Here is a 66,679-nt window from a genome sequence, read left to right on the forward strand (position 1 = left end):
GAGCCTTTGCTCTTGGGACTGCTGTCCACCTGGCATGGTGCTGGTGGTGCTGATTAAAGCCTTTAGGGACAACAACAGGTGCTCTGCTTGCAACCGTATCATCCTATTTCCTTGCAAGAAATACGCTTTCCCCCATTGGGTTCTGCAACAAATGTAGGGCAATCAACACACACACAAACAAACACACACAAAGCCAGAGGGCATGCTTAAAGTTGTGGCAGGGAAGAGGGGACATGGCAGAGGTGTGCAGGATTATGCAAGCTGTGGAGGGACTAGAAATCAGGGTCATCCAGCAAAGCAGAATGTTGGACGATTCAAGATAGATACAGGGACAGCATATAGTTAAACTCTGAATCCACACACCCACGAGAGGCTGTGATGGCCACCAACTTGGATGGCTTCAGAATAGGGCGAAGGGGGCATTGGCGCCAGCCCTGAGCCAGCTCCCACCTGCCTGCCTTCTTTCTTGCAAGCTGTCCAAGGGGTGGCCCTGGCTGACACCTTCCTCAGGCTCAGTGTTGTAGAACTCAGCAGGGCAGAGGGTGGAGACCAAACAAGAATTAGCCTCACGGGGTTGTTGTGAGGATAAAATGGAGAGAGGGAGAAGTGTGTATGCCACCTTGGAATAAAAAATGGGATGCATATGGTATAATAATAAACATACACATTGATGCAAGCTATTGTAAATGTTCTCCTGGATCTAGGAATACTTGGCATTGCTAAATGCTGATATCTCATACCAACCACTCTTCCAGCGCCCCGATTTCTACGGCAGTTCTGCCCTCCTTCTCTGCCGCTGCTACTTCACAGCCTTCTGCTCTCCAAACTGTTCTCTTAATCTCCGCATTAGAGATGTTATGGCACATTTGTACAATTACTCTCTAACGTGCTCTGGCAATCAAGCTAGGCTCTGTTCTGACTAATCAGAGCTGCTATCTGCTCCCTTACGGGAAATGCCGCCAGGGGCATAACTCATTAAGAGTGCCAGCAGAGGCTGGACACTTCGCTTGGAGGGAGGAAAAAGGGGGGTCGGGAGACAGATGGGGTGGGTGGGTGGGGGGAATTGCACCAAGAGAAAGGGATTCCTCAGAGTCCAACCAGTTTTTCAACGCACCTTAAAGAATATGCAATTGATCTCTGTGTTGTTATCACATACAAATGGAGTTTGGTGATCGTTGTACACAACCTGGCACTCCAGGAACCACTATGTGCGACGTTCTCACACACCTTACCCTGCCCTATTCCAACCACGCCAGCAACCACTGCGGAGAACCCCATCGGAGGAGCACCCCATCTTGGAAAACCGCTGCTGCTGCCAGAAACACACAACTAGAGGCTGCAATAGGTACATCACAACTGGACCAGGCCATTGGCCCCATATAAGGGGAGATTAGCTCTGCCCTTTCCCCCCCTTTCTCAATATTCATTCATTAGACTTTGACTACGAACCTTTCCTGGACAGGACTTGCATGCTTTGTTCTACACTGCTTCGCTGCCTGCACCTTGGGCTTGTAAGCAATCATTTATAGCAATAGTGGGGGAGCTTTTTCAGCTCTAGGACCATGTTCCCTTGTGGGCAACCTTCCAAGAGCCACGTGGCCCTAGATGCTCAGGTCCAGAGGCAAAAGTTGGCGGAGTAACGTATGTGAATTTTACTTTGGTATGGTAGGCTGGTTCCTGCGCACACTCTCACAACCCTCTCTCTGTCCTTCTTCCAGGCAAGCAAGAGACATGATCAGAGTTCAAGGACACATTCCAGCCAGGCAAAAACATGCGAGGAGGATGTGGAGGAGGGTTAGTTGTCTGGGGACAGTCACAAGGCCTAAGGTTTCCCACCCTTGCCTTACTGCTAAGATACGTTTTGTTCTGTTTTTCCAAAGTGACCGCACCAGATAAAACTTTGCAATCAGGAGCAAAGTGCTTAATGCTGAAATGTACTTTGGTGAAAAAAGTCCAGAAGGGAAATAATTACAAATTGGAAGGAAAGGATCTATTTTTGCTCTCTTTCTCATTCCCCTGCAGCTGTAGCTATTTTCTTGCTCAATTCTTTGAAATGTATGGGTATTTTTTTTGTTTTTTTTTTGTTTTGTTTTTAAAAACCCTCTTTGTCCTAAAAAGAGCCCAGCGAGAGTGCTTCCACTCACTTATTTCCATGTCGCCAGAAGGTCGTGGGGGGGGGCATACTTTATGAAGCAAATAATGCAATCCTGGAGACGTCTGCTCAGATGTTAACTCCCATTGAGTCCAGTGGAGCTTACTTCCAGGTAAACACGCTGAGGATTGCAGCTTAACATCACAATCCAAAACACAGCTCATATTTGAAGGGTTGGGGAATGATTTTTGAACACAGTATAGCATAAAATCATTGAACTGTAGAGCTAGAAGGGACCCCGAGAGTCATCTAGTCCAACCCCCTGCGATGCAGGAATCTCAACTAGCATCCATGAGAGATGGCCATCCAACCTCTGCTTAAAATCCTTCAAGGAAAGAGAGTCCACTGCCCCTCGTAGGAGTCTGTCCCACTGTCCTGAGTCTTATTCCTCCTGCCCAATTTACATTTGTAAGCTCCTTGGGAGCAGAGAACTGTTGCAGTCCTTTCACCTCCACCACTCTTTGTTAAAACAAAAACCAAACACCCCTGGCCTCTGCCTTATTATTCATATAAATGCTTTTACAAACAACTCAGAGAGAGAGAATGGAAAGCAGGGGAGACATTTTTGAATGAACAAAATGGGCTTTTCTTTCTCGTCATTGTGACCACACAAAATAGCCATAGAAGTTGCCTTGTAGCCAGGGGGCCTCTGGGACGCAGCAGCAGGTGCTGTTGAGAAGGAAGATCCCTCCAGAAATAGGGCTCCCTCCACCTTTACTTCCATAAAAGGTTGCCAAGAGGCTCATCCCCCTGGGTCCTGAGTGCTGAGCACTTTTTCTCTAGCTGTAAAAGGGAGTGACTTCATGCCCTGTCCTCGTGCTCAATTCCTCCACCGGCAAACTCATCTTCTCAAAGCAGTTCGAAAACACCAAGAAAATGGTGAGTCTCCTTTTACCTTGAATTGCTGCAACTTTGAATTAACTTGAATTACGCTTTCAGAACTGGGGAGCGTTTGTGGCTCAGTGGTTAGAGCACCTGCTCTGCATGCTGGTTCAATTCCCAGCCTCTTCAGATAGGGCTGGGAATGTCCTCTGACTAACAACCTGGAGAGATGCTGCCAGTCAGTGCGGACAGTACAGAGTTAGATGGACCAATGGTCTGATTCAGCTTAAGGCAGCTTCCTATGTGGGTAGAGCATCAGTGGTAGAGCATCTGCATGGCATGCAAAAGGTCTCAGGTTCAACCCCTGGTGTCTCCAGGTAGAACTGGGAGAGACTCCCTGCCTGAAATCCTGAAGAGCTGCTGCTTGCCAGGGTAGGCAATACTGAGCTAAATGGATAGAATGTTCTGACAGTATAAGGTAGCTTCTGTTCTTAACTGGAGGTTTCCTGTTGCACTGAACAAGTGAAATGGGGATAGAGGGACATTTTCCCTCTGCCTTTCCCACAACTTGGGTTCATCCAAAGTAGTGGACTTTGCATTACGTTTAGGAAGGTTAGCAAAAGATCTTTAGAGGGTTGAACAGGACCCCTTCCTTTAATGCCTTTAGATAGAACAAGTGTTAACCAAGTTCACGGAAAAGATTTCTCAATCTCTATTTGATGGCCTCTGCTAAATGGAACCTCTGTGGTAGACCTCTAGATACCATCACCAGAAAACCTGAGCTTCTCAGAGGAGGTTATCTAGCTTTTGATTATTTGCTTTTATAGGCAAATCTCCCAAATGTAGGACTAAATAGGTTTTTAAAAATCTGATGCAGCAAAGAAACAAACAAAACAACCACAAAAAGGCCCACCCTCATTTAAACTCCTTATTTTTGCCAGCAGTGCTTTCAAAGCATTGGGTGACCACAGTTAGTGGGGAAAGTCCAATCAAAGTTCAGAACTTCTAAGTCCCCTTGATATCAATGAAAGAGCATGTCTATTATTACTAATATCTGCCTGGATTTCTTTTTAATAAACCTAGTGCTTTCTCAAGCAGGGATCTGATATCCCAAGCACCTTTCTCTAAAGAACAATCAATCATATTTATTATAATTGTTGCAAACCACACAGATAATGTGTTACTGTAGCAACAATTACCTTCAGCGTTTCCCCTTCCCAAACAGTTTCTGTTTTCTCAGTCTTCAATGAAATAAAAAAAAACTCATTCATGGGATGCCAGGGGTTCACAGTCTCCTTCCACCTGGGAGCTGAAATCAGCAGGAGCAGCGATACCCTGATATATATTTTTTTCTACAGGGAAGTGGGGAGAGGAGTGTTAAAGGACACAATCCTGACCCTAGTTTTAAAAAGTGGGTTGTAGTGGGTTGTAGGCATCATTAGTCCTACTCAGAATAGACCTGCTGAAATTAATGGACCTTAATTAGTCCTGCCCATTAATTGCAATAAGTCTAATCTGGGTCAGAATCACCACTCTTTGCAGTTAATGACTAACCCACCACTGACCCCCATTCCTCTTGCTCTTCCTTGCCCCCACCTCTCTTACAAACATATATTTATTTCACCGGCACACTCTCCCCACTTGTTCACCACAGCATCTGGTATATGGAGGCATCCTGCCTCCGACAGCAGAGGCAGAACACAGCCTGTATATTCACTATAACTTTAAAGCACATTCGAAACACATTCTGTCCTCCAAAGAATTCTGGGCATTGTAAGTTCAGCCCTCTGAGAGTCGCAATTTCCCAGCAACCCCCTTAACAAACTACAGTGCCCAGAATTCTTTGAGGGAAAGAATGATGCCCTTGGATTCTAGATCAGTTGGTTAGAGCATGGTGCTGCTAACACCAAGGTCGCAGGTTCCATCCCCGTAAGGGACAACGGCATATTCCTGCATTGCAGGGGGGGGGGTTGGACTTGATGATCCTCTGGGTCCCTTCCAACTCTATGATTCTATGAAAGCACGTGCTCTGAATGTGCTTTAAAGGCTTAGTATGTACACAGCCCATGTGGCTAGCAGCCACCGTTAGCCTAACCCTCTTCCGAAGCCATTCAAATTGGTGACTGTCATGGCCTCTTGGGGGAGCGAATTTCCTAGTTTACCTATGTGTGCAGGGTGAAGAAATCAGTTTCCTTGGCCTGCACTTGAATCTTCCAAAATACTGCTTTACTGGACGGCTCTCAGTTCTAGTGTTAGGAGTGAGGGAGAAAAACTTCAGAGACTCTCCTCCAGGTGATGCAAGACCAGAGAGAAAAAGATGGCAGAGTGTTTGTGGAATTTCCTTCCCCAAGAGGCCCACCTGGCATCAACCTGATTCTTCTTCCACCCCTAGGCAGACATGTTTATTCTCCCATAAATGCCCCCATGCCCTTTAAAAACATTTTCTTTTAATTTTTTTGTTATATTTCATTTCTGCCTCTATTTTTGTAAAATGCCCTAGACGTTGTGCTGAAGGGGATGGTAAACAAACCTTGATCATATATATTGCAGAGGGTTGGACTAGAGGACCCTTGGGATCCCCTTCCAACTCTAGAATTCTATTATTTTATCTCCCACACCCCTGGCAACAACTATGGCCAAAAGTAAGACGTATTCCAGCAAAGGTCAAATTAAATTGGTACAAGGCTTTCATTAGACTAGATAAGTAAATAAATTTGCAGTTATAAATTGGAAATGCCTCCAACCACCCCTTGCTCGAAAATGCTTTGCTGGTAATAAAATCATTCTTGGGTGGATTGAATAGCGCTCAGGATCCTGAGCTACACAACACTGCCCTCTGGTGCTTGCTCCTAGTTTGAGCTCAAAATTACTCTGAAAACAGGCGGCAAGCTTTCTCCTCTCTTCTTCCTCCCAGAAGCAATGGTGTGTTTTCCTCTTTACAACAACCCAGTGAGGTTGGCTAAACTGAGATGCTAACATCTGTTGAATTTCATGGCTGGGTGAACAGCTGTGCCCAGGTCTTAAAAACAAAATAGTCTTGTGGCAAATTAAGAAAAGACTGGCGAGTTCAATTTTGGCACAAACCACTGAGGAATATGGCCACTTCCTCAGATCACACATGGTGGAGGGCTACTGATGGTTTGTCCATGGTGAGAACAAAGGGAAATGGAGTTGTTATTATTATTATTACTTCTGCTACTATTTATTAAACTTGTTAGTTGGTTTAATTTGCTCAGGGCCACCCAAAGCCAACTAATATACAAAAACAAAAACAAAAAACAACCACCTAAAAACCCCCACATACATTAGAACGGAGGAGAAAATGTATATATATTAAAAACATCCCACCCACTTCTAAAAAGTCACAGATAGCTAAAGGCCAGAGGCCAGGTTATAGAGGAAAGTTTTTGCCTGATTTTATAATATGATGATAATGATGGTGTCATGCGGGCGTCCCTGGGGAGAGCATTCCACAAACGGGGAGCCACCACAGAAAAGGCCCATTCCTGTGTTACAGAAAGTACAGTGATATTTATTTGCATAGGGAAGAAGTGAGGAAATATTTTCAGTCTCAGGCAACCTTTTCTTTTTTTGGGGGGGGGAGCAAATGCCACAGTCTTGCTGTGTGTGTGTGTGTGTGTGTGTGTGTGTGTGTCAAGGTTTGCAAAAGTACAAAAGGGGACAACCCTATGGGGGCAACTCTCCTGAAACAGGCAAACAAGACATGAACATGCTCTGTGGGCATGGAATCCTGGCTGGCTGGCAGGGATAGGGCAGCACAGATCCCTGGACGGAATGGAACAGAGTACCATGGGAAAGGAGGTTGGCAGGGGGGCCCTGAACAGGAACACTACCCATGGCATCGTTTTGTCACCCGGGCACCAGTCTCTTAATGCCTCTCTTCACCTGCAGTCGACCACCCTGACACCGGAGCAGATCACCGAGTACAAGGGCATCTTTGAGATGTTTGACGAAGAGGGGAACGGCTTGGTGAAAACGGATGAGCTGGAGAGGCTCATGAGCCTGATTGGCATCAACCCCACCAAGAGAGAGCTGGTAACGATGGCAAAGGATGTGGACAAAGACAGTAAGGATTCTCCATCTGGCCTGGCTTTTCAGAAAGAATTCTGGCCCCCAAACCTAATAGTGCTGCAATTAAAGGAAGGGCTGTGGGATGAGAGAGAGTTTGTGTTTATCAATCTATCTGGGAAGGGCGACAGCTCAGGGGTAGAGCATCTGCTCTGCATGCCAAAGGGCCCCCAAGTCCAATTCCTGGTGTCTCCCGCGGTAGGGCAGGGAGAGACAACCCTGCCGTGCTGCCAGTCAGCATCAACAATGGTGAGCTTAATGAACCAATGGCCTGACTCAGCATAAGGGAGCTCTGTTATATCTTGCGATACACGCTCCGCAGTCTGCATAGCTGCTGATAGGCAACGACTCCAACTGCAGCATGAGGAACGGCAGGCTGGCCCAGCCAAGTCGTTTAACAGAGGGGGAGAGCCACTCTGAAACACCCCCCACTTCTGGTAAACATGCTTGTGGTGAGGTTTAACGGAAGTGGGAAAGGTGCTTCACACAGCGGCTTAGCAGGCCACTCTGTGAAGCACCTCCTCCTTTAAAAGGGGGAGGAGCTTGGTGCCAGTTATGGGGGGGGGAATAGGTGAGGGTATGGTGCAAAGTGGGGTTGGGGGTTGGTCAGGTGTGTGGGAAAGGCAAAGAGCTTGGCGAGTGGAGCAAACAGGGGCAGTAGCATCTCTCTCTCTCTCTCTCTCTCTCTCTCTCTCTCTCTCTCTCTCTCTCGTGTGTGTGTTACACATACATTCTATTTTTCTCTTCCCCTGCCCACACACATTAGTTTGCAATTCCCAACCCTTCATCCCAGTAAAAGGAGCCTATTTATAGTGGTACCCTCAAGGCAGGACTGTGTGGCAGACCAGGCAGAGGGAGGAGGCAGCCGGGTACACTTGCCCCGGACCTTGGAGGGCTAAGCTGGCAAGGGCCCCCCACTAGGGGCTTGCCAGTCTTACACTCTCATGCCAAGATCAAGACTCCTGCCCCAGGCCTCAGACAAGCTCTGCACAGGCCTGGTACAAATGCCTGTGGCTCTACGTGAAAAGGATGAGCAGAAAGCATCCCAAAGTGCAGCAAAATCTAAAATGTCCAGAGCCTAAAATCACAAGTGAGAGTTACTTTTGCATAAGCACAGCAAAAGTAAAATCTGCAGCTACTGTTTTGCATCCATTGCCCCTGGTCCTGACCACAACTGACATGTGTCCCTCAGACAGCTGTCCAGAAGGGAATGTTTTCGACCCTTGGGTTGAAAAAGAACCGGCTTATAGGAATGCATTAATGGATTCCAGAAGTCCTTCCTTCCTTTTCTTCCCCTAGACAAAGGCACCTTCAACTGTGATGGGTTCCTGGTTTTGATGGGGATTTACCACGAAAAGTCAAAAAACCAGGATGAAGAGCTAAGAGCAGCTTTCAAGGTCTTTGATAAGGAGCACAAAGGCTACATTGACTGGAACACCTTGAAGTAAGTGAGCCGAAGACAGGGCAAAGGAGGCCGGGCATTGCCAAGTCTCCCACCCAAGTTTGCTACTCACATACATACCATTTAAAGCACATGGCTTTGGCCCAGAGAATCCTGGGGATGGTAGTTTAAGGGTGCTGGGAGTTGTAGCTCTGTGAAGGGTAAACTACAGTTCCCACGTGGTTGTGGTTGTTTTGGTGGGGAAGCTGTGCGCTTTAAACGTAGGGTATGTATGTGAGCCCAGCCTCCATTCTGTACATACCAGGAAAATGCATAAGAACATGAGATGAGTTTGTTGGATCAGTCCAGCAGCCCATCTAGTCCTGAGCAGGACCTGAGCACAATGGCATTCTGTGCACCTGCCATTTCCAGGAATTGGAGGAAGAACATAGCCATTGTTCTGGTTTTGATGGGCATTTACCTTGAAGAAACCAGGATGAAGAGTTAAGAGCGGAATTCCCAGATTCGTAGGAATTGTAGAAATGCCCCACAGCATTCTCTTCCATGAATTTGTCCAGTCCTCTTTTCAAGCCACCCAGCAGCAATCCAGTTCCGCTCATCCAAGATGACATCTGTGATGGTTGTCATGTTGGTGGCTATCACTGCCTCTTGTGGGAGTGAGTTCCATGGATTAAATTTGCGCTGTATGAATCGAACGGATCTATAGCTCTTTGTGAGTGAAGGTAAAGCAGAACCAGATAGTGAATGTAAAGTGAAGGTAAAGCATACCAGATAGTGCACAACCACGCCTTACCGTGGCCTCTGCCCTTTAGGTACGTGCTGATGAACGCCGGGGAGCCACTGAGCGAACAGGAAGCAGAATTCATGATGAAAGAAGCTGACAAAGACGGGGATGGGACCATTGACTACGAAGGTATCAGAAATGCACGGGGAGTTTGAAGGGAGGAACATCTCATAGGTACAGTCAGCCATATAGAATCATTCATAGAATCATAGAACTGTAGAGTTGGAAGGGACCCTGAGGATCATCTAGGCCTGCATTGCAGGGGGGTTGGGCTAGATCAGGCACCCCCAAACTTGGCCCTCCAGATGTTTTGGGACTACAATTCCCATCATCCCTGACCACTGGTCCTGTTAGCTAGGGATGATGGGAGTTGTAGTCCCAAAACATCTGGAGGGCCAAGTTTGGGGGTGCCTGATCTAGCCCAACCCCCCTGCAACGCAAGAATCTGCAGCTGTCGCACATGGGGATCAAACCTGCAACCTTCACGTTATCAGCACCATGCTCTAACCAACTGAGCCACATCAGCACCCATATCTCTTTGTTCAAAATACTGCATTAATGAAATAAGTACACGCAATCTAATGACTGGCAAGACTTCCACAGTTCTGCCTCCTCCTCCTTCTAAATCTCTTATATCACCAATGCAACATGGTCTTACTTGACCTGGGCTTTGTGGATTGCATTTTTATTTTTCTCTTTAAGAATTTTGGAGTTTTAATGAACATCCCATAGCCCCTCCATAGCTGAGTCAATAGTTCAAGACTGCTCAACCTTAATTCAGCAAACCCACAGTTCTTATACATTTTGTGTGCACACACTGTGCAATACTGTACATGCGTACTCAGAAGTAATGCCCATTGAGTTCAATGGGACATAAAGCAACAGCAAAAACCGCCGCCGCCGCCCCCACTGCACACCTTGGTCTGTAGAGTTCACAGAGTACAACAGGTATTTGGCTACACCCTCTGAGATACCACCATGTGACTCTACCGTCCCCGCCATTATTTTGCACACATCCTGAACTCAATTTCCTAACCAATTTCCTAGCAGGATGTTTGACTTCAAACACAGATAAACCTAGGAAGCACCATCGCAGTTCTGCAGACCTTCCAGCAGATGGCAGTATAGTGCACCATTCTGACATTAGTCTATATCCATATTTGATAAATAGCAGCGTGTGCCGCTTTTCCCTCTCTTACAGCAACTGTCCCTTAATTTGCTTTCACAAAATACGTGGCAAGGATCTAAAGACCATTCTTGCATTGCAGGAGGGTGTGCGGTGGTTGCTGCCCAATCGTTTGATCCCACAGGTTGTGGTATAGCGGTTAAAGCGTTGGAATAGGACCTGGGGGAGACCGGGGTTCAAACCCCCATTTGGGTGACCTTGGGGCCAGTCACTGCCTCTCAGCCTAACCTGCCTCACAGGGTTGTTGTGAGGATTAAATGAGGGGTGGGGGTGGGAAACCATGTATACAACCTTGAGCTCCTTGGAAGGAAATGTAGGATATAAATGCAATAAATAAATTGAAAACAATGCTTGGATTAATACAGAAACGTGGTTGTGGTTTTTGGTGGTGCAGACAGTGGCGTAGAGATGGTATTATCTAGCAGGAGGTTCCTTAGACAGTTTCCCCCAAAGACCAACTGAGCATGTTGCCCACCCCCAAGATCATGTATGGACAAGAATGTCTGGCTCAGATGCACTCTCCAACCAAGGATGTCCCTGTACATGTTTGCTTCAGAGCAGCAAACGCAGGGGTGCTCTTTCTGCCTCTGCAAGACCCATCCAGGTGAAGGATACAGCTTGCCTGCACCCTGAACACACGGAAAGTCTCACTAATATGACCAAAATCTCCCTGGCTGTAACCCCAGAGACTTGGGGTTCTCGGGGCCCATCCTTAGGGTCTGACACCCTTAAATCTCTGGGCCATTCATTCAGGACTGGCCGTGTCAAACATGCAGCCCCCTACAAGGTTGCTTGGAAGGTCATGTGTCCCCTCCCCCCGGCTGAAAAAATGTTCCCCACTCCAGGCGTAGTGTGAGGCAGCCACTATTTCCACATTGCCAAAGGAGAAGGAATACAATAACTCCCAAAGAGGAAGAGGACATATATTTGAATAAGATACACATCTGTAGAGATGCAAACTTTGCAATAACTACTATGCACAATGCATCTCACCGTAGCAGGGAAGATTGTGACTGGGTCCCCCATGTGTCCTCTTTGGTATGCTGTCCAGGTGCTCACTGTTGGTGGATGACCTCTATTTGGGTGATGTGTCAGTGGCTGCACCTGGCTCCATTCAGCCACACCTGGCTGCCATTTCCGGATTTCTATGCTCTAGAGAAAAAAGCAAACTATTGTCACAGACTGATTGGAAACAGAGGAATGGGGGGAGGAACCAGCTGAGGAGCACCCCCCCCCATCCCACAAGGGAAGAAGGCTGAGAGCCTGGGGAGTGGTGGTTGGACAATGATGAGAGGTCAGAGGGAAAAGGGGAATAAGACCAAGAAGAGGAGGTATCGGGAGCTGAAGAGGTAACAGAGCTTAGTGAGCAGGGAGAGTCTATAGCAGAGAGAAGTCCAGAATCAGAGGCAGAAGCTGAATCAGGAAAGTGGTGGGGGGGGGGGCAAGAGGCAGAAATGAGTCAGGCTGGTGCAGTCACGGTGTCTCCCCCTCCTGCTGCGACAAACTCCCCTCCCCTAGAAGAGGTATGAAAAGGGCAGAGGAATGGTTGGTTACACCCAGGCACAATCTCTGATTTCTTGGGAAAAGCCCTGGAGAGGAGGGGACTTAGACGGCTGCAAGAAGGCGGGGACGTTCACACTTATCAACTGGTTTTCATGGAGTAAGACCGCCGGGAATGAGCTACTCTGCTCATTAAGTCTAGCACAAAACCAAGTCTGCAGAGATGGTGTTTTTGCTAATAAATAGTCAAATCCGACTTTAAACTGTGTGATTTACTTACCGGCATGCTCCTGTGACAACTATTGATTGGCAATTCAGGCAGGGTCCTTGAAGGTAGGTTGCAGTCTGAGCGCCTGGAGCTTAGGAGGCAGAAGGAAGGGCTCACTAACAAGGCAGAGGGAAGTCAGGAGGTCTGCAAGTCTTACATCTCTCTTAGGGTGCTGACTGGCCCCTGCAGTGTCACCTGATTTCCCAGGCCATATGGACCATGCACTGTTGGAGAAAACTTGCAGCAGGCCCCCTTCACACCATACATTCAAAGCACTGTAAGTAGCCATTGCTTCTCCCAAAGAAATCTGGGAGGGTGCCAAGAGCCATTCAAACACCCCTCTTCCCCTCACAGAGTCAAGTGCTTTAGCAATCAATCCCTCTTTCCAGGGAATTCTGGGAATTGTAACTCTCTGAGGGGGATAGAGCTTGTCTCCTAACAATTTTCAGCACGCTTAACAAATGACAGCTCCCAAAAAATTTTTTTGGGGGAAGCCATGGCTGTTTAAAGTGAACATGGCCAAACTCTGGGAGCTAAGCTTAAGGGCCTGACCGGCAGGACTCTACACAGCACCCAGGCCTACCTCAAACAGGGCAGAACAATGGCTGGCTGGTGCTGATGGTCATGCCTACCAGCCCAGTCCTCCACGCGAAAAGAATGGATGGTACCTATCGAGTGCAATCCTAAACATGCTTGCTAATAAGTGGCTTGGACTCAGGTTACCAGAAAGATCGTATCTCCCTTTATGAACTGCTAAGATTCTCAGGCAAACAACCTGTCTTGGTCCCATTAACATCAGAGGCACAGTTGGTGGTGACATGATAGAGTGAGCCTTTTCTGTGGCTGCTCCCAGATTGTGGGATTATCTCCTCCCAGCTACCTGTCCACCAGCAGGCTGAAGACCTTTTCAGGCAAGCCTTTGAAAAGGTGCAGATGATGTTGACCAATGGACCAACCATTGGGACTACATTTATATACCAACTTTTATCTCCCAAGGAGCTCAAGGTTCTCCTCCTCCCCTTTTCATTCTCACCACAACCCTGTGAGGTAGGTTGAGATTTACCCAAGGTCACCCAGTGAGTTTCATGGCTGAGTGGGGATTTGAAACCTGGTATCCTACAGCTCACAGCTTGGGTGAAGTGTGCTATAAATACATTGCATGAAATAAATAAACAAGCCCCACAGAGCTCAGCAGGGCTTACTTCTCTTGTATGTGTTTGAAAATACAGTACACCAGAAAGTTAAGAAATGGGCAAGGGGAGGGAGGAAGAAAAACGATCAATTCTACCTTCTTCCTAATATCTGTTTGTTTTCCCCTTCTAGAGTTTGTGGCGATGATGACCGGCGAATCATTTAAATTGACCCAATAAGGCCCACTGGAAGAAATTAATTCTTTATGTCAGAGTCCACCCCCCCCCCCACCAAGCGACTTTCCTGCTTGCAATGTAAATAGACAAAAGGGGCAAGCCTCACGATGTCTGTAGGTAAAATAAAAAATATTGGTGTACAGATCTCCACATCCCTACAGCAAGAAGATTGCAAGCAAAGAGGGGTGAGGGAATCCAGTCCCCACATGACAGAGTTAAAACAGGTGTAAAAGTGTGATTCAATCGTTCTGCAAAGAGCCAGGCTAAGCCACTTTACCAGAGGATTCTCCTTCAGCTACAATTCCCAGAATTCTTCAGAGAAGACCCCGGAACTCCAGCAGGCATCTACCCCATACAAACTTAGCATAGCTTTAAGGCTGTGTACTCACAATACTTTTAAAGCACATTATTTCCCCCAAGGAATCCTGAGAACTGTAGTTAACCGTGCTGGAACTTGTAGCTATGTGAGGAGTAAACTACAGTTCTCAGGAATCTTCATGGGAAATAATGTGCTTTCAATGTGCTAGAAATACATGGTGTGTGCCCAGCTCAAGTTAAATCGCCTTGGGCAATTGAGGGCTGGAAACTGGACAGATTGCCCTTGTTTAAGATTCATATTAATAAAATTTCAATGAAACCAGTTTCCATTTTCTTTACCCCCCCCCCCCAAGTGTGGCTTTTTGGGTAGAATCAGTGAAAGATATGCAGGCCTGTAAGAACAGATGCAGTTAAATGCTGGAAGATGCAGGACAGATTTTTAAAACAACTTCTTACGCAGCACATAGTTAAGCTATGGAACTTGCTCCCACAGTAGCCAACAACTTGGACGGCCTTAAGAGGATTGGACAAATTCTGAGGGGATATGGTTATTAACAGCTACCAGCTATGATGGCTATTGCTCTACCTCCACATTTGGAGGCAGAAATGCTTCTGAATATCAGTTGCTGGAAACCATACAGGAGGGGAGAATGCTCTAGTGCTGGAGCCTCGCTTGCAGGTTTTCCCAGAGGCATCTGGCTGACCACTGTGAGAACAGGATGCTGGACTAGATGGGCCATTGGGCCTGATCCAGCAGGCTCATCTTATGACCAACATCTTGAGTTCCCAAACCGGAATGCACATCTTCCTCACCGTGTTCCTGTAAAAGTCACATGGTGCGCACAAGATTGCAGCCCCCCTGCCCTGTTTTTTTTTGGGGGGGGGGTTTCTGGCAAGATCTCAGCACCCAAAATGGCCGCCGTGCCCTCACGTGAGGAAACGGGATGTCCCATCTTCCTGGGACAACTTGTGCAGTATGCAAGTAGAGAGATTGGCTATGAGGAAGAGACAAACTGAGGCCTGATTCCATCTATATCACTTAATGTTTAGAAATGCTAAATGTCTCCACCTATGTAGGTATCTTACACAGTCTTCCACCATTGTTGCTGGACTATAAGGTCTATCTGTACTGGAATTCCACCTGCTTTTGAAAGACAAGCCTCTCCTTGATCTCTTGGTCCTCTTGTTTTAATTCCTGAATTGTTTTATTGTAGATTTTAATTCCAGGCGTTTATATTTTATAGTCTGTGTACCCAGTGTTTCTTCTATGGAAACTGCTCAGAAGCCTATTTTAGCATTATGTTGGTATATAGATATTTATTATTCACAGTCATCTCTGACTACAGGTCAGGCTGACAGGACCTAGAGTCCAACACCATCTAGATAACGTAAGTTGATACATCCCTAGTTTACACTGACTGGTAACAGCAGCTCCCCACCAGTTAAAAACAAAACTGGAGATGGTGGGAATTGAAATCAGGACTCACTGTGCACACCAACTCCCTCCTCAACAGTCCTGCCCAAGGTATTAAAATTCCAAACTGAGCCACTTGTTCCATGATGGCCCCAACACAGATGCAACCATCTACTTGATCTTGTTATAAACCAGCTGCAAACAACCATCTGGCAACTCTAAATTTGCATCTGCTTTGCATACAGAAAGCCCCAGGTTCAATCCTGCGCATCTCCAGGTAGCATTGGGAAACACCCATCTCTGAAATCCTGGGGGTGGGGAGGTATTGCTTGTTTGGGGAACCTTTGGCCCTTCAGATACTGCTCAATTACAATTCCCATTACCCTCAGCGAGCATGGCCAATGGCCAGGGATGATGGGAATTGTAGTGAAGCAACATCAAGGCGGCCAAAGGTTCCCCTACACCAGGTATAGGCAATAGAGAGCTAGATGGACTGACTCTGTAATGGCAGCTTGTTACATTTCAGAGAGAAATAAAAATAGGAGGGATTAATAGCCAATTGGTAGAGCAACTGCATGCAACCCACAATCTCTAGTTAAAAGGAACATGTAGCAGATTATAGGAAAGATCTCTCTCAGCTTCAACCCCGCAGAACTGCTGCCAGTCAGAGTAAGCAATACTGGACTAGGAAACTGTCTACAAGACAGCTTAAGAAGTCTCCCAACCAACTTTTAGCTGGAGCTGGCAGCTGCTTCTGTGTAAAAACATGAGATGAAGAGAGATGCAATCATGGATCTCCTCTGCAGTTTGGACTTCAGGCTCTCCGAAATACCAGAAAGGAAGGGGAGCTGCAAGACAACGTTGCATTGTCAGACGCTCTTGTCCAGTTCCAACTAACTAGCAACGGCGTCTCACAATACTCCATTTGTCATTTCCAATCAATTTACTTGCCCGTTTCCAGGTCAGTCGGCATTCTAGGCCTATTGAACATGATCAAACCTTGTTGACCTGGTTTTTTTTTGTTTTTGTTTAGCAGGGGGTGCCTCTCTTTAGGGAACCTCCCACAAAAAATGTTGATTTGTACTTCTGCAAATCTCAAGAATTCCTCAAGCATACCAGGACCTCCTTCTCTAGGGCATGAGTGGCGGCACTGTGGCACCATAAGGAATGACGAACACCCTGAACATCAGTAACGGAGAGATGCCTTTAAAAGGTTCTTTTTTTACACACTGGATTCTCCTTTGCAGGTTGATATAGGCACACGCGCAACAGCCAAGTCACTTTTGGTCACACCTGCTGAGGGAAATGCAAATCCATTTCGGTCTGGGGAGCTGAAAAGAGAAACAGCCTCCCTCGGGTAGATGGTTGCAATTTCAGCACTTCCCGAGCGCTGGAAAATACCAGGAGGTGTTATGTTTACGAAAGCCTACCCAATGTGCTGACGGTAGTGGAAATCCCCCTTCTCTCCTCGGAAGGAGGAAAAGTATCAGGTACCAGCGGCGGCCCTGGTTTGAAACCAGAGCTCTCCAGGGACAATGAAAGATTCGAATAGGAGGAAAGGCTCAAGAAGATCTCGGAAAGGTTACTGATATTCTTAGAACAGCATTTCGATTTGATGGCTAAAACACCCATGGGCTGCCAGAAAGAGCTTGGGAGAAATGCGGGGCGGGGGGGGGGACTACATAGGATAGTGTTGGGCATAGGATCCTCCAACCAATGGAGCCGGTCCATTAGGGCACTGCCCCATCAATGTCACTGTCCTTTCAGCCAGCCTGCTGGTGGTCTCCTTCCCTCCCGCCCTACCAGTCTCCACGGGCACCATCTAGCACCTGCTAGAACCTGGACGTACAAGGGTGTGCACATGCCCGTTTATTTCATTGGGGAGGTACTTATGGTGTCGTGCTAGAACAGGCATAGCAAGCCAATGAAGAGTCTGCGTAAAAAAGTGAACCTAAGAACCGCCTTGCTGGAAGGGCCCATAGCTCCATCTAAACTACCATGCAGTTATGTTTTTTAGGACAGCATTACATGTTTAATGTAAAATAAACCTTGTCCAGCATTTTGTTTCAAATGGCGAGCAACCAGACTCCTCTGGAAATGACAACTACAGCCTTCCATGGACACCGAGCATGCTCAGTCCTCCTCATTGGGTTATTTGGGAGAAGACCCGCTTAAATGCATGTGTGTTTGTGTTTTAATTGGACTCTTGCAAAGCTTTGAGCTTCCTTGGGGATGCAGATACTTGTCCGCTTCTTGCGCTCATGGGTGCTGCTGCTTCAGCTAAATATGCAATGGTACTCACAACTGGAGGGACACAGGCAGCGCTGTGGTCTAAACCACAGAGCCTAGGGCTTGCCGATCAGAAGGTCGGCGGTTCGAATCCCAGCAATGGGTTGTGCTCCCATTGCTTGGTTCCTGCTTCTGCCAACCTAGCAGTTCAAAAGTACGAAGTGCAAGTAGATAAATAGGTACCACTCGTTTCCGTGCACTGCTCTGGTTTGCCAGAAGTGGCTTAGTCATGCTGGCCACATGACCCGGAAGCTGTACGCCGGCTCCCTCGGCCAGTAAAGCGAGATGAGCGCTGCAACTCCAGAGTCGTTCGCGACTGGATCTAATGGTCAGGGGTCCCTTTACCTTACTAACAACTGGAACTAATGGAAACAGACTGAATGACTGAGTTTGGGAAACCCCCCTCTATGAATGAATTACACAAAATGTCAGTCAGCCCAGGAGACAAACTGAGGGGATAGATGCTCCCTAATGAAGTCCCTGGAGCTCTCTTTCACTCCATGAAGCTAGCACAATATTAAGAACCTTTTTGGGTCCACGGCTCCCTTGACCAGCTGCATCCTTTCTGTGGCACCCCTGTAGGGCTCAGGAGCCCAGTTACGTCACCCCTTGCCTGCCGAGCTGGCAGCCTCTCACCCTTTTTCGAAAACCCTCCCTTGTGGAGTGTTCCCTCGGCCTCCTCCCCTCTACCTGCGAGTCCTCAAAGCCGCCACCGCTCCTGGTCTCTGAGCCGCCTCGGCTCCTGGCAACCAGCACCCCCTGTCCAGGAATCATTCACCCGGGGAGCTTGTAGCCAGGGCTGCTGCAACAAACAGCTGTGTAAGCATTTGGGAGGCTGAGGGCATCAGAGGGAAGGAGGGAAGGAAAGAGCGACAGAGGCCAGTGTTGCCCGCAGCACCCCTGACCATCATTCAAGGCACCCTAGGGTGCCATGGCAAACAGGTTGAAAACCACTGACATAATAAGACAAGCCAGCTGGATCAGGTCAATGGCCCATTTAGCCCAGCATCCTGTGGGAAGCAGGGCATGAGGGGATCAGCACTCTGTCCAATTGCAATTCCCAGCAACTGTTATTCAGAGGCATACAGCCTCTGATAGTGGAGAAAAAGCATAGCCAACATGGCTACCTGCCATCGTTGACCTTCTCAATGAATTTGTCTAATCCTCTTTTAAAGCCACTCGGATTGGTAGGCATCACTGCCTCCTGTGGGAGCAAGTTCCAGAGTTTAATACGCCCCGCATAATTTTATGAACTGCTATCGTGTAGCCTCTTTAACTCGCCTTTTCTCTAAAGACCTCTCCCAAAAGGTGAAGTCAATGGAGGGATTTACTATGGACTAGACTAGCACCAAAAACAACTGAACAAAAACTAAACACCGGGGACTATCCCTCCTTCAAAGGGCTTAGTGAAACGTGTTTCCACTTGTTACATGAAGAGATGTCACAGATCCTCTCAAACAGGTCTTCTCTTGTTTTCTAAGCATTCCTTAGAGGGCGATTTGTCAGCCTGTATTTCTTAAGAAACACCCCCCCCCCTTGATTAAAACACACACACCCCAACAACTCACTATTTCCAAATGCACAGGAAGCATTAGCATTATGGTATATGTATATATTTACATTTCAAACCAGACATTTCTTTTTCTGAGGGAATTGAATCTTTGGAACAAAACAGGACAAACCTCTTCGGATTCGGGTAGGGATAGTTGCTTGGAAAGGGGTTTTGGCCTTTCAGATTAGCCCAGTATTATCAAAACTTCCCACCCACCCCCCTTCCCCTGTCCGGCACCCCCCTCTATCTACAGATAAAACATGGAGCATTAAAACAACCATCGGAGTCAAAGGTCGTCTGCCGTTACATAGCAACGAACCCAGTACTTCAGCAATTTGCTGGATAGTTCAATCTTCTCAGAAGAAGGCAGCAAGAACCCATATTCGGTTTTGCCTTGTTTCTTCACCTCACCACGAGGGGAACAGGCCTCTGATGAAGCCCAACCAGCGGCCATTTCCCCTTGCCTGGTCACATGGTGTCCTCTCAAGAGCAGCTCTTCTCCCCCTCCACCCCCTTCCCCACTGCCATGTTAAGTCCAGAGCATCGTTTTTCACCCTCGCATGCAGAGAGCGGTATTTTTAACCTGCCGTTCCCTTCGGTACCCTTGAAACGTCAATGGAAAGTTGTAACAACCGGCAGCAGACATTCCTTCCGTGTAACAGGTCTCTTCTGACTCTCTCCAGGCTAACGAAGTACATACAAGGTCAGGTTTCTCATGCCCAACAGTTCTTCCCACTGGGGGCTACGGTTGTGGCTGCTCTTCTGTGGAAGCTTCTGGAACCCCAGGGCCTTCTTGTACCGTCTCAGGATTGTTGTTTGACAATGTCTCAGGGTTGTCGTTTGACAATGTCTCAGGGTTGTCGTTTGACGACATCTCAGGGTTGTCGTTTGACGACGTCTCAGGGTTGTCGTTTGACGACGTCTCAGGGTTGTCGTTTGACGACGTCTCAGGGTTGTCGTTTGACGACGCTTCCGGCGCCGTCTGTGGCTGACTTCGTTCCTCAGGGTCTGTTGGTTCCAAGGTGCAGCTGTCCAGTTTCTGGACAACAACTGGAGTCTCAGTGCAGGGCTTGGCCATCTTGATGGCCTCATCGTAAGATGGCGGCATTTCAATGGCATAGAGGCTGTATGCCGGAGGGCTTGCCATACTCCTATCCACCTCTCTGAAGGGGAGGGGAAGTGGGAGGTTCTGAGGATACTGCAGAGAGCTGTAAGCTGCAAGGAGAAAACACAGGAAAGTGTTCATTTTAGGAGGTCAGCCCAACAAATGTTCGACAGAAGGGATGGTGGGAAGGCATGTCCCTGGACCATTCGCAGGGTTTATTTCAGGTGTTTTAGGACACCTTTTAGGGCAAAGGTGGTGCACGAAGAACTGTAGAGTTGTAAGGGAGCCCCCCTCCAGGGTCATCTAGTTCCACCCCATGCAATACAGGAGTAACAGCTAAAGAATCCCTGACAGATGGCCATTCAACCTCTGCTTCAAAACCTCAAAGGAAAGAGAGTCCGTTCCACTGTCAAACAGCTCCTACTGTTTAGTCACAATCTCCTTTCTTGTAATTTAAATTCACTGGTTCGGGTCTAACACTCTGGCACAGCAGAAAACAAGCTGGCTTCCATGAGGCAACCCTTCAGATACTTGATGGCTATCCTATCGCTTCTCAGTCTTCTCTTCTCCAGGCTAAACAGACCCAACTCCCTCAACCATTCCTCTTAAGGCTTGATTTCCAGACCATCTATAATTTTGGTTGCCCTCCTCTGCTCACATTCCAACTTGTCGATATCCTTCTTAAACTGTGGTGCCCAGAACCCAGAACTGGACACAGTGCTCCAGGTATGGTTTGACCAAAGCAGAATAGAGCAGTACTATTATTTGCCTAAATAACCTAAACATACTTCGCAACAGGGGTGAAGATTCTTTTTCAGCCCAGCAGGTCAGAGCTTTGATCTCCCCACTACACAGGTCAACTTTGACTGATGAGCGAGGCCACTTATTTGTCAAACTGCCCAAAGCCCTGATCATGTCAGGTGACTGAAGTTGACCCATGGGGCGAGAGGTCCGCTTCACCAGCATTTGCCACAGGGAACACACTGGCAAAGTGGCAGCCAAGGAGATTCGAACTCTCAGCTCATCGGTGGGTGGGGCAGTAAGTCAATCTTGCTCTCTTGAAGGGGTCTGCTTTGCCTGCGGATTCTCTGCAAGGAACGCTGTGGCAAACCATCACCAAGCAGGACTGAACCCTGCCCACCTCTGCTGACATCACTCGATGATGTCAGAAGATTGACGGGTGGGTTTGGCGACCCTCCTGCTGTGCAAAGTCGCATTCCAACCAGGCAAAAGCACTCAGCAGAGTAGGGCCTGCAAGGATTGCAGCCCAGGGATAGTGCCAAAGGATAGGGCTTGGTGGGCTGCTTTTGGACCTTTTCTTCCCTCACCAGTGTACATATTGAATGAATGAATGAAAACAACCCATCTCCACACTGTTTTCCAGCTGCAAGATAAGATAGATTTCTCCCCCACTTCCCCCCCCACGGCTCCCAAAATTTGGGATTGCCAAATACTCACAGGTGACGGTACTGTGGGCGGTGCTGTCGTGGTCCATGGGGATGATGGTGAGGTCGTGGGCATGAGGCGGAAAAGTCTGAATCGGGGGCCTCTTCTTACGGCAGCAAAACCGGACACAGCTGGCGCCTATGCCACACAGCAGCAGCAGAAACACTGTGAGCAGGATGAGCCTGAAGGAAAAGAGGCAGAGCCCCACATCAACCAACAGCAAGGAGGAAGTCTGCTGCAGTCAAAGCACAGGGAACTGAGCAGGGGCAAGGAACCCTGAATTGAGGCTCCCAGGTCTCTCTATTTGGCCCTTGGAACTGTCTGCAAGCCACACCCCCTCAGTGGCCTGCTTTGCATTCTCCTTGAGTGTTTCTGTCTGTCTGGGATGTGTCCTTGAACTCTGAACATGTCTCTTGCTTGTCTGGATGGAGGAGAGAGACTGGGTATATAAGTCTGTGTGGTGTAGAAACTAGTCTAATGCACAAAAGTAAATTTACATGCATTGCTCCAACCAACTTCTGCCTCTGGCCCCACCCACCACTTCCATGCAAACCCCCCCCCCCCATCTAAGGCTGCCCAGAAGGGAATGAACCCTCAGCACAATTTGGCAAGTGGGTCAATCATTCTGATACTGGCATATGGCGGTGTGGCCGACTGCTGGATACCAAAGGCTGCTTAGGGAAATAGGGTATGCTTAGTGCACCAAACACTTTTAATGAGTATTAACAACTACGAGACAGTGTGGTGCAACAGTTAGAGCAGTATTTCTCAAACTTGGGCTCCCTGGCTGTTGTTGGTACAACTCCCATCATCCTTAGCTAGCAGGACATCTGGTCAGGGATTATGTTTTGTGAGTGCTGGAAACCGCCCAGAGTGGCTGGGGAAACCCAGCCAGATGGGTGGGGTATGTATAAATAAATAAGCTGGGGGCCCAAGTCTGAGAAACACTGTGTTGGTGAAATCGGTGGACATTATAGGCGATAGCAGTACAATGTTAGGTTAAAATAGTAAATAAGAAGTTAAGATTGTGATTTTTTTATGTTTTGTATTATGGTTATGAATAAATTGATAGAGATAAGATGTTAGATTAGGATTAGGAATAATTGTAAAATAAGAGTTACAGTAGTTACAAAGTTACTACAGTAAAATTGAACTGACCGCAGAAGAGAGGACGTGAGGAAGCCCCCCAAGTAAGACTAGAAATAAGATTATAATAATTAAATTGGTGTGTTCCTGTTGTAGGTGGGTTGTCAGGTATGTATTTGTTTCTTTTGTTTCCTTTTTTGTATTTTGTAGTTTGTATGTATTTTTTGTAGTATGTATGTATTTTCTTTGTTTGTTATGTGTTGAAATACCAATAAATCTTTTATTAAAAAAAGAAACAATGTGTTGGAGTGTCAGACTAGGAGCTGAGAGACCAGAGTTCAAATCCCTCCACCCAGCCATGAAGCCAACTGGGTGGCCTTGGGACACTCACTGTCTCTCAGCCTACCCTACCTCACAGGGTTGTTGTGCCGATAAAATGGAGAGGGGAGAGAGCAATGTATGCTACCTCGAGCTCCTTGGAGGGAAAAGGTGGTATAGAAATACAAGAAAGTTATGACAAACACGCTCCTTCTAACAAAAAAAGTATTTTCTATTATGTTTTTATGGATGCCTTTTGCTGATTTTATTCTTCTACGTTTTACACCGCCTCAATATTTATTTTTAAAAATGAAACTGTTAGAGCTTTGGCGGGCACACGTGCTGCCTGCGAGTAATTTTTGTTGTTGCCGCAACCGCCCTTAGGTCGGTCTGGTTGCTATGAGTCTGCCTCTCAATCCAAAGCCCTTCCTAAACGGGCAGACTGGGAAGCCAGTGATGGTGAAGCTGAAGTGGGGGGTGGAATACAGAGGCTACCTCGTCTCCGTCGACGGCTACATGAACATGCAGCTTGCAAATACAGAAGAACATATTGATGGTGCATTATCTGGACACCTTGATGAAGTTCTGATAAGGTGCAAGAATGTCCTTTATATAAAGGGTTGTGGAAGAAGAAGAAGATGGAGAAATAAGAGAATAACTATTTTGGGGGGGAATGTTGCTGTTTTTTTAACTTGTCCGGTTTTGTTGGTTTGCTTTTTAAAGGTTTTGTCAAGTAACATTTTTTTATGGTCAAAAAATAAACATTGTCATTGAAGAAGAAGAAAAAATGAAACTGTTTATTTGCTTTCATGTTTATAATCGGCAAACATAAAAATGTTTCAGTCCAACATTTCCAGATGCAAATCTACATTAGAGGAGGGCCGGTGGTTGGAAAAGTAACCAGCCAATGCCATCGAGACCCCGTATTACTCCCAGGAAGTAGTGAAACGAGAGCTGAATGCCCATCGGATGAGCAGAGAGAAGGCTGACTCTTTCCACATTCAGCGAGGTTTCAAAAGGCACTCAAAATATGCGGTTCAATTTCCCCCCCCCCACCTGCTTCTCTCAGAAGAAAAACATCTACGTTCTCACAGCATCATTAAGCAATAAATCCGTAAGCTGACCATTCATAACTATGTCACTGGATGACGAAAACTAAACAATTTTCCATGGAGGATCAGATCACAAGATTGTTTTGCAAAAGTTCACAGAGAGCAGACCTGCCTTGTTATTACATCATGTCTCCTGCCTCCCTGGTTTTAAAATTGCAATGCTGTGGCTCCTCTTTTAGAATCACAGGATGGACATTAATGTAATAGGAGCCTGCTGGGTACTTCAATGGGAGACCCGCAAGCAGGACTTGAGCACCAGAGCTCTCTCCTCTCCTGAGGTTTCCAGCAACCGATATTCCTATTCAGAAGCACCGTTGGGAATGGGTGTGATCTTCAGGTGAAGGGCAGTGCACAAATTTTAATCATCATCATCATCATCATTATCATATACAGGCAGCTACCATCTTAGCAGTGTCCAATTGATGCGCAATTGCAGATGCGCAGGTCCTTTTGCACCTGGAAGAGAGCAGAACGGGGCCGGGGGGCGCTTATGCGAGTTCTGCTGGTGCACATGGGGGGTGGGAATGGAAAACACACACACACAATGGGTCACTGTGTACATATGCAGGGCTATTTGGGGGGGGGGGGAGGTGCCGGAACTCATCATCCTCTCTTCCTCCCTGGTGTGGTGGGACCAGCAATGGTGCCCACTTCAGAGGTGCCAAAACTGCACTCCGGTGCGTTCCAGCCGAAAAAAAGCCCTGTGCAAAGTGCTTGCTTCCTCCCCCCTCCCAACTTGGTTTTAAAATCCCTCTTAACAAATATAATAAATCACCCTAAGTCGAAAGGTCTCGTCTGAGGAAAACTTAGCTGAATACCACTCCTGGGTGTGTGTTATAGGACTGGCCATCCCTACTCTATGGAATAGTATGGTCCAGAGAACGTTTTTAGCTATTTGTGGACCCATTTGCCTTTTTTAGAGATTCCTGGGTTGGGGGGGGGGGAATGAAACAGGAGGTAGGCGGAGAGAAAATACCTGTTTCTCATCACTGGGCTGGTTTTGCCACTGAGTGGATGGTGCAAGGAGAGTTTCAGTTGATTACAGGCCAAGCAAGGAGCGATGCTGGTTTGACAGTGTCAGCATGAGCCCAGAGGGCTCCTTCTTGCGCCAAGTTCTCAATGGCTAAAGGGCTCCACGTGTCGGCTTGTGAAAGTGAGGGAATTTTATAACAAAAATGTTCCATGAGAGCAACTGGGGGAAGGAAGTATTACTTCATTCCCAACTATGCCAGGATTCTTGTCAAGTGGGATCAGGATTGCAGCCTGCCCTGTTTTGTTTTGTTTTGTGTTACTTTTCTGAGGCATCTAGTAACACATCCTGACCATCACGGGCTCGTCACCACCTGTCCCTAAACATTACTTATTAGTCAGATTTCCACAGACCTCGAGGGACAGGAAAGTTGAGAGGTCACCACATGACCTACTAACCTTCCAACAGCCCCAAGTTTTGTGCCTGCTTGTTGTGATTACAGATAATCTCCCAGGGAAACACCCCTGGCACCATCAAGGTTGGTTTTCTTGGCACCAGGCGAATTTTTATTTATTTATTTACTGAAGCTTTGAGTGATTTTGTTAGGATTGGCTAACAGTTTTAGGCCCAAGGGCCACACTGAAGCTTGACAGTTCCTCCAAGGGCCACATGCCAGGTGGGGTGACTGTACTGACCAATGGGCACATGCAGACAAAAACATTCTGACACAGAAGACATTTTTTTTCCTCCCCATGGCAGCGCTGCTGTGGGGAAATAAAGCAGCATTTTCCATCCTCATCCCAGCGCTGGGCTAGGAGGATAAAAAACCTCTCCTGCTAGCCCAGTGCTAGCATGTGTCGGAAAAACAGCCCCATTGCAAGAAGGTCTCTTGAGTGCCTTCCTGTCTTCTAAGACTTGCTTGTGGCAACAACAAACCAGAGGGAGAAAAGGCCTCTTTTTCCAAGGCATCAAAGCGCTTCAAAAGTCAGCCTTGCAAAGCACTCTGCAAGGGATGAACTGGGCAAAGAAGTCACCTGATGTCAGGTGACTGACATTTGGGAGCCCTGCCTACCTGTCCAACTTGGCCTGCAAACGGTGGGGGAGATAGCAATCTGGCCTGCTGCCCAGATCCAGTTCCTTACCTCTGGGGCTTGATTAACCAAAGGGCTGGCTCCAAAGTGCAGCCAAGGGAAGGGATGTGAATTTGGATCCCAGGCCCACTGCACACCCGGCAAGCTTAAAGAAGATGTAACTGTTGTCCGTGACTCCAGCATCTCCAAACCCTCCTTTAGCATCCCTAAGTAGCCGCTCCAAATTAGTCACGCAATGGCTTTATCACAACCTGCTCGTTTCATAACACACTCAGACTGTGCAACAGGAAAGGTGGTCATTTGTTTATCTACCGGTTGCATTTCTGCTTTGCTAACTTCCTCTTCAAACAGGGCAGTGAATGGAGCTATTGTCAGGATCTGAACAAGGCATGGCCACAAAGTAAACAGAAACGAAATACACATGCTGCCTCTCTTTCCCCAGTATAAAAGGAGAGAGGAAAGAGGAGACGGAGATGGGCTGCTGAATGTGGCTCTCCAAGCCTTTCAATCTGGCCCCCTGCGCTCCCTTGGCCATGCCCCTCATTGACCCTGCTCAACACCTTCCTTGAGTGTTTTTGCCTGTGCAGAATGAGCAGAGTGGGGGCCGAGAGGGAGAGAGAAGGATGCTGTTGCTGCAACGTCTGCCAGCGACTTCCTGAAACAAATGAAGCCAAAGCCGAAAACTGATCTGAACTCACCAGACATACCACAAGCTTGTCCAACTGGTTCCCTGCTGAGTACACCTGGAAAATGAAGACAAAGAAATGGGGCATCACTCATCAAGCCTTGGATTTTTGATGCAGCTCACACACATGATCTCTAACTTTTGCGCAATGGAGGACGGGGAACCCCTGGCTTGCCAGATGTTGTTGGCTGCCATTCCCAACCAGCGTGGGATGATTCCAGCAGCAACCTAACTAAAGCTGGAGGTTCACAGGTCTCCCAAAAAACCACCAAACAAAAGCAGGCCAAGCAATTATACTTTCTACATTGCAGCTGGGGAACTGAAGATTTTTTTAAAAAAAAACCGTTTGAGTGTGTGGCCAAGGTTAGATGCAAACTAGAAAATTTCTCCCAGGCCTTTCCTTATTTAAATAAAGCTTTCAGATGGAGACACATTCCCGTCAAAGAAAAGCGCCTCATGCAGGTTCTTACTTACCCTTGCTGGCTACTGCAGTGGATCTCAGCAAAGGCAGGCAGGACCTGGAAGTAAGGAAAAGAGAAACAAGGGATATAGAACAGAAACCTAGAACTAAATGCTGCAGGGACAGAATTCTATGGCTCTGAAACTGAGCCAGGGAACCCTTTTTCAGCTTGAGGGCCACATTCCATCTGGGACATTCTTCCAAGGCAACAATTGTTAACGTGGCCTCTGCACAGTACCCAAGTTTCTACACATGTTCCCACACCCCTCTCTGTCATCTATCAGGGCAAGCAAGAGGCATAGCCCAGCCAGGCAAAAACATTTGGGATGCAAAGCAAGCCTTGGTGAGTGGTGTGGCCTGGGGAGACTTCTAAGGGCCCAATGGGAGTGGGATGGAGGGATACAATGAGCCCCCTGGGCCTGAGTTTCCACCCTGTTTGCTCTATATTTTACAGGGGTCAGCAAACGTTTTCAGCAAGGGGCCGGTCCACTGTCCCTCAGAGCTTGTGGGGGGCCGGACTATATTTTTTGGGAGGGAAATGAACGAATTCCTATGCCCCACAAATAACCCAGAGATGCATTTGAAATAAAAGCATACATTCTACTCATGTAAAAACACGCTGATTCCCGGACTGTCTGCAGGCCGGATTTAGAAGGTGATTGGGCTGGATCCGGCCCCCAGGCCTTAGGTTGCATACCCATGCTCTAACAACACATGACTCTCACAAGACTTGCCTTACTCTTACTGGATCAAACAAAAGATCCCTCTAATCCACCACTCTCTCATCCAAAAGAGCTAGGAAGATGCCCATGGGATGCTCATGAATGAGAATGACCAGTATTTTGCAATCCCAGATTTATCAGAATGCATTATCCTGAGGTTTGCAGCTGATGAATAAGGAGGTGTTTATAAAACTTTCGCATCTCAGGTAAGTCCAGCAGCTTTGCTCATATGCAGAGCTAAACCATGGTTGGTTCAAAAAATCATACACCGTCTCACAGATGAGCAAACAAACTAGGGCTGGCCAAAGATGATTTGCTGACTGGCAAAGAACAAGGCAGTACTCCTCCTTATTCCACATACAATGATAAACATGCTACGAGTTGACACTTGCTTACTAGTGACAGGGAGAGTGCCCTCCATTGTGCCTGGGGGCAGCAAACTAGTCACTTTCAGCTTAAATATGGTTTAGAGCAGGGCTCCCCAAATTTGGATGTCTAGCTGTTTTTGAACTACAACTCCCATCATGCCTAGCTAGCAGGACCAGCGGTGTGGGATGATGGGAGCTGTAGTCCAAAAAACAAACAAACACTGGAGATCCATTTAGGAAACCATGTTTTAGAGTGACATGCAAGCAGTAGTGGATGGCATGGTGGGGCTGTGCCCCTCTCCTGACCTCCCTCTGTCTGAGCTGTTGTTGGTATACCAGGAACGAAGGTCAGTGCAGTGAAAACTGGCCTCTGCCACCTCCCCATCTCTGCTCTGGGGCATGCACATGGTGCTGCCTGCAAGCAAGGGCACTGCATTTAGATTTCAATTTCCAAGGAGTAGCTGTGTTGTGGGCTTGTTGCAGCCAAAACAAAGCCCTGGAGTGCCTGAAAATTTGTTATGGCATAAGCTTTAGTGGAGTAGTGTCTTATTAGATGCACACATTGGTATGCTAAATTGCTCTCTCTCTCTGTCTGTGTGTGCGTCTGTCGAGCCAGGGTAGGATCGTGGTTGGACTAAGGACTGAGAGACTAGCGTTCAAATCCCCACGCAGCCTTGAAGCTCAACAGGTGAGATGCCTCTTAACCTAACCAACCTCACAGGGTTGCTGCATGGATAAAACGGAGGGGGAGGAAAACATGCATGCCACTTTTGAGCTCCTTGGAGGAAAGGTGGGCTATGAAGGAAATTAGTACATACACACAAAAAGTGCTACATAAACACTGAACCTTGTTATTGATTGACTTTTCAAAGTCACCCAACGTAGCTACCCAACCAAGAAGTAAGCTTATGATCCATTTTATTGCACATGTCCTGACAAGCCATTCTTCAGCTGTCCAAACCTTGCCCCCAGCATATTGGAAACTCAAGTTACTTTGAACAGATATGCTGCTGCTTGTGAACATTTTTTTTTTTGGCAGTATCAGCATTTTTTAAAAAAAGAATCTTGTGTTTGTTGTTATTGTTGTTTTCAGTGAATTTTACTAAGGTGCCTTCAATGATATTTAACTAGTTACAGGTAGGTAGCCGTGTTGGTATGCCGTAGTCAAAACAAACAAACAAACAAAAAGAATTCCTTCCAGTAGCACCTTAGAGACCAACTAAGTTTGTTCTTGGTATGAGCTTCCGTGTGCAAAGCTCATACCAAGACAAACTTAGTTGGTCTCTAAGGTGCTACTGGAAGATATTTAACTAATTTAATTTCTTGCATCTATATCCCTGCTTCCTTCTGCCATGGAATCTAAAAGCAGAGTACACGGTGGTTTGCAGGCAGTCACCCATCTGGCCACTTACCAGACCCTGACCTGCTTAGCTTCCCCAATGGCTACTAACCCCGATGGTTCTGCTCCACTTCCATTGTCAGAGACAGCATATGCTCTGAATGCCAGTTGCTGGGAATCACAAGTGGGACATTGCTGTCCCACTTGCAGATAACCCATTTGGGGCTCCTGCTTAGCCAGTAGGAGATCAGTAGGCTACATTAGGTGGGCCATTGACCTGATCCAGCACTGCTCTTTTTTGCATTCATTTGCTAGAAAGGGCAACATATATAAATTATTTTAAAGCAAAACAAATACATTCCCAAATCTAAAACTTCCAAGTATCTTGCACAGGGAGGGTTATTTTGGGAGGGGGGCAGGAAACAGGTATTACGTTGTATCAACAGTCAGTTGCTGCTGGGACCACCTACAGGGTGCATATCCAGCTAACAAGCCCAGAGTTTAAAATTACCCAACTGCACCCCTGTCCAAGAATCCTTTTCAGCAATGGTATACAGACTGAAAATATGAAGCTGTTTACATGGAAGCCTGCTCGTTAAACCAGGATTTTAAAGGAAAAATCATGCCTTAACTATTAAAGACAAATGCTCAGTATGCATTATAGCATGTAAAGCATAAGACTGATAAAATTAGAGGGATTCTGGCAAAAGAGGGGGGGGGAAGAAATAGGTAGATGATGCAAAAATCAAACCAATTCAGTAACTGCATAGAACACAAATGATGGTCCCTTTTGATTTGTGCATATATGGAAGAGGGGTGGCCACTTCATAGTCTGGGGTGGCCCTCTAGCTGTTACTGAACCAAAACTCCCCTCAGCCCCAGTCAGCATTGCCAATGGACAAGACAGATGGGAGTTGTAGTCCCAACATCTGGGAGGACCACAGATTCCCCCACCCTTGATTTAGATCAAGAGAACTTGAAGACCTCTCAACATGATTGCGGGAACACTGGGCTCTGTCAGAACGGAGATTCTGATCTGATCAAGTGTACTATACCTCTTTTTCACTTTGGCCTCATCAGGACAAGCGAGCCTGCCTCCACCTGCCTCCTTAACAACCAGTCCAGGGGATGGCTCTGCCTCTGACTGCTGGTCTCCCTGCCTTGGAAGCCCTAATAGTCACCAGTTACCACTGGTCTTAAGATCTAAGAAGGCAAGACACAGCAAACCCCAGTAGACAAGGAGAGCTAAACCTCAGGGGTTGTATTCGACTAAACTCGGAGAGTAGGACCCACTGAAATCCATGGACCCAGCTTTGTCACGTCCATTAATTCCATCGGGGCTTCTCGTTGTAGCTCGGCTTAGGGCTCTAATTTAGATTCGGATCATTTAGGGATACTGTGAACAGCCTACCAGAAACGTGCTTAAAATCACAGAAAACGGCAGAGGAGGAGGACGGGAGGGAGGGGTGTGCATGCGAGAGAGAAGAAAGGTCTGCAAAGAGAGGCCCCCACAAAGGGCGACATTCAAACAGAAGAGCTTTTTTTTTTTTTTCAGAGCCGCCGACGGAGCCACTCCGATCGGCTGCGGGGCGAACCACCGAGGCTGCTTCGCAAGCGGCGCAAAGCTACGCTAGCAAGAAAAACAGAAAAAAGAAGATCCCAGCCACCGATCAGCCCCGAAACGGAAAAGCAACCCCCCACCCCCGTCCAATAAACATAGCCCACTGCGGCACCCACCTCCAGCAGAGCGAAAAGGAAGATTTTGCAGGAGACGCAGCTCGCTCGCTGTGCCGCAGCCATGGAAAGCGAAGGGGAATCGCTTCGCCCGTTCCCCGCTTTGCGCCCGAGGACACCGAAGCTCTTTTGTCTTCCACGCACGCGGAAAAGCGCCCCGCACCCCTTTCGGAAAACACCCAAAGAGTCGCTACTGCGCTTCGCGCGCACTACTCGACTGCAGCCGCTTTGCAAAGCGATATCTCTATCCTCGGGCCCCGCCCCTTCCCCAACTGGCCCCGCCCACTGCTGGCTTTCCCGCGCTTGCTTTGTTCCCCGCTGGGTTGCTGCAACGGATTAGGGTTTTGCAAACGGGAGGGGGATTTCTTTGCACCCATGGGTTGCTCTCCCTCCACGAGGTTCTGGGGGAGCGGAAGGCCCAAAGCGATGATTCAACGGGATGTGTGTGTGTGTGAGAAAAGTCACCGGCTGAATGGAAACGAAGCCTAATTCCGCCCACCCGGCGCTACCCCCCCCACCCCACCCGCAGAGCAATTTTAAGATTGCAGCATTAGGACAAAGGAATTTCAGAAGGGAGCTCCAGCCTTAAATGGCTGGATTTACAAATCATTCAGAAGTTCAAGTCATCAGCATTTTTGCGGTTGGGGGATATATGCACATATACCCTAATATATCCACTCCCCCGCCAAAAATGATTTCCCACTAATAACTTTGGTATGTTATTTTAAGTAGTGGGCTTCTCATGCATGCTTTACCCCAGTCCATCCATTTTTGTACACGCTGCTTGGCTGAAAAACTACATGGCAAAATTCAGAAGTGTGCGGCTTTTGAAGGATGGCTGTGGTTCGCTTCATCTGTTGTTTCAGAAAGTGTGGATTAGGAAGGCCTGCCTTTCAATGCAAACGGAATCAAATTTCTCCTTAATCCTTTGCTGTACCCATCATTAGTACTACTCAGAGTAGACCCACTGAGTAGACAGTCACGACTAAGGTCTACTCCGAGGTCGCATATACGTACCACACGTTCAAATTGCTATTATACCACTTCAACAACCATGGGCTTCCCCCAAATAATCCTGGAGCTATACGTTCCCCATCACAGAACTACTATGCTCAGCACCTTTGACAAACTACACTCAGCAGAATTCATGGCTGGGGTGCGAAAGCAGTGACTGTTAAATGGTACGGCCCTCTCCTTGAATCTCGTCTCTTGCCACAAACTCACTAGAGGGCTGAACTACCGGTACTCAGCCGACTTCTTAAGACTCCGAGGAACACTGCAGCCTTCTGCCTCACTGGTTGATAAGACCCAAGGATCACCTCACCTTATGCATGCTTTCGCTTGCCAGCTGCTGTGGCTTGCATATACAAATAAAGCCTTGCCTACTTCATCCTGTAAAATATGTGCCAGTACATATATATATATAGCCTGCTGGTAATCAGTTATGGATCTCTTAAGTGGGAATTGCTCTGGGTTCGATAGGGGAAGAGCCGTAGCTCAGTGGCAGAGGGTCCCAGGTTCAATCCCCCAACAGCTCCAGGAAAGAAAGACTGGGAGAGTTCGCTGCCCAAAATCCTTGAGAGCCGCTGCCGGTCAGTGTAGACCAGTGTTTTTCAACCTTTTTTGGGCAAAGGCACACTTGTTTCATGAAAAAAATCACGAGGCACACCACCATTAGAAAATGTTAAAAAATTTAACTCTGTGCCTATATTGACTATATATAAAGTAATTTCCCACGGCACACCAGGCAACATCTCGCGGCACACTAGTGTGCCGCGGAACAGTGATTGAAAAACACTGGTGTAGACGATACTGGGTTAAGAAGGACCAATGGTCTGGGGAAGAGTATCGGTAGTAAAAATGAGCATCCTCCCAAAAATGATTTTTCTATTCCAGTCATTACCAATTTTAGGAGGTATGAACTGTTTCAAAGAATGGAAAAAAGAAATAGCCAGGTTCATATGGGGAGGGAGAAAGCCAAGAATTAAACACCAGCTACTGTTAAACAAGAAAGAGGAGGGTTTGCGTTGCCAGACCCGGAATTATACCATGCGGCCATAGGATTAGTGTGGATAAGAGACTGGATCACGCTAAAAGAAACGGAGGTGTTAGACCTAGAAGGCCACGATAATAGGTACAGGTGGCACACGTACTTAATTTATGACAAAATAAAAGGACATAAGGGATTCCTAAGCCACGTAATAAGGAAATCGCTATGTAAAATTTGGATTAAATACAAAGGGATACTTGAACCAAATATACCTTTGTGGACTTCTCCCACTGAAGCCATGGCAGTTAAGAGAAAAAATATGAAAGGAGACTAGCCCACGTATAGATCAGTTTTAGATATAGACAAAGACAAACTAACATTGAAGAAATATGAAGAAATTAAGGGTTCACTAACAGATTGGCTACAATATTTTCAACTACGCCAAAGATTATTCATAGATCAAAAACAAGGAATTGTGAAAGAAACATCCAGGTTTGAAAGAGAATTAATATTGATAAAAAAGGAAAAGCATTTCACGAATATATGATTACTTGTTGGAATGGGAAACAAAAGAAGAACAGGTAAAAGCAGTCATGATAAAATGGGCACAGGACTTTGGTTATAATATACTAATGGAACAGTGGGAGAGGTTATGGACAACAGATATTAAGTTTACAGCGTGTTATAACCTTAGGGAAAATACCATGAAAATGATCTATAGGTGGCACCTCACTCCCCAAAAGAAGAAGAAGAGGAGTTTGGATTTGATACCCCGCTTTATCACTACCCGAAGGAGTCTCAAAGTGGTTAACATTCTCCTTTCCCTTCCTCCCCCACAACAAACACTCTGTGAGGTGAGTGGGGCTGAGAGACTTCAAAGAAGTGTGACTAGCCCAAGGTCACCCAGCAGCTGCATGTGGAGGAGTGGAGACACGAACCCGGTTCACCAGATTACAAGTCTACCCCTCTTAACCACTACACCACACTGGCTCTCAAAAGCTCGCTAAGATGTATAAAGGAAGGAATCCAACATGCTGGAGATGTAAAAAAGGTGAGGGAACATACTATCATCATCTGTGGTGGACCTGTTCGTTGATCAGAGATTATTGGAATGATATTTATGAGGAATTAAAAAAAATATCAAAATATCCTTAAAAAAACACCCAGAAATCTTTTTACTTGGGATACTCCCTCTTGAAATTAAAAAGGAAATAAGAACAATATTTCAGTACGGGTTAACAGCAGCTAGAACTCTTATAGCAAGGAATTGGAAAAAACGAGATATTGCCAACAATTTTAGATTTCTAAACAGATACTTATGTTAGAATACCTACAATTGGCAAAAATGACTGGATCAGTGCAAGGATTATCGAAACAGAAAACATCAAGAGAATGGATTATATTTAAGGATTATTTAAAACTTTATTGTACAAACAATTCCATGTTAGCAGAAATTGAGTGATATTTTTGAAAGAAAATAATAAAATAATTGTTTAGGGACAAGAAAGAAAGGATATATTAAAAGATAAACCTGTGGAAAAAATAATGATATGATAAAAGGTATAATGAGAAAGACTGGAAGTTTTAGTTGTGTATAATTGTTTTGGTTTGTTTCGTTTTTCTTTTTCGTGTTGAAGTGTATGTATGTTTTTGTTTGGTAAATGTGTAATTTCAATCAATAAAGAACATTTAAAAATAATAATAAAAGAAGAAGGACCAATGGTCTGATTCAGTGTTACGCAGCTTCCTGCGCTTCCTATGGAGGGCACCTGGGATTTCAGAGGTGAGAAAGGAAGCAGATGAATAATATATTGTCCAGCAGAACCTCAAATGAAATACTGTACCTTCCCATAGATAACATTTGCTGGTTGAATTGTTAATAATCCAGAAATGAAAAAGGTGTGTGTGTGTGTGTGTGTGTGTGTGTGTGTGTGTGTGTGTAATCAACACAAATCAGTGGAGAATCATAGAATCAGAATTGTAGAGTTGGAAGGATCGCACTAGGATCACCCCTGCAATGCAGGAATATTTTGCCCAACATGGGACTTGAACCCACAACCCTGAGATTAAGAGTCTTATGCTCTACCAACTTGGGCACCATCTTCCGTTTGCTCTCAACCACCTGCCACCCTCCTTACAACCAGTTCACAGGGTGGCCTTGCCTGTCACCTTCCTCTTCCGTAATCTTAGTATTACCCTTGTTCAACTCGGCCGGGAAGGGGACAGGGACAAAACTAGAATTAGCTGCCTTTTATCTGACCCTGCCATCTGGGCTCCCTGCCTTCTGCCCTCCCAGTCACAAAGCAAACCAGCAACCTCTGCAAATCAAAGCGTTTGTTATTACTATTTTACGGTGGCTCCATTCCTTCCTGGAGGGGTGAATCCAGAATCATAGAATTGTAGCGTTGGAAGGGACCCCCAGGATCATCTAGTCCAACCCCCTGCAATGCAGGAATATGCAGCTATCCCATACGGGGCTCGAACCTGCAACCTTGACGTTCTCAGCACCATGCTCTGACCAATTGAGCTAAGTGTTTTATTATAAAGGTGGTGCTGAGCGTTCAACACCTTGGCCGTTCGCCTGTGGGGTCCTTCATGGTCTTGTTCTCCCCCACCCCACCCCACCCCCAATTTTATTTAACATATACATGGAATTGCTGGGAGAGGTTGCCTGGAATTTCAGGGTTCAGTGTCCTCCTTTCCACCTAAATCCAAGGAAGCTGCCTTGGTTCTAAACCAGTGTCTGCCATCCTAATGGACTGGGTGAGGGTGAACAAATTGAAACCTAAACCAGACAAGGCAGGGATGCTCTTGGGTCAGTCGGAAGGCAGAACTGGGAATGTGGATTCAGCCTGTTCTGGATGGGGTAACAAGACTTCCCCTGAAGAAACAGGTTCGCAGTTCATATGGGCTTCTGGACTCAGGTCTCTGTGGTGGCTGGGAGTGCATTCTCACAGTTATCGCTAGTACACCAGCAGCACCCTTCCATTGAGACGATTTGGCCATAGTGACACATTCTTTAGTTACATCCCATTTGGATGACAGCAACACACTTTGAAAAGTGCTCAGAAACTTCTGCTGGCTCAAAGATTCGAAAGCAGATTGTTGACTGGGGCTGGTTCTAAGGAGCACACAACTCTCTTGCTAGAACAGCTCCACTGGCTGCCAGTCTGTTTTCAGAAGCTATAAAGCCCTGTGAAGCTAAGGTCCAAGCTCTCTGAAAGACCATATTCCATCATGCAAACCTGCCCGGGTTTGGAGATCTTCAGGGAGACCCTTCTCTTGGACCTGCCACCCCCTACAGACAGGCTTGGTGGGGACACAGGAGAGGGCCTTCTTGGTGGTTGCTCCCAGACTTTGGCAAACCCCACCACCACCTCAGAGAAGCTAGACTGGCTCCGTTGTTGTCCTTCTGCCAGCAGGTAAAGACTTTCTTGTTTTAACAGGCTTTTGGGAATTGGCTAGTTTTAATGAAAGGGCTTGTGCAGTGCTTTTTTATTGTAATTTGTACAGTTTTAATAGATTTTAATGTAGATATTGATATAATTAAAACTATACATGTTTAATTTTTTTAAAATTATTGTTCCCCGCCCCCTGAATGTTTTTAGCTGTTCTTGTTTTAATCTGCAAGCCACCTTGAGTCCGTGTCAGGGGAAAATGCAGGGTACACTAATACTAATACTAATACTAATACTAATACTAATACTAATACTAATACTAATACTAATAAGCCTACCTTACAGGGTTGTTTTGAATGCTTCAGAAAAATTCCAACTACTGTTACTGTACATCCTAATATGGAAAAGACAAAAGAAAATCCCAACTCATGCTTAGTTTCACATTAGAGAAGCATGACTGATACTGACCTTAGAGCTGACCTGCTCATCGTTTTCCCCATGAGGTCATTTCTTCTGGTTGCCTAAAGGAGTATTTTTGGAGGATACGCCCAGCCCTTCTCTCACAGTGCAATCCAATTACAGAGTTGGCAAGGCAGGGCGAAGGAGATCCCAGCTGACAGCGGAAAGAGCAGCTGACACACATTGTGCTCCAGTTACATGTCACTATCCTGAGTCACCACCACCCAAAAGCAAGGGAAATGTACAGAGAAGGCAGAACAATCCTTTGCAGAAAGGCTATGGGGGCACATTAGCATCTTGAAATGCAGCAACATCACCCCCACCTGTTGTGTTTTAAGCCACATTTATTGCATTTGTATTCCACCTTTTTCCTAGGTGGGTTACATGGGCTCTCTCCACCTCCTGAATTAATCCCCAGAACACATATGTCTTCTTCCACCATCTCACACATTTCAGTCCTTTCTTTCTGTCACCTGCTGTTATGACAGACGGGACGAAGTTGGTTCCGTTAATTTCAGTGGGTCTGCTCTCAATAGAGCTTTGTTGGGTACAACCCCTGAATTCTGGTTCTCCTTATAGAATGTGGCTTGCATGGCATTGTCCAGCTAAATCCAAGCAGACCATTGGTACTGGGCAGAGAGACCAACACCTGGTGAGGGCAGTGACAGGCAAAGTAACCCCCTGGGCTGGTTGACAGCATACTGGGGATGTTGAGGCAGTGCCCAATTTATTTTTCTTCATGAATTTGTTTATTAAAAATATATACTTATATCTATTTTTATGGCACAGAGGTATACATCTATCTACGTTTGCAGCAATAAAAACATAAAACTATACAATAAAAGCCATAAAAAGGTAAAAACAGACACCAACTGACCACTGAGGAACGATGCTCTTAATTGCCTGCATAGGGATAGAAAAGCATTTAAAAGTTGGCGCAGAAGGCGCCTGCTGAATCTAGTGGCAAGGTGTTCCACAGGACCAGGGCAATGACACGAAAGACTTGGTTCCTTTTTGTCATCGTCAAATGAACCTCAGGGATCTACCACTGACACTCTTGCAGATGATCTCCAGTGATCGAGTGGGATGATATGAGGCATTAGGAACTTGGCAATTGTTCAGAGAGATCCATAAATGGATCCCCAGCCCTGCCCAGCAAGGAGCGCCCTCTCCCCTCTGACCCAACCCTATTTCAGGTTGCAAGGAGAAGTGAAGATGGTGTAGCAGTAGCATCCTTGCTCCTTCTTACTCTCACCTCCTGCAGTCAGACTCCTGCCGTCACTTCCTCCCCCCCACCCACCCACCGCTGCTGCCATGATGCCAATCACTGGGCAACAGAGCTGTCCACCACAGCAGACGCTTCTGCAGTCCACCCACAAGAGACATGTCTGTGTTCTAGTCCCTATATACTTTCCATTCAGGGAGAAGCCTAGAACTCCAAAGAAGCAGGCTAGAAAGGGAACGTGTCCAGCTGCAGTTGGAGGACAATGACACCTGGAATTAATGTTTTGTACATCAAATTGAACATGCTTATATTCTCACTGCAGAGTCCTAAAAGTGTCACACACACTCTCTCTCTTACACACACCTTTTTTTCCTTTCCACGGCCCTCCCTTTAAACTCGCCTCAGCCATAGGCATGACTCCCTTGCTCCAATTCATATGCCTCCCCAATGCCCCCTCCTGTTCTGCAGCACTGCAAATTCCCCCTTTAACCCCAGCAAACTCCACCTGTCCCCACCCATTCCTCCAGCTTTCTTCCCCCAACTGCGGGAGGCCTAAAACACACACAACCCCACCCTCCCATCCCTATTCCCTTTCACTCCTCCAAATGCCCCCTTGTCAGTTGTCCTTGCCCCCTTCCACAATTCCTTCTCTTTCCCTCCTGACCACCACCAGAGAGGACTAAAGCAGTCCTGATAACCCAGGCATAGGCAAACCCGGCCCTCCAGATGTTTTGGGAATACAACTCCCATCATCCCTAACTAGCAGGGATGATGGGAGTTGTAGTCCCAAAACATCTGGCAGGCTGAGTTTAACTATGCCTGTGTTAACCTGTCCTCTCCCACTTCTCTCGCCACCACAACCCCACTGCATTGTTTTCTTAGAGCAGCCTCACCCCACCCCTGCCTTTGGAACTTTGGAAAACAGCCAATAAAAACAGAGTGGTGACATGCTTGCATTCTTATTACATGCAAGATACATTAAAAGCTAGTTTACTGTGAGTGAAATTCTCACGGGGTGTGTGGGTGTGTGGGTGTGTTTGTGCGTGTGTTATATATTACATTTCTCTCACTTCTTCCTCCAAAGAGCTCAAGGTGGTGTACATTGTTATTCCCTCCCCATTTTATCTTCACCACAACCCTGTAAGTCTGTCTGTCTGTCTGTCTAATTATATATAAATATCTGTCTGTCTAATTATATAGAAATATCCTCTTTTTCCCAACTGGGCCTCAAAAATCCCTTGGAGGTGTTCAGCACATACTGTAAACAGGAAAGCCTATCTACAAATTACGATTTTGAGCAAACAAAGTCCTAGGGTATAAATGGTGCTTAGCCACCTATGCACCTGTTTGGGGGGGGGGGTGTCAGGAAAAAGGAGTTCAATAAAATTGCTATAAATTGTTGTGATGATTAAGAGGTTTAATTTGAAGTCAAGCTGGATTTGAATTTGTTGGTGTCTCTGGTAATTTCTCTCTCTTATTTCATGAATGTTAGCAAATTAGATTTAAAAAGCCAAAATAATATTAGAATTGGAGCTATCAGAGATGGACAAGGGAATTTTGTTTTAGTGCTCAGGAACTTGGCAAAGCCTTTTCTTTAAAAAAAATTAAGGATTCTTATATTATGGACGTCCCAAATAAGTTTATTGATACTATAGCTTAATACAAATTTCCCATGGCCTCTGGCTGGAACAATAAACTTATGAACTGAACTGAATATACAATGACTGCATTTTTGTTTTGTTTTCACCTTCCATATAATAATATAGTTTTCATTCTGAAAATCAAATCGCACCAAACATTACAAAAGAGAAAGAACTAGATGTATACTACAGCCCCACTGGTGAGATGCATGGCATCACATTTTATTTTAAAACGCACTGTGCACTTTTCTTTGTGCAATGAACTCAAAGGGGCTTACAAAACAGAACCACAAAATACCATATTTTTTTCGTGTATAACACGCCCCCATGTATAAGACGCCCCGTATTTTGGGGGACTCCAAATTGAGAAAATGGGGGGAGATTGTATCTGTGTATAAGATGACCCACAATTTTGAACATAATTTTTAATACAGTGCTACCTGAGGTTAAGAACTTAATTCGTTCTGGAGGTCCATTCTTAACCTGAAACTGTTCTTAACCTGAGGTACCACTTTAGCTAATGGGGCTTCCTGCCACTGCCGCACAATTTCTGTTCTCATCCTGAAGCAAAGTTCTTAACCTGAGGTTACTATTTCTTGGTTAGCGGAGTCTGTAACCTGAAGCATCTATAACTCGAGGTAACACTGTAAAAAAAAACAACCCTAGTCTTATACACAAAAATGCTGCAATAATGGTTCAAATGACTTAACATCACTTATATATTTTAAAACTAGGATCACGGTCAAACAACTGGCTACTGTATATATAAAAACCAGGGAGACAGCATTCAACACCCCCCCCCCCCAAAAAAAACTCTCTGAAAGAAAACTTTAAGGTTGTATCCAGTGCTGTGAGCATGATCCCTTTTGTGCCACTGGAGGATTTCTTCACGATTCAAATCTAGGAGTAATCTAACCATCAACCCAAGTGGGGAGAAAGAGATTAACCAACACCCATTGCGGTCCCGAAAAGGATCACTCCCCCTGACACACACACACACACACACACACACTCCAGCTGGTGTTATTTGCAATTTTATTTCTAGACATAATGCACATGTTAAAAATGCAAAGATGCACTGAATGCCAGATCAGATCAGAGTTTTCTCTCGGTTGAGGGGTCTGCTTAGACCTCTCCTGTTGCCTTTGAATGAGGGTTCTCCTTACGCAATCAAAGCAGGCAACCTTTTTTAAAAATAATAATAATAAATAATTGCTTGAGCCCTGAAGGGACAAAGTACTGGGACCATTAAGGGAGAATTTAATTCTGTGATTTCAAGGCCCGAGCGAGGTAGCTGGAGCTAATTAGGTGGTTCCACCTGTCTTTCAAAGTAGCTTTACAAGCATGTGTGTGTGTGTGTGGTTTTTTCTTTTTCTTTTCTTTTTAAGAGCTTGTGTGTTTGCTTTCTGGGTTAAAAGGTCGTTTGCGCACAACCTGACATTCTTTGCTAAGTGCGGGGGACAGGACACAATTGAGAGGAAGTCATACATCATTGGCTCAGATTCTCTGAACACATTATTGCCTCTTGATTGGCATGAGTGTGGCGGGAGAGATATTGTCAAGGCTGGACATCCAGGTGCATCACAAATCTTGTGGCGGATGTACACAAATAGAACTAGGTGACTGTGCTAATAACATACTGTAATAATAATAAGAAATTCTGCACCAAGGTTGCCTAAATTTCACCGACACACGCAAAAGTTGAACTCTGCAGCTGGTACACATTTGTAAATTTTATTTTGCTTCTTAAATCTTGCATATTTTATTTTCCTCCTGCTGCTAGTCATGGGAGGTAACTCTTCACAGCAATGTAAAGATTCCTACACTTGAGAGAGTGAGTGGGTAGCTATTCTTAGTATAAATAGGTGAGGCTGCATTTGCCTCCTGTTCAATTTTCAGGTTCTCTCAGGAAGGACTACGCCCTTCCTATTCTTTTCAAAGCCACCCAACCAAAGCAAAGCAAGTTACTCAGGTCAGTTCCACCTGCCTTGGCTGATCAGTTCCAGGTCAGTGATCTGGGATTCAGCCGTGCCCAAGCCTCAGAGGAGAAGAAAGGGGAGCAGGGTTCTCTCTGCCAGTGACTCTGAAGAGCCAATGGATTTGCATATACCTGCCATGGGGCTGGAGGCCCCCCAAATAGCTGCTTCGGTTTCTGACCGGCTCTCAGGCCTCCCTACCCCAACCTGCCTCCCATGGCCACAGAAGCAGAAGGAATTCAAGTCAGGCAGGAATTTCAGGGCCACCACAGCCATGTGGCCAGAGCCGTCTTTCCCATAGGGCTTAGTAGTGCATTGCGCCAGGGGCGCCCCAGCAAGTGGGATAGCTGTGTGGCTTTGCCGGCGGCCTCCCCTTTCCCTGCACGCCCAGCAACAGTGGTCCGCCAACCATAAGGCTGGCAGGTGCGCAGCTTCCCTCTCAAGCCTCCTCGGGAGGAGAGTGATCCCTGCAGAGGCTTAGGATGGAAGCTGCGCCCCGCCAAGCATATGGCTGGGGGGCGCACACCTTCCCTCCCAAGCCTCCCAAGCCTCTGCAGGGATCGCTCTCCTCCCGAGGAGGCTTGGGAGGGAAGCTGCACTCTCCTCTCGCGGAGGCTTGGGAGGGGCACAACTTCACTCCCAAGCCTCTGCGGGGATTGCTCTCTTGCAGTGGCTCGGGGGAGAGTTGTGCCTCCCCCATGGCTGGCAGTGTGCAGCTATGGCCACCCCAACACTATCCGTGGTAATTTGGGGGCGCTGGGCGGATATTTGCACCTTGGCGCCGCATCTGCTAAAGACGGCCCTGCATGTGGCCATACTTATAGAAGACACTCCTCTATCCGAAGCGGTTCTATATCTGAAGGGCTGTCTGAATCACACTTGGCTTAAAGATGAAGAACCATGAGAATTGAGAGCAGGAGTTAAGCACCTGGACCAAAGGCAAACAGGTCACAGCCTCTCTGACTATGGTGAAACATGCTAGATTTCTACTTAAAATATAGCAGTTCTTTCTAAACTGGCATCTCTGACTGCAAATTAGCATATGCAGGTGTTATGCAAATTGGCACCCACTTTTGTCCTTTTTTCGTGATTAGATAATTTAGGGTCATCTAGTCCTACCCCCTCCAATGCAGGAATCTTTTGCCGAACTGGGGCTCAAACCCACAAACCTGAGATTCAGAATCTCATGCTCCAATAACTGAGCTATCACAGGATTTATGAGTGGCCACCCTAACTGTCCACTTAGAAGCAAGTGAGGCCACTTGGGAAGAGGAGGCACCTGCCCAGATTAGGGCCTGGCTGAGAGCCAGGTGGTTGGCATAGGGAGCCTTCAGCTATACAAACTCCCAGTCTGAACTGAAATTCCTGTCTCCTTGGCCTGGGGAAACAGAGATGAGGTCCTTAGGCTCCTGCAGAACATCTCCATCTCCCTCCCATGGGTACTTAAAAAGCGCCTATCCATTTACTCCAGGGATTGGGTATATGATGTAATCCAACTATCGTACAGTCCAGAGATATTTGCTAATGGAATGATCCCTCCACCCAGCCACTGGGCTCAGGTTCAGAGCGCTCATGGAATGCTTATGAACAGGCGCCGGCAAGGTTATCCGGCCATCCGGAAATTGCGTCTGTGCATGTCCGTGACGCCGGAAATCGCATCTGCACATGCCCAGACGCCGAAAATCACGCCTGCGCAGACGCGATTTCCGGTGTCACGGACATGTGCAGGCGCGATTTTCGGCATCTCACTGCGCATGTCCGAACCCACGGACATGCACAGACGTGATTTCCGGTTGTGCTGGTTTAGCGCGGCACATGGGGGGCTTGCCGAGTGGGTGGCTCAGTTGGCGGGCGGCTCGTGGGCCAGTAAAACGGCCTTCATGGGCAGGACCAGTGCTAGGGCTTCTTGCACCCTAGGCGAACCATCTTCTGGCGCCCCCCCCCGCCCCCCGCCAAAGCCTGCTTTAGCGGGAGGTGGGGGGTGGTGGAGAGGCAAGCAGCAGTTTCTCCGCTGCAGCAGAGAAGCTGCTGTTCGCCCGTCCTGCCCAAGCCTGGCCAGCGCCCCCTCCATTTTGGCGCCCTAGGCAATTGCCTAGTTCGCCTAAATGGACGCGCCGGCCCTGTTCATGGGCCGCAGCCGGCCCATGGGCCAGAGGTTGCCGATGTCTGCTTATGAACATTCAGACTGCTTGGTTGTTTTTCTAAGGAAAACCTATCAGGGCAAGAGGTTTAGGAAGAAATGCAGCTGGCTGAACATTGAGGGTGGATATGGAATGGACTGGCAAGAATTATGGACAAGGAGCACTTCACACTGCAATGTTTTGTTGTGGGTCCCAACTGTATTATTCCAACATATTTCACTGTACTGTACTCTTTGCCAACTCCTGTTAAATCACAATGGGTTGTATCCAGCATGAGTCCCACTCAGAGTAGATCTGTTCTAATTAACGGCCCTAAATTAGTCAGGTCTATTAATTTCAAAGGGTCTGCACTGGACATAACCCAATATCTCTCACACACCCCACTTTTTATGGGGGCTATGCCACATTCCATTTTTTGCTCTGCTGGCCAGGATATGGCAACCCAGTCACTCCTGTCTTTCTTGAATTTTATTTTCTTTCTCCCCGCCCCCGCCCCCCCCCCCCAGAATGGTCCCGGAAGCATTTTTCTCTCTTTTCCTCCTCGTCATCATTATCAAAAGACAATCAGCAAACAGCATGAGACAAAACACAAAGCTGGTGAATACCAGGTACAACTGGAATGCTTTCCCCAAAAGTGCTGGGTGTTTAGGTGTGTAGCTCTCTGTGTGTGAGGGAGGGGGGAGAGACGGGGAGCTGGAATAATTAGCAGATTTCCTTTTTTTTAATCTGTTAGGCATTTTAGCACACACACTGCTAATTGTAAGGAAACCCTTATTCCCTTCCCAGAGCTAAAATTCCCATAGCAGTTTAACAACCATTCCACTTGTTCAGGGAACTCTGGGAATTGTAGTTCTTGGAGGGCATGGGGGGCGTCTGTCTCCTAACAACTCTCAGCACCCAGCTCCCAGAATTCTTTGGGAGAAGCTGTGACTGTTGAAAGTGGTATCATAGTGCTTTAAATGTATGGTGTGAATGTGGCCTGGCTCATATTCACTGCTAGTTCTCCTTAAGAGTAGACTGACCTACTGAAATTAATGGGCATGACTCACTCAGGTCCATTAATTTCAATGGGCCTACTCTGAGGAGAACTTAGCTACAACCCTGGGTTTTGTACAGGGGTTAACATCAGCCCGGAGGGCAAAGGGAGGCAGGAACTGAGCAAGCTAGTGGAAAATACCCAGCAATAAAACGTCTTCCTTGCTCAGTTTCCCCCGAACCTGTTCTGCTACTTGGATTCTTGTCTCTTGGCCGATTTGTCTAAAGGTGTTGTTTTTGAAAGCGTAAAGAACTGGAGATGGAGTCTGGGTGATAGGCATGTACCAGATTTTGGCAGAACCACCGATCCCATCTTTCTCTCAACTATTTTCAGTAGTTGTCTTGCCACAGGGAACTGTGAAACAGTTGGGTAATTTTAGACTCCGGCCTTAAAGGAGGCGAAGGGGCTCTTTAGATGGCAACAGGTACTGTATTACCACACTTATTCAAAATAGAGGACACCAGCTAAGTTACAATGTCCTTCTGTCCCCCATCACATATTCTGTCAAGTGGAATCTTGGACATCAGCCCCAAAGCACTTCCACCATTATACCTGTAATAATCATCAACATCACCCTCAAACAAATGTACAGTGGTACCTCGCAAGACGAATGCCTCGCGCAACGAAAAACCCGCTAGATGAAAGGGTTTTGCGATTTTTTAGGTGATTCGCAAAACGAAATTTTCTATGGCCATGACTCGCAAAACGAGGCATTCGTCTTGCGCGGTACCACTGTAAGAAGAAGCCGGAACCTGCTGCTGTGAGGAGAGCGGCAGCGGCGGCGGGAACCTGAAGCGGCAGCTCGTCACGGGCTCAGCCGGGCTCGGAGACACGCAGCGGGTGGCGCTTGGCTGGATTGGGTGGGCAAGGCAGTTTCCTGCCTCCCGAGCGGGCTTCACGGCGGCGACGCCCCCGCTACTCCTCCACTCTCTGGAACCGGCTCCCCGCAAACCCCAGAACACTCACCGCTCCGGGAGGGAGGAGGGAAGTTCGGCGCCAATTTCTGCCTCGGCTTCTCCCTGACTGCGGCCCCCGCTCCCCACACCTGGCTTCCTCCTGCTGCCGCCGCCGCTCACTCACCGCTCTCACCACCCTTCTTGGCCGTGGCTCGGGCTTGGGCTGGGCCCGCAGGGAGGGGGCGCTCTCGCCGCTCGCTCTCCCCGCTCGGTGCAGGCGGCAGGAGTCGGGGCCGGGCTTGGGCTTCCGCTGGGCCCGTGGGGAGGGGGCGCTCTCCCCACTCGCCCTCCCCACTCGCCGCTTGCTCTACCCGCTCGCTCGGTGCAGGCGGCAGGAGGCTCCGGCTGGGCCCAGCCAGGCCCAATCCAACCCCTGCTGCTGCCGGCAACAAGCCCTGACTTTTTTTGCCCATAGGAACGCATTAATTAAATTTCAATGCATTCCTATGGGAAACCGTGCTTCGCAAGACGAAATTTCCGCAAAACGAAAAGACTTGCGGAACAAATTAATTTCGTCTTACGAGGTACCACTGTATAGGCTACTTTATAGCATAAAGCTATCGAAGCGGTGTACAAGGTAAAGCTGACTAAAAACACAAGTCCTAAAAGCAAGAAAATCCACCCAGCAAACTCTAAAAACAATAAAAACCAGTGCTTTTTTTTGTTTTTAAAAAAATGTTTAGGGGTACTCCCATTTTCCTACTCATATTGAAATACTACCCCTCAATGAAGCCAAACTTAGATTCACAAACTGTTTATGGGTATGCATACCCCTGCGTCCCCCAGAAAAAAAGGCAGAGAATAAAACCATCTTCACACGTTCTGTACAAATAAATTTGTCATATGCATCATGATGGCGATGTTGTGTGGAACATGGATGCATGCCACACAAAAAAATATTTTTAATATTATTTTATTCTGCATTATTAGATTCTGAAAGCCCAAGAAGTTGTTCTATATTTTAACATTTTGTAAGTCGTCATGAGACGCCGTGTAAAAAGCGATGAACTAATAACAACAATATCCTCAAGCTGGAGGTTAGTAGCTGCCAACAAAATTTAAATTAATCCAGAAAATTTAGAAGCCCCCTACAATGTAATTTACAAGCTGCTAACCATTTTGCCAAGCTGCCCCCCCCACACACACACACCTACGCCGACAACGCCAAGGCTGGTGAAAACTAGTTTTTAAGACCCAAAGTAGATAGATTGAATTTGCAGTGACCGACATCTCGGGTTCTGTGATACTTCAACACAACTCACGGTCTCTGAACTGGGATCATGCTCCCTACTTCACAATCTTGCCACCCCATCCGGGAACTTTAGGAAACTGCCTTAGGGAGCCAGACCATTCTTCTATTCTAGCTCCTTTGTATGGGGCCACTTCCATCTCCCTCGGTCTCACACCTGCACCATACTTTTCAAGAGCATTTAAAGTGCCTGGGGACTGCAGTTTACTCCTCACAGGGCTAACAAATCCCCTCACTTGGCCATGAAGCTCATTGGGTGACCTTGGGCCAGTCACTGCCTCTGAGCTTAACCTACCTCATAGGGTTGTTGTGGGAATTAAATAAGGAGGGAGAGAACCAGGTACGCCACCTCAAGCTAAATAAGTGCAATATAAACAGACAGACAGACAGACAGACAGACAGACAAACAAGCAAACGGCATATATCCTAATGGTTATGACAGCCTCTCTCAACCTTGTGTACCCAAAATGTGGGACTACAACTCCCATCATCCCTAGCTAGCAGAACCCAGTGGTCAAGGACGATAGGAGTCGTAGTCCAACAACATCTGGGGTCCCCAAGGTTGAGAAAGGTTGGGTTAAGATATTGGAGGCAAGATACTGCTGGGGAGGTTCCTTTGAAGAACTGGCAACCATTAGATCATGAGATATACCGGGAGTATACTTTGCTCCTTTTGTAGGCTTGAGCAAAAGTTAATGGCTTATGGAAAGGTACACAGGAAATATTAATGAGGTGTATCCAGGCAGAGCTGAGAAGACAGAAATTGTTTGTGGGTCTAAAATAAGGCATGTAAAGTGTAGAACAGTTCCTTGGGGGCCTTCCTGGTGTGTGTTGTGCGGTCCTGATGCATGTTTTCAACAGACAGACAGACAGACAGACAGACAGATACTTTCCAGCAGAGCAAAGTCCTTTCAGTCCGTCACCAGAACAAGGGAGACTGAGCGTAGTAATTTATCTCCTGAACAACGCAGCATTCCTGAACCTCATGACTGAGCAGGTATTTGAACCAGGGTCTCTCTAATCTTAGCCTGATGCGCTAACCACACTCTGCCACAAAGGATCACCTATTAGCTTTTCCTTACGTTGCCTTAAACTAGCTTGCTGAGGCAATGACTTTTTATTTTTATTTTACTAATGTTTTAACTTTACAAATGTTTCCTCTTATACTTACTTTTCCTAATGTAAACTTTTAAAACTAATGTTTCTATCTTAATATCTTAAACTAATAATGTTCAAATATTATTGTGTTAATATTTTGTGCGCGTGCGCACACACACACACACACACACACACACACAGAGAGAAACCCATTCACTGAAGAGTTTGTGGGGATTAAATGTTCCAAAACCTCACACGGACGTGTCCTTTTGAGAGTTTGGAGGAAATACTGAATTAAAGTCACGAGGAGTTCCACTACGAATGAGACTCTCAATAAACAGAAACTCAGTTAAGAGAAAGCAATCAGAAACCTACAAACAGGCAAATGTTATTAGATTCTGTCACTTAACTGGGCTGATTCACAATCCAGCCCCATAATGAACAATCCGCCAAGCTCAGGTTAGGCTCAGTTATTTAAACATCACAATAAGTAAGTTAATGTTTTACACGCGACCCTATGAAACAGATCTGCATGGAAGTCCCACGCTCAGTGTATGCAACGAAATTGTCTACCACCGCTCTACTAGGAAAAGAAATCAGGGTGGTGGTGGGAAAGTTAGCTTATGTTTCAGCCCACAGTTCTGGCTCCTGGGCCTTTAAACATTAGTGAGCCAGAAATGATAAGCTAGAAGGCTCCATGGTGCAACACATTCATGCTTTAACTCAGGAATGAGGAACTCCAGTAGGCCAGATCATTATCTTCCCGCACACAGACCATGGGCCAAGTTTCACTAGTGGGTGGGGTCACCAGCCTGTCCATCACCCAACATCACAACATCAGCTTCCTTTGCTAAAAGCATTACAAAACCATCACAGTTGGTTATGAATGCTCCACTAACTCCTATTTGAGGGCCAGAATGTTAGGAAACTGAGAGGCTAGAGAAGGGTGCCTTAAGACACATACGTTTGTTGGCCGAGCCACTGTGGAACCAAAGCTACCCCACTTTGGACAATTGGCTCTGCTAGTTTCCGTCAGAAGCCGATTGTGCACAGCGCCAATTGGCCGGTGCCCGTGATGTCACAAAGCATCCTCCGCACACCCTAGAGCAGTTTTTTTCAAATAAATAATAGGTAAACCAAACCAACTGTTTTATCAGATGAACTTGCAAGGATTGAAAACAAAAACAAAAAAACCACACCAATGAAATGCAAGAGGTACAGTCTGTCCCATTTCTGTGCAAATAACTAGAAGATAAGAGCGGTGACCATTTACAACAACAGGAACTGGTGAAAGGGTCATTGCATATTAAAACAGTTGCAAGATAAGAGCAATCATAATGGTCACAAATGGTCACTGGTTGTGCCTTGAGCAAGCCTGAACTTTGCATAGAAAATGCGAATCTGCATATATATATATATATATATACACACACACACACACACACACACACACACACACACACACACACACACCGGGTACGTCAACTGAGGATAACATGTCAACTTAGGAGAACATGTGATCACAACATGTCATCTAGTTCTCTCAAAGCCGATATCAACAAATTATTCCGTTGTTTTAGCTACAACAGACTAAAACAGCTGCTTAGGAATCTGCCTTATACCCAGGTCAGGCTAGATATGCAGGTAGATCAGGGCTGGAGAGTGTCAGGCTCAGGACATAGTTGACTCTCAGATCTCCCCCCCCCCAGGTCACACCCCCTCTTCCCAGGCACCATCCCTCACTGGTCTTGCTTTGCACCTGCACATTTTCATCGGGCTGGGATGTGACCTTGAATTCTCATCCTGCCTCTTGCTTGTCTGGATAGAGGATAGAGAGGTTGAGTGTGTAGAAACAAGCCTACTGTACAAAGGTAATGTCTACATCCATTGCTCTGCACACTTTTGCAAAGCTAGAATTGGTTGGCCATGCCCATCATTGCCTCTGGCTCCCCCTACTGTTCATCTCCCAGCCTTCCACCCTACCAGTTCCAATGGGCACCAACCACCACTGTTGTGGAACCTACGTAACACGGGTGTGCTTAACACGAACGCCCACCCCCCCAAACCTGGAAGTAGCGTGATTTGAGTGCTTCTGCGCATGTGCAAAATGCGCAGAAGCATTCTGTGCATCCAGGGGTCACGCGCGCTCCATAAACGCTTCCGGGTTGCAGGCGTTCTTAACTTGAACGTCCGCAACCCGGGGTGTGCACAACCCGGGGTATGACTGTAGTAGTTAAGAACTACCATTGACTAGTGTTGCCTAGTGCCCGTTGGTACTGATAGGGCAGAAGAAAAGGAACCCCAACAGTTGAGGGAGCCAGAACCAATGACTGGTGGAGTCAACTAATTATAGTCTTGTTCCCATCTTCCTCCTGGCAATTTTATTTACAAAGGTAATGCTTGGAAGGAGGAGGAAGCTGACAGAGAGGACCACCCCCTGAGCATTACCACCTTAGAAGCTAGGAGTTTTCCAGTGTGTTTCACAGCTCTCCTACCGCTCCCAGCTGTTCACATCAGCACTGCTTCATTAGTGTCAGATTCGTTTCTGACTGTATACATACCGGGGAATGCTGACAGGGATGCCTTTACCCTATGCAAAGATATTCGAAAAGGTAAAGGTAAAGGGACCCCTGACAGTTAGGTCCAGTTGCGGATGACTCTGGGGTTGCGGCGCTCCTCTCGCTTTACTTGCTGAGGGAGTCGGCGTACAGCTTCCAGGTCATGTGGCCAGTATGACTAAGACACTTCTGGCAAACCAGAGCAGCGCACGGAAACGGCATTTACCTTCCCACCGGAGCGGTACCTATTTATCTACTTGCACTGCGTGCTTTCAAACTGCTAGGTTAGCAGGAGCAGGGACCGAGCGATGGGAGCTCACCCCGTTGCAGGGATTTGAACCACCAACCTTCTGATCGGCAAGCCCTAGGCTCTGTGGTTTAGACCACAGCAGGGACAGCTTAAGGACACCTATCATTGGGAAACTGGATTGAGAAACAATGCATTCAACAGTAGTATTTTATTTAAATAGAACAGGATGCATGTGTGTTTTGGATAACTTCACAAGAACACAGCTTAAAAGCCCAGCAATGAAAACACAGTAAATGGGAATATGAACATAGCTTATGGCAGGTAAGGGGCTGTCTGAGGGCCCTTTTCTGGCTATCCTCCATTGTTACCCAAAAGCTTTATTGCTCCTGTGAAATCTACAGCTGCCTTGTTTTTCACACCTGTTATCAGCAGAATAAGTCACCCAGTCCAGGCTGTCTTTGCACAGCCCCGAGATGGAACAAAATATGTTAATCCTCCAATACATCTCTGTCCATGACCTGTGCTAGGAAACAACTAAACTGAGACCATTGGCAAAATGCACCTTGCAGACCAAATTGCAAGGCCAACTCAGAGGTAAGCCCCGCAGAGTTCACTGTAGTTTAATGCAGCCTTAATCTCCAGTTTAACTGGCAGAATCAGGGGTCAGCAAACTTTTTCAGCAGAGGGCTGGTCCACTGTCTCTCAGACCATGTGGTGGGCAGCACTATAGATTTTTTGGGGTGGGGGTGGGGGGTGTGAATGAACGAATTCCTGTGCCGAACAAATAACCCAGAGATGTATTTCAAATAAAAGCACACATTCTACTCATATAAAAACACCAGGCAGGCCCCACAAATAACCCAGAGATGCATTTTAAATAAAAGGACATGTCTACTCATGTAAAAACACACTGATTCCCGGACTGTCCATGGGCCGGATTTAGAAGGCGATTGGGCCGCATCCGGCCCCCGGGCCTTAGTTTGCCTACCAATGTGGCAGATCAATGGGATGCTGCTTTCTGTGGGCCAATTTTATGGAACTCCCTTCCTGTTGAGATCAGACAGGTTCCCTCCTAGTTGAACTTCCAGCACCCACTGAATACTCTATTATTATTATTATTATTATTATTATTATTATTATTATTATTATTATTATTCCAGAAGGCATTTTAACATAAATTGGAACCAATATAGTGCTTAGAGTGTTGGACCAGGACCTGGGAGGCCAGGGTTCAGATCCTGCACTTGGCCATGAAGCTCCCCGAATGAGCTCGAACCTGTTCCTGCCTTGCAGGGTTGCTGTGAGGATATTATGGGTTGACAACCATTTATGCCACCTCGAGCTCCTTGGAGGAAAGGTAGAATGCAAATGTATTTTAATTATTATTATTTTTTGAAAAATTGAAAAGTAAAAATAAGTTATTAGATTTTATTAAAGTTGGAAAAAGATACACAAAATTCAAAATCATATACCCAATCTCTTTTTAAAATATCAAAGAGAAAAACTAATCTTAATAAAAACACTAAGGTAAAGAGAAAAAAACAACTTATTATTCTTCGTCTGTCAACTATATATAGATTTTTTTTTCCCAAAACATACATACCAAGGCAACACCCAACTATTCTACTTTCTATAAACTAATAATTTCTTCAATCCTCAAACCCAGATATCACAAGTTCTTTTTCTTTTCCAAGCAAAAAGTCCATAAAGGCTTTTCAATCTTTAGTAAATGTCAATAATGATTTTTCCTCTAATTAAACACGTCAACTTTGCCATCTCCGCTAAGTCCTTTAAATATAACAACCAGTCCTCCATGGTAGGTAATGACGAATTTTTCTATCTTTGTGCATATACCTGTAGAAGTCTCGCAGCTGTGGAAGTGTTAACTGATTTTTACCTTTTTGTATTGCACCGTTCAAAACTGCTTAGAGACTATTGTGGTTAAGCGGTATATAAAATGTTCATATAAATAGTACTGTGGGGAGCAGACTGCTGGGCTTGACAGGGCTTTGCCCTGATCCAACAGGTATCACCTTATGAATGGCACACCTGAGCAGCTGTGCTAGGGGCAGTGTTAGAAACTGAGATATGAAAGCTAGCAGCTAAATGGCACTTTAAGCCTAGGTTATGGGCACAACAACGGAATGTCTAGGCATGCTTTTTTATAACAAGAATACAGAGCTGAAAATGAATGAACTGCAGCTAAAATATTACGTTCATTTTTCACAAGGTCTAGTCCTTCCTTTGCCCACCCCCCCTAATATTCTTCAGAGGGTCTCTTCTCCAGTCTTCAGAGAGTGGCTGGAAGCTGGGAGACAGAAAAAGGTCCTCCTTTCCTTCCACTCTGCAGTTTTAATCTGAAACCTTAGGTGCAGAACTGTGCCCAGAGCTCGGAAACTGCTCGCGCTAATGAAATTCCCTGTCACAAGATGCGCCTAGAACAATGGGAGTTTCGAACACTGGCTAGGAGGCAGCTGGCAGCCACTTGCAGGTTTGGCAAACGGCATCCATTGTGTGCCTATAGCTACTTTCTAGGCACTGCTGATCTCAAGGCTGTGCCAACTAGGAAATAGTTGGGGATTCAGGGAGTGGAAAGGGCCAGGCCAAGATGAACATAACAGGGCAGCCAGTGCAAACTGGCTGGGCGAAACAGAGAAATGTTAAAACCATCACAGGATATTTATCGCTAGAATCTTACCTGGAGGAAGTTCACGTCAATGAAACAAGGCGGGTTATGGAATCTCAGGGGGCAAACAAGGACACTAAGCCGCCATTAGGAGGCAGGTTGAAACCAAGGCATGGCAGTACAAAGGAGATGGCATTTGGAATGGACATCAGGGGTGGAGAAACTTCAGAAGATTGTGGCCCTCCAAGTCTGTCTCCTCAGCCCTCAGAAGTCTCCCCAGGTCACACGTCTCACTGGCCCTCCTTCACACCCTCCTTGAGTGTCTCAGCCTGGCTGGAATTTGCCCTTGAACTCTGAGCATGCCTCTTGCTTGCCTGGAGGGAGAAAAGAGAGGTCTCTCCGGGTGTAGACGCTAGCCTACTGTACAAAGGTAAGACACCTCTGGCATGTGGCCCTCAGAAGGTTGCCTGGAAGGGAATGCAGCCCTCAGGCTAAAAAAAATGCTCCCCCGCCCCTGCTGTACATTCTCCAGACCTCACAATTTGCTTCGTTTACTGCTCAAACAAGCAGCAGAGGAGGTGGTGGATGTGTGCCTGGACTGTACCACTCTGGATTGCACAAGGAGGCTCACTCAGGGTTGGCACCAGCTCCTGCCATACTTGGGTAACTGGCAGGGCCCCCAGCTGATGCTGCTCATCAGAGATCTTTGGATGAGCAAATCCGCCAATCCAAGCCAGTTTCTGATTGCCTCAAAATTTCTTTTGCCACATTTCCTTGTCAGTTTGATATATTTAATAAGGCCTGCCAAAAACCCACCAACCTTTTTAGTGGGCATTTCTCATAAAGTATATATTTGTGAACAATTTCCCCTAATACAATGCAATTGCATGTTACTTGCACCGTTATAAGCGTTTTTATGCATACTTTGCACTAACACACCCACACGTTTTTGTGAGCATTCCTTGGCTGCAGAACTGCATTTCATCGTAATAATATTAATATTGTACACAGTCCTTCATCCATAGATTTCAGGGTGGTTCACTGTATCAAAATACAAGATAGAAACACAAATTCAGAGAAGTCCAGCTTTTGAAATATGACAGTGTTTCAGTCCGCATGTTGTTTATGAAAGTGAGAACCAGGTATGTTGGCACTGAAACGCAAAGTGGACCCTATTTCTCTCCCTTTCCCTGCCTGCAACTGGGGCAGATTCCCAGGTTAACCTTCTGCATCTCACTAGCTGGATTTGGGCAAAGCCCCTACATCCCAGATCAACCACCCAGCTGTGCCGGCTCACCCATAAGGCAGACTAAGGGACCTGCCTCAGGTGACATAATCCAAGGGGTGCCTCCGCAGGTGAGCCCCACCGCTGGAGAAGTGGCAGTGGTGGTTCCTGGAACCTGGAGAGATCACACAAGAACCCTGTGAGATTTGGAGGCCTCTGTGCGATCATGTGGGGGCTCCCACAAGATTTCACTGGAAGTTGCAGCCACGAAACCCAAGTACCGGTAAGCAAGGGCTTCGGCACAGGCAGCAGCAGTGGGGTGGGGGGGCAGGTGGTATGTGCACATTGCAGTACTTTTTCATTTTGCCGCAGGCAGCAAAAGGCAACAGGGTACCCCTGCCTTCCAGGGTATTTGGGCACTAGTTTTCAGACATGATTTGGATGCAGGGATGGGGGGTGGGTGGGAATGAAGGGGCAGAAATTCAGACGTATTGCTTTCTTGTCCCAAGCAAATAATGCGGTAAGGAATAAAGTGGGTAGGTGCAAAGCTGTTAAATCGTATTGCCTGCAATTCAGAGCTAAAGAGCCAAGGTGTGCCAAGGTGAATAGTTGCCAGCTGTATAATTGGCAAGGCCATTCTTCAATATACCACAACCATAACACTGTGACAACATAATTCGGCTGTAGTATTCCTATCTTCTTGTATGTTTTCTCCTTACATCAACACATCTCTGCTGTAAAACGAGAGTCAGACTGGCAAATAAATGCATTTAATGGCACTCTATGTTTATACCTTTATTTGCACAAGGGAGTGGAACTAGGATAAGGCAAAAGCCATACATTTGTTCTGAGAATTTAAGCTTTTGCTTAAACCAAAAAACAAAACAAAAAAAAGTTTATGCTGCCTGGCTGTGCCTCTCCAGAATGTCACAGACAGGGATCTTTTCCAACTCAGTGTCATGGACTGGTTGGACACAGAGGAATGGTGGGAGGAACCAGCTGGGGAACTCGCAAGGGAAGAAGCTCAGAGCCTGGGGATTGGTGGTGGGATGATGATGAGTGGTCAGAGGGAGAAGACTGGGGAGGAGAAGGTGTCAGAAGCTGAAGGTGTAGGAGGGCTTAGGGAACTGGGAGAGTCTTTGACAGGGAGAAGTCCGGTATCAGAGGCAGAAGCTGAAACGGGAGAAGGAGGCCAAGAGGCAGAGATAAGTCAGGCTAGTGAAGAATCATGGGTGTCTCCCCCTCCTGCTGTGACAAGCTCCTCTCCTTCATGGTCTCCCAGAATCAGAAGAGGCATGAAATGGGCGGAGGAGAGGTTGGTTGCAAGCAGTGGCGGAGGAAGCCGCTTGGTCACCTGGGGCGGCAAACCCGGGGGCCCGGCGGCGGCACGCATGCACCACTGCATATGACGCATGTGCTGTGCGTCGTGCGCAGTGACACATGCATCATGCGTACCACGTGCGGTGCATGCGCTGCTGTGTATGGCACATGGTGCATGTGTGCCGCGCCGCTCCATAGCAGGTTTGCGAGCAGGCTGTGGGCAAGGCTGCCTCACTCCGCGGCTTGCTTGGGGCCCGCCGGCGGAGCTCGGCTTGGACGGGGTGGGGTGCGCCAAGTGTCACCCCCCCCGGAACATGGGGTGCCCTGCCCACATCACCCCCACCTTGCTATGTCACTGGTTGCAAGCAGACGCAGTCTCCGATTGCTTGGAAAAGCCCTGGAGAGGAGGGAACTTAGACGCATGTGGGGAAAGGGGGGGGACTTTCATGGGGACCCCATGGATCAGTCTCAGCAACTGATCCATGGGGCAAGACCTACTGGGGATTAGCTGCTTTGCTCATTAGGCCTAACACTCCACCAATTCTGTGCAGAATGTGTTCTTGCTAATACAGAGTTTACTTCAATTTGAACAGAGTGATTTACTGCCAGCTCATACTTGACACTCTACCTGGAGATGCCAGGATTATCTGCACACAAAGTGTGTCCTCTACTTCTGACCTGCACGGAGGCCCAAAGGGATTCCCGTTCCTTTAAGAGTTACATAGAAACACTGATTTTCACCAACTTTCTTTCCTTGCCAATTGTTGCAGACACGGGAAACGTTGAATCTCCTTGGCATCTCGGAAACATTCATAGGGGGCTTTAAAATGTCAGGTCAGATTTAACTGGGGGATCTGTCTCAGTCCAAACTCCATACCTTGGATTCATTTACTAAAAAAAACTATCTATTTCAAAGAGAACCCATGTCACAAGCCTGGTAAATATAGAATTGTGCTTGATAATCAGATAACACCAATATTATTTCTGTGAAGACAACATTCATTCTTGCTTACATGCCTGGCCTTTGTGGATTTAAAAGCAGAGGTCATTCGCTCCTTGGTGAAGAACCACAAGTGTCCCAGAATCTGTTTAAGAGGGCCAAACAAAGCTCAGCAGCTGCAATGCATTTCATATCAAAGGTCTGGGATATGAATGCACAAAGCCCTGAAGAACTCAGGACTAGCTTATGTGAAAGATCATCTGGGAACATTTTGCTCCTGGCACCCTACCCTAGAGAGTATCACAGGCAGTGGCCTCAAATCAGGCATTTCCAAACATTGTCCCTGCACTCTGGAATGCCCTTCCCCCTACCATACGGGGAGCAACACACAATCGTCACTTCAGATGTATTGTGATGACATTTGTTTGCTTGGCTTTCACTGCCCCAGACAACGGGACTTGGTTATTACTGATTTTATTCTTTATATTAACAACAGCGTGGGGAGAGGACAGGAGCAAAATCCATTCTCTCACCACAGACTGCTGTTTGAAATGATTTCTTCCCATAAATCAGAGTTGGAACGGAACTCAAAACATCTAGCCCAGCCACAAAAAAGCCACTGCTACGCAGGGCCGGATTTAGGTTTGATGAGGCCCTAAGCTACTGAAGGTAAAGGGGTCCTTTAAATGTCCGGCTGTCCTTTGTCAACAACAAATTTGTCACTTTTTTGTGTTGAATGTATGCTATATGGTAATTTATGGACCTAATAGGTATCTAAAGCCATTTGCACATAACAAAATATGGATTTTATCAAAGTAATTGTTGAACTGAAATACAATTAAGAAGTATATTAATAGTGAAATACAATTAAGAAGAAGTATTTTGGGGGGGGCAAGAGAATGGGGCCCTAAGCTATAGCTTGTTTAGCTTATACGTAAATCCGGCCCTGCTGCTACGTCACCCCTGATTCAAGCCTCAGCTTGAAAAGCACTCACGACTGAGGGTCCCCCACCTTTCAAGGCAGCCTACCCAGCTGTCAAGAAGCTCTTCCCAAATCATAATCACTTCTAGTATCTGAGCCAAGCTGGGGACAGACAGCTTCAGACAACAACATGCAGGAAGAGAAAGTAAGAGGAGGGTGGGATTTGCTCCTGACCTGCTGCACCCTGAAAGTGAGCAACCCACCTGTTCTTTATAGGCAGACTGTAAAACACCAGGGCATCTGAATTGTCTGTTAGCTTTCCAGGGAGAGAGCTGAACATGGGGTGGGGGTGGGGAAGGGGAACGGAAATACAAACCAAACTAACGTAGCAGTATGATGGACGCAAGAAAGGCGTCAAAATGCAATAGCTCAAAAACCTCCCAGAACAGCCAACAACTATAAACCTAAGAGCCTGGTTGGATCAGGCCAAAGGTCCGTCTAATTGCTGTTCTCAAAGGGGCCACCCAGAGGCTTCTTGCAAAACCCCAAAGCAGGACACAAGTGCATCCCTACTTGCAATTCCCAGCAGCTGGCATTCAAAGGTGTACTGCCTCCAACAGTGGAGGAAGAACATAGGCTAGACCCATGGTGGCTAATTCCTCTTTAAAGACATCCAAGACGAGTATGATCAATCAGCAGTTATGAATAGCCTTCTGGATCATGCCAGTGGCCCATCTAGTCCAGCATCCTGTTCTCACAGTGGCCGACCAGATGCCTGTGGGAAGCCCACCAGCAGCAGGACCTGAGTGCAACAGCACCTCTCCGCTCCTGTGCTTCCCAGTAACTGGAATTCAGAAGCATCAATGCTTCCGACTGTGGAGGCAGAACATAGCCATCATGGCTAGTAGCCACTGGCAGTCTTCCCCACCATGAATTGGCCTGATCGTCTTTTGAAGCCCACCCCGGCCCTCACTACCTGTGATGGGAGAAAATACCATAGTTTAACCGTGCACCTGATGAAGAAGGCTGAAAGATCAGAAGTTAAAATGCATATACCAGAAGTAGATTACAAGATAAATATATATATATATATGTGTGTGTGTGTGTGTGTGTGTGTGTTTGTGTGTGTATTCCCAGAATAATTAATAAGTATAACACTAGTTCCCACAAAAGAACAAAGTGCAGGAGATGGAAACTGGATTTCTTTAAAAACAAGCAAGCAAGCAAGCAAACAAACAAACAATTACAATTACATCCGCAAGCTCCTTTGGTACCCTTGGGTGCAGCTCATCAGGCCCTGGAGATTTGAATTCATTTAAATGTGCAATGAAATTAAAAATAATAATCTGTACCTGTCTTTTCAAGAAGCACTTTGATTTATTCTGGATGGATATCCTCAAGATATGCAGCAACGAAGATGTGTGGATGTACTTAGGAATGTCTCTGGAGGAATTGTACTGGATTGGGGAAGGAGTGTTGTTGTGAGGAAATGTCTGTAACGTTATTTTGCTATTTGCTTGTTATTTGCTACAATTCTTTAAGGAAGGGAAGGGTGACAGACTGGCCTTTTCCTAAATGTTTCAAATATTTTGACTCTTTTCTGTGCAATTTTTCTCTTCTTTCATAAATTTCCACGAGGCGGGAGATCTCTGCCCTACTGAGTAAACGGAAAAAAGATCCCTATCAGCAACTCTTTTGAATAGAATATTTCCCCCTTCTCCTGTGTGGCAGTGCAGAGGGAGGAACAGGTCTAATGTCTGAGAAATACTCTCCTTTTGCAAACTAAGCTGATCCTTGACCTCCAACATTGTACATTTAGGTGTGAATGCTGTTTTGTACAGCCAGAGGCTGAGATCCACCTTACAGATTGAATGATACACTTATTGGGCATTTAATTCCACCTTCATTCCCAAATTCCAATATTTGTTTGTTGATAGACTGGCAAAAAGAGAAGTAACTTGTTGGTTAATTCACTGATTGCATTTAGAAACTGCTGTGAGTTTTGGAAATCTTTAGGAGTGTGAAGGAAGTCTATTGTTACAGGTTTGCCTCAACCATCATGGGAATTAAAGAAAGACATCACTGTTCCTTGATAGCTGAGACTCTCTTGCCAGCCTTGAAGGCAATACCTGTCAAGTTTGGAACGATGACCCCCTTCAACTAGTGGGAGAAGTTGTGTTTATGTATCTGCCAAATCCAAATTCTTCTAGTTTTTCATTTCTCCACTCTTAAACCCAGTTCTTGACATTTCCACATCAGCTTGTAATTTGCTCCCCACTTTTAAAAGTCCTCATGAAAATTCACCAGCATTTTGGTGCTATTTTATCCTAATATACACATTTTTAATCCAACTTGCCTGATTTACAGTTTTGCAAAAACAAGTAAAATGATATTATAAAAACAGACTGAAAGCAGGAATTCAGTAATGACAGGGTCCGATCTTGAAGGTTGGGGGGGGGGGAGCCAAAAGCAAAAATATATACGGTCTTTGCAAGATGTCAGAGGGAAGTGATGGATAGTGCTTCATGTATGGCAGAGAGAAGGACATTCCGGAGTTCAGAGGCAATGGGTGGAAAATCCCCTTTTTGTGGTATTCTGTAGGGTGCAGTGTCATCAGGGCCGTCTTACCCATAGAGGCTAGTGGTGCGGAGTGCCAGGGCGCCAGGTTCTGGAGGGCCCCAGGCAAGAGTCTGGGGAACACCGAACGAGCATGCTGAGTGAGCAAGGGCGCATGCGCTGCTCTCGCCGAGCGTCGGCTTGGTTTTTCCCCTTTTAGCCTGCAGGTGCCAAATTCTGTGGGGCACCAGAAGGCTAAAAGGGAAAAAACCAAGCCAACACTCGGTGGGAGCAGCGCACGCGCCCTCGCTCACTCAGCGTATGCCAGCTCACTCAGTGTGCTCACTCGCCCAGTGGGTTGAGGTGCAGGCATGTGTGGCAACCCTCCTGCTAGCCATCTTCATCTTCGAGCCGGGCATCAGGCGCCTCGGACCTCCAAGGGACCGGTTCCCGAGGCCCGCTTGCCGGCCTTGTCTACCCCCGCCATGCTGCGCTGAAGCAGCGCTGCACCTGGAGCCTGCGCCTGCCATGGCCACCAAAGCACAAAGTGTCCAGCTGAGTTGGGAGGTGCTGTATCCACCCTCCGCCTCTTCCCCATCAGAGGAGCCGCCCTCCAGCCGCTGCCCGTATCCTCCAGCCCCACAAAGCTGGGCGCATCGCCAGCAGTGGCATCCCGTCCCAAGAGGCTTCCTCCACCGCTGCTGATGTTCCCTCCCTAAAAAAAAGTCAACAACTCTGGGAAATGGGGGGGGGGGGCTGCCGGTGCCAGAGGGATATTTGCACCATGGTGCCAGAAATGCTTAAGATGGCCCTGAGTGTCATGGTAGCATTTCTCCAGATGATAACAAACAATTGTACCAGTCTCTACAGGGGCAGGTGGTCCCTCAGATAACCTGGTCCCAAGTTGTTCAGGGCTTTAACAAGAACATAGCCCAGTAGCTGGTTGGCAGCCAGTGAAAAATGGTGCTCCTCTCAGGTGCTCCACTCAGCATCCCAGAATGGATGATAAGTAGCGTCTGATCCCCATTTGTAAAAACACAAAACACAGCTGTTACCCAGAGCTGACTCACGCCTTATGGAAAACGCACACATTCCTGATTAGAGTGTAGAAATAACGAGAAAGATGGCACTCTTTACATGAGTATAGCAAGAAATTAATTGGTAAACAAATGAACGGAAGCCCTATTGTGCAATATATATTGTGATTGGAGGGAAGGTAAGTCTAAAATGCAAAGTCCTTCTGCAGGTATAGAAAATCATCTTCCTCTGGTTGTAGATTCTGCTCTTTGGGGCTTTGGAGCCAGTTTCCAGTTTTATGAGCTACTTTGGGACATGATTCCAGATGCTCAAAGTTACTCTTTCAGGGGAGGAGAGATCTGATGCAGGGCTTGTAGATGTGCTATCTGATTCTAGAAATTTATTTTCAGAATGAAAGGTATTTGCCTCCAATCTGCTGTTTGTATACAAAGCAAATATTGCCAAGACACTCACAGGCTGTCTTATCTAAAGCAAACAAAGCCCTGTAGCTCTGCATCTGCAGAATGCGCGTGACAATATTACCCAAACCTCCATGTTAAGCAGCTTTGTGAACTATTGAAACTGTTAAGATAACTCCCCATACTAGTAAACAAAACTTGCCAAAAGAATAGACCAAAAGTACCATTTGTTGGCACTGTAAGCAACATGAGTTGGTACTATACAAAGCACTATGAAAGCATGAGTGCTGTTGTACTCATATCCTGTCTGTGAGCTTCTCATGACCACCTGGTTGGCCACTATGAGAACAGAATGCTGGACCAGATAGGCCTTTGGTCTGATCCCTCAGGTTTCTTCTTATTTCCTTCAAGTAAGGGTGGTGAGCCCATTCAGACAGCCTGTTCTCAGACACCTGGTGGAACCTGACATGTTCCTGAATGCTCTGGGGCATTTTCCAGTGAAGAAATTTGACAGTCTTGTTGACAATCCCCTGGCCTTGCTATAGAAAGATAAAACAGGCAGTTGATATGACCCAAGCATCCTCTCCAGCACTGACCAAACTATGAAGCAAGCTGGACAGAGTCTAGAGTGTGAAGTGGTCTCGCACCAAAACTAACAGAACACTGGTTAACAAATACCTCTGAGTCCACTATGTGGCAATGTGAGCTGTGAAGAAGGCTCACTTTGCAACTTGTGTTACATCTTCTAGTAGAAGACTGGCAGAATTATTCTGTAGGTTTGGAGGTAACTGACTCCTTTGGGGGACAGGCAGGTGGGGGACCTCTGGAACACCAGGGGACCTACCCTGACCAACTGGCTACACGCTTTGAGGATAAACTGCTTGCTTTTGGAGTGACCTTGACTCTGAAGCCAGAGCCAGTGATGTGTTGTGGGATCTGTTTTGACTTCTGCAGCCAGCTGATGTGGACAATGTGTACTAATTTAAGATTGAAAACATGGGAAATCCAAATTGATAGATTCACTCATCCCATAGATTGATTGATTGATTGATTGATTGATTGATCAATAATTTCAATACAGAATTATTCAAGTATTAAGGTCTGGGTGGACTTCATGAGAACCCTCTGCTTGACCCCAATTATTTAGTTTTATGGTTACAAATCATGTTACAGCTCCATCCTGTGTATCTGGAGTAAACAAGAAGAGATACCATCAGGATCTGGAGGCAGCAAAGAGGCTGTAGGAACAATGACCTCTCATCCTGAGCTGGCCAAGCCCTGCAGGGTTTTTTCCATTGTGATCTTAAGATAGAGGAGAGCCAAGGGCTCTTATATAAACACAAAACTCTCCTGTTCCCCACTCAGACTACTTGAATGGGTTTAAACCTGACTGGACACTGCCTACGTCAAGGGACATGGTTTTTCATTCACCTGAAAATTATTTACACATTGTGATTTATCTGGCTAAGGCTTATTGCCCAAGATTAATTTCTCCCTTGCACCTGTTCCTTTTTGGCCTTTTCGGTAGCTGCTCTTCTGATGCAATAAATAACATTTGGACCAAGTCTTAAGGACACCACATTATGTTAGAGAAGGGGGAATGAAGCAAAATGTTGCCTGTTCAGTATCTTAGTGATACCTTCTTCCAGGATATCCCATTCAGGGGCCCTCCAGACTTCACTTTTACTCATAATTATTTGTGCTCATGACAGTATTGGGACGGTTTATACACAATCCTGTTTGCATCTATAGATTCATTTCATTTTATAGCTTCATTTCCAATCAGTGTGGGTCCCATAACTTCCTGCTGAAACTTCCTGCCACAAGTGTTCCGTTGTTTTTCTTTGTCCCACTTTTCTTGTAAGAGCGCCCCTCCAGATGGCAATAATGCAATAACACTGTGGATCTGGAGATCATGGTTCATCGGGGTGGGGGTGATAGAGGGGGGAATTACCCCCTTGTATGTATGTATGTATATATATGTATGTATGTATGTATGTATGTATTACTTCTACAAATCCTGGTGTTCCTCCAAAGCCTAAATATACCTTCATATTCTGCATGAGTACTGCCATGTTGGCTATGTAAGGGTTTATGCTTAAAGGAGGAACTCTTTATATGATCCCACACTTGTCAATATAGTTTTCCTCTAGAACCATTGCTTCTGAGGGATTGAATCCAGAAAAAAAACAAGGACCATGAACCCAAGAGGTACTTAACAACCCCCTAAAGCAACATGCCCTGTGGGGATTTTGGATTCCCTCATCACAATTTGCTTTTGAAAGCCCCCCACGTCTCAAAGAAATTTTCCATGGGGCCTGGGGGCTATAGTTGAAGAAACCAGACTAGATCAACCTTAGGGTTCTTGGGATCCTAGTCCATGCTGTTCACTTAATCTTTTAAAAAACACAAAACACCACCCTAAATTGTTTTACTATCTGCAAACGTGCAAGACTGCACTCCTTGTGTAGGAACTATGAGATGGGGGGGGCAGGAAAAGGTCACTGGAACTATTAATAGTCTGGAGCCCTTTCCTTAAGAAGAAAGGCTAAAAGCACCTGGTTACTGACAGCTGAAATGCTTAATGTTTCCCCATTCCATTAAAAATGAAGAATCATCAACTGTACTTCTAAAGAGCAATTTGACAATGGAGCCAATGCTTCAGAGGGGTGGTGGGCTCTGCCCTAAATGGAGGTCTTCAAGCATTGGTTGGAGAGTCATCTGCTGGGGATGCTTTTAGTAGACTGGAAGGATAAGGGCTCAGTGGTAGGGAACGACTATTGATCAGTGAGGATTAGGGCTCCTCACTTAGTCTCTCAGCCTTACCCACCTCACAGGGTTGTAGTGAAGATAAAATGGGGGAAAGGAGAACCACGTTCACCACTTCAAGCTCTTCAGAGTATATAAATATAGTAATAATTGTGGAAATTGGATGGAACAGACGTAACTATGAATGCATGGAAAACCGATGTGGAACCCCTTCTTCCAAATGCTTTTCACATATTACTCTTACCCCACCAGGCAGTTGAGCAACACTTTGATAATGCTACCTATCGCCTTCTCCAAAGGATCCCTTCACACCTCCACCACAGAGCTCCTGTTCTTCCCATCCAGCTCTTGCTTTGAGGCAGTTTGTTTCATCTTCTGAATCCAAGTTCCCCAACCTGGTGCCCTCCAAGAGATTGTCTCCTATCAGCCCCAACCAGCATGGCCAATGGTGCAGGGCTGGTGGGAGTTTGCAATCCAAAATATCTAGAGGACACCAGGATTGGAAGGCTGTAATCTGAACAGCTAAGGGTGTTTCAGAACATGTATCACAAACACATCTGTAACTCAGCCAATGACTGAGAGTGGACTCATTTAAATCAACTCAGGGTGGGCATAGAGATGCATTAAAAAGTGCAGTCCAGTGGGGCAAAGCCCCACCAACCCTCAGCCTCCTGGCAGTCAGCCTCACTTACCTGCGCCCTTACTTGCAATCACTCATGGGGTTGGCTCTGCCTTTCGTTGACTCTGGTACCAGCTACTATTGGTATTGCTGCCTTCTGCTCCACCAGTCCCAATGGGCATCAGCCACCACTGCTTGAGGCTCTGTGGGTGGGTGTTTATCCAATTTTGGTATAAACCAGCAAAAGCATGATTTCTTCCCAAATCTCTGTGCTCTAAACCTTTAATGGATACTGTATCTCAATTTCTGACAACAACCAGGGCAATCTAAAACAGGGGTGGGGAACCTACAGCCCTCCAGATGTTGCTGGACTACAACTCCCATCATCCCTGACAGTGCTGAGGTTGATGGGAGTTGGAGTCCAATGGCATCTAGAAGGCCACAGGTTTCACAACCCCTGGCTCTGAAAGGTTATCTAAAGCTGCATCTATCTTCACAAGCACACAACCAACCAATCAAAGAGATTTGTATGATTGGGTCGGCCTTGACACTGATGCAACAGCATGCGATGTCTGCAAGTCTTTACATTACCAAATATTCCACGTAGCACACATTTATTGTAATAACTGGTTGTGGAACAAGCATTTGCATGCAGAGGCCACATACTGGGCAGTGCAAGCTCCTACAGTATAATTATTGTCATTTATAGCA

The 66,679-nt window shown here is 46.6% G+C and overlaps 3 protein-coding genes across 3 annotated transcripts; 2 read left to right on the plus strand and 1 right to left on the minus strand.

The window, feature by feature from the left end:
* The first annotated feature begins 2,906 nt into the window (after window positions 1–2,906).
* CALML6 (calmodulin like 6) lies at window positions 2,907–13,616 on the plus strand. Its single transcript, XM_033156374.1, has 5 exons — window positions 2,907–3,031; window positions 6,887–7,061; window positions 8,363–8,507; window positions 9,278–9,378; window positions 13,527–13,616. Exons 1-5 carry the CDS (start codon window positions 3,029–3,031, stop codon window positions 13,571–13,573), a joined length of 471 nt encoding a protein of 156 aa, XP_033012265.1. The 5' UTR covers window positions 2,907–3,028; the 3' UTR covers window positions 13,574–13,616.
* Window positions 13,617–19,360: 5,744 nt separating this feature from the next.
* TMEM52 (transmembrane protein 52) lies at window positions 19,361–47,682 on the minus strand. The gene is made up of 7 exons (XM_033156935.1): window positions 47,663–47,682; window positions 46,525–46,745; window positions 31,583–31,905; window positions 27,431–27,474; window positions 26,970–27,014; window positions 21,707–21,876; window positions 19,361–20,358 (listed from the first exon to the last, which is right to left on the minus strand). Exons 1-7 carry the CDS (start codon window positions 47,680–47,682, stop codon window positions 19,886–19,888), a joined length of 1,296 nt encoding a protein of 431 aa, XP_033012826.1. The 3' UTR covers window positions 19,361–19,885.
* On the plus strand, window positions 23,423–23,756 carry LOC117050647 (small nuclear ribonucleoprotein F-like). Its single transcript, XM_033156376.1, is given in 2 exon segments — window positions 23,423–23,721; window positions 23,723–23,756. Coding segments are annotated over 2 exon segments (258 nt in total). The 5' UTR covers window positions 23,423–23,497.
* Window positions 47,683–66,679: the final 18,997 nt, after the last annotated feature.

Source organism: Lacerta agilis, chromosome 8 (genome assembly GCF_009819535.1).
Source record: "Lacerta agilis isolate rLacAgi1 chromosome 8, rLacAgi1.pri, whole genome shotgun sequence".
NCBI classification, from domain to species: Eukaryota; Metazoa; Chordata; class Lepidosauria; order Squamata; family Lacertidae; genus Lacerta; species Lacerta agilis.

What these genes read in the sequence shown, in the direction of transcription:
- TMEM52 (XM_033156935.1), bottom strand. Translation starts at nt 47,682, where the DNA reads ATGATCCCAGTTCAGAGACC. An exon ending in ACAAGCTTGTGGTATGTCTG is followed by an intron (nt 21,877 to 26,969) that starts GTGAGTTCAGAT and finishes CTTTTCCTTCAG; the next exon opens with GCTCATCCTGCTCACAGTGT. An exon ending in CGCCCACAGTACCGTCACCT is followed by an intron (nt 20,359 to 21,706) that starts GTGAGTATTTGG and finishes TTCTCCTTGCAG; the next exon opens with CTTACAGCTCTCTGCAGTAT.
- CALML6 (XM_033156374.1), top strand. An exon ending in AAAGGATGTGGACAAAGACA is followed by an intron (nt 7,062 to 8,362) that starts GTAAGGATTCTC and finishes TTCTTCCCCTAG; the next exon opens with ACAAAGGCACCTTCAACTGT. An exon ending in TGGGACCATTGACTACGAAG is followed by an intron (nt 9,379 to 13,526) that starts GTATCAGAAATG and finishes TTCCCCTTCTAG; the next exon opens with AGTTTGTGGCGATGATGACC.